Source organism: Cervus canadensis, chromosome 1 (assembly GCF_019320065.1).
Source record: "Cervus canadensis isolate Bull #8, Minnesota chromosome 1, ASM1932006v1, whole genome shotgun sequence".
Lineage (NCBI taxonomy): Eukaryota > Metazoa > Chordata > Mammalia > Artiodactyla > Cervidae > Cervus > Cervus canadensis.
This window is the reverse complement of record NC_057386.1, coordinates 42,039-113,540: the sequence shown is the minus strand read 5'-3', so window position 1 is coordinate 113,540 and position 71,502 is coordinate 42,039. Positions and strand designations below refer to the sequence as shown.

At 46.2% G+C, this 71,502-nt stretch overlaps 1 protein-coding gene across 1 annotated transcript; it reads right to left on the bottom strand.

Annotated features, from left to right (window-relative positions):
• Positions 1-19,027: 19,027 nt before the first annotated feature.
• Positions 19,028-48,615, bottom strand: LOC122447551 (probable histone-lysine N-methyltransferase PRDM7). The gene is made up of 14 exons (XM_043478233.1): positions 48,540-48,615; positions 48,017-48,133; positions 47,603-47,710; positions 42,907-42,956; positions 40,957-41,113; positions 40,023-40,124; positions 39,536-39,807; positions 38,602-38,669; positions 37,356-37,549; positions 34,411-34,553; positions 31,376-31,429; positions 30,517-30,649; positions 28,781-28,881; positions 19,028-19,126 (listed from the first exon to the last, which is right to left on the bottom strand). Exons 1-14 carry the CDS (start codon positions 48,613-48,615, stop codon positions 19,028-19,030), a joined length of 1,674 nt encoding a protein of 557 aa, XP_043334168.1.
• Positions 48,616-71,502: the final 22,887 nt, after the last annotated feature.

Sequence of the window (71,502 nt, the reverse complement as noted above, 5' to 3'; positions counted from 1 at the left end):
TAAAAAAAGGAATAATTCACACATCTGCCAACAAACATGATGCAAAGGTTAGAACCCTCCTACTGTTTCTTCTGTTGAGACTATGACAATGTGTTTCAGCATCATGACTGTAAAATAACCAGTTACATGGTCAGCAGTGTAAAGGGCTTTTGTTTCTGTTCTTTGTGGACTTTGGAATATCACGTGTCTACTCACCAAGCAGGTGGTTCTGTAGCAGCAGCACATATGTGGGTTTCAGGTCTACAGCGGCTGAGTCTCCTCACTGCTGGGGCCACTGCCAACCTGCACCAACCGGAGCTCCACCCGGCGTCTGTAACTTCTGAGCACACCTCTCCCCCGGTTGCAGGTGACGAATTGATGGTGGAGCCAAAGCAAACAGGCTCCAGGGAGTGGGAGGATCCTCAGAGAGGGAGGGCTGGGTCTTCAACAAGGCTGACGGGACAGAGGCAAGCTTGTGTAATGAGTAAACACAATGTGTATCTTTTAATTAAATATTAAACCATAATTGAATGAGTGTAGAAAAGTGTCTAACATGACTTAAACCCCAGATTTCAGATGGGGAAGAGCTGCTGTTTTAATCTGAAGGAGCAGAGCCATGGTTGAGGGGCTAGGGACTGAGGGGTGGGCTGCACTCCCAGCCCCCTTCAATAGGCACCACCAGTTTTATCTATTTTATGAATAAGGATTCTCTTCAAAAAATGATTTAAACAGCTCAATCCAATTTCCCATTTTACCAGTGAAACGTGATGAAGCCCAGAGTGGTTAACTGGTCTGGTCACAGGCATCTGGGCCTCAGTCTCCTTTCATCTACAAATATGGAAGAGCAGGAAAACCTTCTGCAGCGACAGAGTTGGATACAGTAATAACCCTGTCTCCCACCCTCTGTCCAGACATCCCAGTCCTGTGGGGATGGCTGGGAAAGGGCTAGTAACTCAGCGGTAAGCAGTACAAGCCCTGGTGTTGTCGTTTTTGTCATTTGTCGTGTGACAGCCAGCAGCACACCAGGCACCACGTGGCTTTATCTGTCTGGCTTCTTTCACTTCTTTCACTGTTTTCAGAGTTCAGCTGTCTGATAGCATGGATCCATCCTTCATACCTTTTTACAACTGAATGATAGTCCATTATGTATATGGATATATATGTGGATAAAGCATATATTACTTATGCATTCATCAATTGATAGACATTTAGGTTCTTCTTTTGGAACAGTATGACTAATACTGCTATGCACATTTGTGTACAAGATTTTGTGTGCACATGTGTTTTCAGTTTCCTTGGGTATACACATGGAAGTAGAACAGGTGGCTCAAATGTTAATTCTATGTTTGACTACTTGAGAAACTGCCAGACTGTATTCCAAAGAAGCAACACTATTTTAGATTTCATTTATATTTTCCCCCTCCTGTTTCCCTTTTTCTCTCTTTGTGGAATTCTGTTATAAACTGTGAAGATGAATCAGCAAAATAAACACAGCTTCTTCAATAAGTCAACTGTCAAAAAAAAGAGATAGGAGGATAATTGATTAGTTCAGTTCAGTTCAGTCTCTCAGTCGTGTCCGACTCTTTGCGACCCCATGAATCGCAGCACGCCAGGACTCCCTGTCCATCACCAACTCCCAGAGTTTACTCCAACTCATGTCCATCGAGTTGGTGATGCCATCCAGCCATCTCATCCTCTGTCGTCCCCTTCTCCTCCTGCCCCCAATCCCTCCCAGCATCAGGGTCTTTCCAATGAGTCAATTCTTCGCATGAGGTGGCCAAAGTATTGGAGCTTCAGTTTCAGCATCAGTCCTTCCAATGAACACCCAGGACTGATCTCCTTCCTTTAGGATGGACTGGTTGGATCTCCTTGCAGTCCAAGGGACTCTCAAGAGTCTTCTCCAACACCACAGTTTAAAAGCATCAATTTTTCTGCGCTCAGCTTTCTTCACAGTCCAACTCCCACATCCACACATGGCCACTGGAAAAACCATAGCCTTGACTAGACGGACCTTTGTTGGCAAAGTAACGTCTCTGCTTTTTAATATGCTGTCTAGGTTGGTCATAACTTTCCTTCCAGGGAGTAAGCGTCTTTTAATTTCATGGCTGCAATCACCATCTGCAGTGATTTTGGAGCCCCCCAAAATAAAGTCTGACACTGTTTCCACTGTTTCCCCATCTATTTCCCATGAAGAGATGGGACCAGATGCCATGATCTTAGTTTTCTGAATGTTGAGCTTTAAGTCAACTTTTTCACTCTCCTCTTTCACTTTCATCAAGAGGCTTTTAGTTCCTCTTCACTTTCTGCCATAAGGGTGGTGTTATCTGCATATCTGAGGTTATGGATATTTCTCCCAGCAATCTTGATTCCAGCTTGTGCTTCTTCCAGCCCAGCGTTTCTCATGATGTACTCTGCATATGAGTTAAATAAGCAGGGTGACAATATACAGCCTTGACTCAGCCGCAGAGAAGGATGAGGTAATGCCGTCTCCAGTCACAGGAAAGAAAGCAGAGCTGACCGAATGAAGCAAAGTGAGGACGACAGTGAGAGACTAGTGTCACATGATGTCACTTTCAGGTAGAATCTAATAATGGATACAAAATGAACTTCTTTACCCAACAGAGACAGACTCACAGACCTAGGAAAGAACCTTATGATTACCAAAAGAGAAAGGTGAGGGGCCAGAGGAAACAACATGGCTCATATTAACATATGCACCCTGCTATTTATATAATAATCCACAGACAGACTGTATGACACAAGGAAGCTACTCGATCCTCTGTAATAAGCTGTATGGGAAAAGGACCGGTAACGGAACGTATGTCTGTCTTTGTATAACTGAATCAAGTTGCTGTATATAAGAAAGGAAAACAAACAAACACAGCAATGTAATTCACCTACAAACTTCAATTCAAATTATACTTGAAAACAAAAAAAAAAAAAAAGAAAAAAATGCCTACTCCAGTCTTCTTCGGCACTGACGACCTGAGCTGATGTCAGATCTCTGGAGCCCGAGCAGCCTGGGGCCGAGGCTGGGAAGCCCTGTGTCCGAGGGAGCGGAGGAGAGTATCCCGGCCCGCGTGGCCAGCCATCTGCTCAGGGACCGGAGCGCCTGCGACCTCTTCACCGGCCCGCGGCCTCCAGGTCCTGCAGAGGAAGCGAGCCCACTGCGCCCCGGGTACGGAGCAGCCTCTGGGCTGGGAGAGCTCTAGGAGTCCCCGGGGGTCCCACCTCCGCCTCCTTTCGTAGGGCCACACTGCGCAGAGGATGGTTTCAAGAACTGAGATGTGTCCCAGGAATAAACTGTAAGAGGGAAGATGTCATGAGGCACAAACAAGCCTTTGGTGATTCCTCCCCGACTTTCTGCTGCTCCGGTCGCCTGAGTGAACCAGAGCCAGACATGAAGAAATGCTGCCGCCTTGTGGCGGCTTTCAGAACAACAACTTTGAAACCAGAGGTGATGGGCTCTTGGTTGTTCAGTCGCTCAGTCATGTCCGACTCTGTGACCCCATGGACTGAAGCACACCAGGCTTCCTGGTCCTTTATTGTCTCCCAGAGTTTGCTCAAACTCACATCCATCGAGTCGGTGATGCCATGAAGCCATCTTTTCCTCCGTCACCCTCTTCTCCTCCCACCTTCAATCTTTCCCAGCATCAGGGTCTTTTCCAATGAGTCAGTTCTTCACATCAAGTGGCCAAAGTATTGGAGCTTCAGCAACAGTCCTTCCAATGAATATTCAGGACTGATTTCCTTTAGGATGGACTGGTTGGATCTCCTTGCAGTCCAAGGGACTCTTAAGAGTCTTCAACACCACAGTTCAAAAGCATCAGTTCTTCAGCCCTCGGCCTTCTTTATGGTCTAACTCTCATATCCATACATGGCTACTGGAAAAACCATAGCTTTGATTATATGCATCTTTGTCGACAAAGTGATGTCTCTGCTTTTCAACATGTTGTCTAGGTTTGTCACAGCCTTCCTTCCTGGGAGCAAGTGTCTTTTCATTTCATGGCTGCAGTCACCGTGCACCCTCCCCCATTACTATGCCTGGTGTTTGCCTGGTGGGTTAGCCTGGCTACGGTCCATGGGGTCACAAAGAGTTGGACACGACTGAGCAACTAAGCACACAGCACAAGTCAGACGCATGCAACAGAGTTTCCTTTTGACTCTATTGTATGGTTCTGAAAGCACTCTGATAAACCAGAATACAGGTATAGTACTTAAGAGTACAAGAGTACCTGGTATAAAGACTTGGAAAACTAATCTAGTTGGAAAATACTTTGATTTGGCTAAATTCCTGTTGATAGTGGCCAGTTATGTCACAGAAGGTGACACACTGCTCTGGTTTGCCCAAGACTGTCCCAAATATTTGGGAATTTGGCCATCCGGAAGGGCACAGTCATTCTGAGTACAGTGTAATTAGTTGAAATGTCTTTTACGTCTATATAATTAATCAATTTGATTTAGGTCATACCTGAATGGTCTAGTGGTTTTCCCTATTATCTTCAACTTAAGTCTGAATTTTGCAATAAGGAGTTCATGATCTGAGCCACAGTCAGCTCCCGGTCTTGTTTTTGCTGACTGTATAGAGCTTCTCCATCTTTGGCTGTAAAGAATATAATCAATCTGATTTCGGTGTTGACCATCTGGTGATGTCCAAGTGTAGAGTCTTCTCTTGTGTTGTTCGAAGAAGGTGTTTGCTATGACCAGTGCATTCTCTTGACTCTCCCGGAGTTTACTCAGACTCTGTCCATCAAGTCGGTGATGCCATCCAGCCATCTCATCCTCTGTCATCCCCTTCTCCTCCTGTCCCCAATCCCTCCCAGCATCAGGGTCTTTTTCCAATGAGTCAGCTTTTCACATGAGGTGGCCAAAGTACTGGAGTTTCAGCTTCAGCATCAGTCCTTCCAGTGAACACCCAGGACTGGTCTCCTTTAGGATGGACTGGTTGGATCTCCTTGTACACATTAACATCCCAATAAAGAATGAAGGATAATTCCGTTTTCCCTATGCCCTCTGCAGGACGTATTCCTAGTAGATCTTTTTGATGCTGGTCTTCCCAACCAGTTTGAGGTGATTTGTCATTGTAGTTTTGATTTCCATTCATTTAATATTTAGTGAGGTGGAGTATCTGTTCAGGTGCTTTTTTGATCTTATACAGTTTGAGCACAATTTACCAGTTGAAATTGGTTTATTGAAAGTGTGCCCTGTTTTAAATTATTTTCCAGTGATTTACACAGCGACATTACTTGATGGCAGGTGTCATACACAGCCCCACTGACCTCGTGAATTCTGAGCCCGGCGGCCCTGGTTTTGAAGTTGTTGTTATGGGAAATGGCCACAAGGGGGCAGCACTTCTTCATGCCCATCTCTGGTTTCTAGGGCGAGCAGAGCCTTAGGGAAAATCCTGTTCATCCAGGTTTCTTGGGCTCAGGTGAGCCCTGCCCTGGAGCCCTCTTGGTCAATTACCGAGCCGATTGAATCTTTACTCTTTAAAATTAAGCAACTGTCCGGGTGGATGGCATCACCGACTCAATGGACAGGAGTTTGAGTAAGCCCCTGGAGATGGTGAAGGACAGAGAAGCCTGGCGTGCTGCAGTCCATGGGATCGCAAAGAGCCGGACACGCTGAGCGACTGAACAACAACAAACTGTCCAGGTGTGTGAGAAGCTGATCTGTGTATTTGGGCTTCCTTGGTGGCTCAGCTGGTAAAGAAACCGCCTGCAATGTGGAAGACCTGGGTTCAATCCCTGCGTTGGGAAGATCCCCTGGAGAAGGCAATGGCTGTGTATTTAGTTCCTGCTTTTCCAATGTTTAGTGACAGCGTGTCACCTTGGTCACCTCTTTAGAAACCCCATCTCCAAATTCAGCCATATCCTGGTGTCCTGGGGGTTCAGAATGTGAATTTAGGGGGACATGACTGAGCCTGTAATGTCCTGCTTCGGAACGAGCTGACACGTGCCTCAGTGCCTCCTTCCCTCAAGTCCCTTGGGGGTGATGTGATGGCTGAGGGAGGGGCCTCACCTGCCACGCTTGTGTCCCAGTTGGGCAGGCCTTCTCAGCTCTCCTTGACCAGGTGACAGCAGTGCCAGCCCTCCTGAGGAGCGGTTCTGGGGTGTGGTGGCCCTTGTCCTGCTGGGGTGAGTGGTTCGGGGTGCTGTGTTTCTTGTCCTTCTGGGGTGCTCAGTGTCCAGGAAGCCAGGAGCCAGCAGCCTAGTGGGGATGCCGGGAATGCTCAGTGTCCTGGCAAATACCTCTCCCACCAGACACCCCAGCCAAAGGGGGAAGCCTTGGGGGATCACAGTGGGGAGAGAGTCATGATCTCATTTATGCTGCAGGAAGGCAACATGAGTTGGGGTGTGAGAAGCCCCCTGGGGTCAGGGAGCTTGGTTGGGGCCTGTTGGAGGTATTGGGCTTGGGCCAGGGCTGTGGGGGTGAAAGGGAATTAGTATGGGGACTGGCCAGAGGCTCTGCAGGAGGAGCTGACAGTCCCTGGAGCACAAGGAAGTGGGAGCCTGGGAGGGCCTGGGTGGGGCTCAGCAACCGGGGAGGGTGGGACCCCTTTCTGGGGGTGGGAGCAGCAGGATCTCAGCCCTCTGAGGGGCCTGTTAGCCCCCAAGATGAGATGTGGGCGCAGTGGTTGGGCCAGTGCATCTGGCCTGGGAGAGGGGTCCAGGCTGGAAATGTCGCTGGAATCATCACAGGAAGAGGAAAGGCCAGGAGGGGGCAGGGGTTACAGCAGACCATGTGCAATGACTGCAGTCCTATTGGAACCAACTCAGAGCCCAAAGGGGTGGTTGTCAGGAGCTCGACTTCACTTTCTTGTTCCTTTGTAAAACCACTATGTCAGAATTAGGGACACCATCAGGAGACTTCAGGGCTCCGTGGTGCTGTGGCTTCGTCAAAGGGTCCCAGGTGGAAACAGAACCACTGCAGGCCCTGCCTGCATCCCCACTGGGGAGGAGTCCCATCAGGGTACCGGGGCTCACAGACTTCAGAGAGCTCCTGCCCTTAGGACTGGTCTCCTTCTTCCCACCAGCTGCTGGTCCGAGGCCCAGGCACCCCTATCCTGGCTCCAGCCTCCTGGACCTGGCTTCTGGGACAGCTTAGGGATAAGTAAGACCCTCACACTCCTGTACCTGCCAGGGGGTAAGAATGTCTAAAAATCTGCACCATGCAGACCATGGAGGGCTGAGTGTTTCCAGCAGGTATAGGGGAAAGATTGGGCGTGAGGTTCCTACGTGTGCAGGGCCTTCCCAGTGCAGAGATCTGTGCATTTCCCTGGCCAGCCAGCTCCCCGCGTCATCCTCCCAGGAAGCCCAGATCCAGGGTTGCGAGGACAGAGGCCGTCCCCTCTGCTTGTCTGTAACTTCTCACCCCCACGGTGAGGAGCCTGGCTTCCACCATCTGCTGTTTATCTGTGCGTTGCTTCTTTCCAGATGACACATGCAGAAGTTTCAGCTTTCTTAGCTACTGCAGTCTGGAAGGAACCCCATAAAATAAGCCCACTGTTTATGAAAGGTCCATTTTGCCTTTAGTCTACAGATTCTGTTAATTTCCAAAGTTGAGTCAGCACCTTTTGCCCCATCCCTTACACTGAGGCTTCTCTATGTCGTTTCTATTATTCCAAGTCCAAGCTCACTCTGCCAGCTGCACAGTAGGCCAATGAATCTGAGAGATGAGGTGTTGAGGCAAAGAAGAGACTTTAATTGGGGAGTCATCAGACCAAGAAGTTGGCAAGCTAGCACCTCAAAATAACTGCCTTATTGGGGTCTGGATGCCAGGTACTTTTATAGATCAGAGAGAAAGAAACAATGAGGAACTAAAGTAAAAATGCTGAATAGAGAGGGAGAGGCAGTGGGGAAGTAAAGTGAAGGGACCTTCAGTCTTGCAAAGTATCTCCCAGGGAATGTCCAGCCTTGGAAGGGGTGTGGGCAGGGAAAAACTATCCCTCCATGAGCTGAACAAAGGCACTTTAGTTTACAGTCAAGCAGAGGGGTAGGGTCCTCCAGGCAAGCCACTGAGCATGATTATAATGATAAAAACAACAAAAAGCAAGTCACAAGTCACAGAAATAGCTTCCAACATGGAGTCGGAGCTGGCTTTCTCCCTGCAACACTGCTGCAGTTAGACGCAATGTCACAGTGTGTATTCCACTGCTACATCCCAAACAGCTAAATCTGAGTAGATCATGTTTACCGCTTGGGCCATACAAATCTGTAAGCTCAGACAGAAACATAGGGACAGGCTTTCCATCCTGCAGTTGAAGAGGAAAAGTTAAAATTTTACATAACCTCCTGCTCCTTCTGCCTCTGTAACCCAACTTGCTTCTTACAAAGTCTGGATCATGTAGGTCACGTAGTCTCAGAAACTGGGGACCTACAATACTAGGAACCGGAGATTATCTCATTCACCCTTGTCCTGCTCTTTGCAATTGCCTAGCCCCTGCAAACCTGCTTAATCATGCCTGTCCAGGTCAGGCATCCCCCTCCCCATCTTGACTGCTGTTCACACACAGGAGAAACCCCTTAGTTTAAACCAGCCTATTAACAGCTAGTGTTGCCCACTATAGTCTCCAATAAAAACTCTGTAACCCTTTTGTTTGGGGCTCAGAGCTTAAAGTAACTCCTTGGGGCCTGCCGGGGTAATAAACCTGAGTTCTCCAACTCTCTAAGTGTGGTCCTTGGTTTTTTGAGTACTGGTTTCTGCAACAATATGTCAGATAAGATTTATTCTTTTCTTCCCATGGGTTAATGGCTCATTCCTTTCTATTGCTGAGCAGTATTCATTGCATGTGTATGGGAGGAAAAGCAATTTTCCTCTAACCTAGGTGGTTAGTTGAGACTTTCACTGTAAAAAACAAACAAACAAATGACAGATTACCAGGAGAAAAACAGAAGTTTAATATCTTGGATACCTCCTGTATATATGGAAGTTAACAAGAAAACTGAGTCATTAAATGTCTAAAGCCATCACCTCAAATGCCATCTTCAGACACAAACAAAAGACCTGGAGGGGGGTGGGGTGGGCGGGGGGGAGAGGGAAGCCAGTTATGGCAGGCTATCATGCAAAACACAGTAAAGAAGGGTATGGTTGTTTGCAGATTGAAGTCAGGACTTGTCCACTGATAAGAGTTACTTGAGATTTAATCATCTGCCTATTTCTGGTGGGAAAAGGGACAGCCCTTAAATATGGAGATTTCTCTATTGTAAATGTCCTTCACAAAAGGACAGTTACTACTTAGCTTTCCAAGATTCCTTTTTAAAAAAAATATTAGACTGAAATAATCTTTATGGCAGAGAGTCATATTTTGGAGTGGCATATTCTGCTTGCCTTAACATAGATGTACCCCACTTAGCTTGTGTATTCATCTATTGAAGGATATCCTGATTTGTTCAGGTTTTCAGCTATTATGAATACTGCTGCTGTGCGTAATTGTATCCTTGCTTGAATTTGGAAATAGATTTTCAAAGCAGTTGACTAAATAACGAAAGCATGATTGTTGGATCCCATAGTTTAGCTGTAGGAAACTGCCCAGCTGTCTTACAAGGTGGCTGTGCATGCTCACCACCAGCAGTGCGGGGGCTCCTGCCATTCCTCACCCTCCAGCAGTTGGCGCTGTCCCACACCTGGAGGTCTGTAGTCCTAATACGTGTGGTGTGACAGACAGCTCATGCTTTTAATTTGTAATTCCCTAGTAGTGTTGAAGAGGAAAAGTTATAATTTTGCATAACCTCCTTCTCCTTTTGCCTCTGGAACTCAGCTTTCCCCTTGCAAAGTCTAGATCACGTAGGTCATCTAGTCTCAGAAAGTGGGGACTTGCAATACTAGTAACCTTGCGTTCCAGGAAACAAACTCACTCAGAAGGACAATGCAGATAGTGCAGTGCAGTTTATACACCGGCGGGCCCAATACAGAGTCTCTTCTAAGCCAAGGACCCTGAACAGTTTTCGTGAAAACCGTATATACCCTAAGCATATGTGCTCAAACCCACCTCCCCAAGTTCTCTGAAATTAGTCTGGACAAAGGAAAAGAAGGATACAATCAAAGCTAACCTGTGATTTGTATGCCTTAAGCCTAGGTAGTTAACAGTGGACAATTATCAATAGGCCTGTGGTCACACGCTAATAAGCATAATAGAATTTATGATTCTATCCAGTTACACAGATAACTAGGGTATTCTTTTAGGCAATGGAGAGTCTAGGTGTGAGCCCTGGGGCTCTTCCATGGGGAGGGGGGGTGGTTCTGGTTTTCCAGTTGGTATGTCATTTCCATAGATACTGGGCATAGAGCTCAAAGCCCACAGTCCGGCCCAGTGTGCAGTCCTGCTTTCAGGATGAAGCCTGTTCTGTCTGTTTCCTCCTTCATTCCCCTGACTTGATGCTCTTAACTCATAGTATGAGCATCACTCATAGGGATATATTGCACCCTGGCTCTCCAACTGCCAATTTGGGAGAACAACACCAACCTTTGGGTTACAAAATTCATAATACATTGTAAAATGCAGGGTCCACACAGCAGAACTATCAAAGCAACTGTAAAAATGGTAAATACAGTTTTCTGCCAATCACCCTTCACCCAAGATAGGACCAAAGTCCAGAAAGGAATGTTTTCATTTGACATTGCTTTTACCTGGTTTTCATGTCATCTAAAGCAGCTGATACATTGCCAGATAAATCAGGAATATATATACAACATTCAACCTTGATTATAGCACAGGTCTCTCCTTAAGCAGCTGTGAGCATGTCCAAAGGCATTCTATTTTGAATTACCGCTTCTTTTCTCATTTGGATTTGTTCTTCATTTAAGGCTTGGATGGTTTTAGCACTATTTAGGAGGGGCTGTTTTGTGAAATTAATCAAGGCTTCTACTTTAATCATAATATCTGTTGTCCCTATAGAAGGTATGAATAAGGCAGCAATATACTCATACCATTGAAACACAGACCTTGTCCACCTAGCATGTAAATAAGGTAGATTTACCGGGCCTTGTTGTAGGTTAGGCTTTATGCTGCCATGGGCAAAAGTGAATCCCAGTGTGCGTGGCTTACCCAGCCGATTGGTAACCAAGGCCAAAGGTTAGGCCCACAAAGTCACTGGGTTCTGTTGGGCGCCATCCAGTGGATTCCAGGGTTATATTTCCAATCAGAGCCTGGCCAATGGATGGACTGGTTCAGGTGGTATGTGACCTCGAATGTTCGTTTACATTGTTCAGGGGATAGGTACCTCATATATTTTAGTTCTTTTAGGTCTAATGGATAGTCACCAAACCCTACTTTTTGTTCTTTTTGTTCCCAGCATATAGCAGAGTAATTAACTGACCCTTTTCTGGGGTCATCCAGAAATATTCATCCCAGACTTTGTAGAATCGCTCAACATACCTAGAGGCCTGTCCTCCCTTGCTGGTCAGGGAGCCTTTCTCCTTCTTGTTCTTTAAATATGAGGTGTAGGCTTTTGTTACTCCTATGAAACTGGTATTTACATCAAATGTAACCCCATGACCCAAGTCTATTGACTGTAGGTCTGGCTTACACCAAGAGAGCAGGGAGAGATTATGACTGACAAGAGAATGGAAAGTCTGTTTTTGCCATCTCAGAAAAGAGCAGAATGGTTTAAAATCTTGGCGGAGCGGTGACACCCATCAAGGAAGTCCATCCACCACAGACAGAGGCATAGCCCCACATACGCAGCAGCTGGAGGTGTTGTGGAAGTCTGTGTAGGAGTGTGCCCATGAGATGAAAACATTGTCCTGAGTTGAAATGGAAGTTAAATTCAAAATCACATTGATGAGGCCAAGCAGCAGGAGTTGATTATGTGGCTTCACCCTGAAGGGGCTCGTCCAGGATCTTCTTTTCCTTCTTCTTCTTGAGGATGATCTTAGTGTCTCAGGGGTCAGTGGGGTCCCTCTGTGCAGCCCACTCAGCGTCCTCCAGGTCTTCGTGGTATGCTGTCTTCATCCTCATGTGGTGGATCCAGGGAGTGACACCTGCAGCTTTAACTGCAGTAGGGGTGGTTAGAACAACAGTATATGGACCCTTCCAACGTGGGGCCAAGGAGTCGTGTTTCCAGTCCTTGATCCACACCTGATCCCCGGGCACAAATTCGTGAATCTGTTACCCAAGGGGGAACGGCACCCTTTCTTGTACAAACCAAGTTCCCTGATTTGTTACCTGACCCAGCGGTTCCATCTGCTGTGAAATCTCATCCCCTCTGACACCTGTTTTATTAAGGGAGGGCCCTCCCATACACAATTTCCTATGGAGAATAGCCGTGGGACCGTAGGGTCATCCTGAGTCTGAGCAGAGCTGTCAGAAACAAGTCCACCCAGGAGCAGTCAGTCTCTAAGGTCCACTTGGAGAGTCTCTTTAGGTGTCCGGTTGGTCTGTTCCACCATCCCAGAACTCTGGGGCCTATATGCAGTGTGCAGTTTCCATTTGATGTTTAAAGTTCTGCTTACTTGTTGTACTAAATCAGCTATGAAAGCCAGTCCATTGTCTGATCCAATGCTGGTAGGAAATCCAAATCTGGAGACTATCTCCTTAAGCAGGCACCAGGCTACTTCTGATGCTCTTTCAGTCCAGGTAGGAAAAGCTTCTGCCCATTGCAAGAAGTACGTACCATGACCAGCAGATAATACTAGTGTTGGTGAGGTTTCATTTCAGTGAAGTCCACTTCCAGGTGTTCCAAGGGCAGTGTGCCTTTTAGCCAAATCCCCGGGGGTTTCTGTCTGTGCGGAGAGTCAGCACTGACCTGTGAGCAGGCAGTGCAGTTCTGAGATTCTGTCCTGCATAGGGAAGAGAGGTGGGGAACCACGAAATATTTTTGAATTAGCTCTTCCAGCTTATCATGGCCTAGATGGGTTGCTTGGTGTGTTTGGCTTACCAGAGTGGGTGCCAGCTCCTCCAGTACCAATAATTTGCCACTTGGCAATTCCCACCATCCCTTTTCAGTCTTGATGGCCCCTTCTGCTTTGGCTAGTCGGTTTTGGGCTTCAGTGTATTTTGGAGAGTCCAGTGTTAGCTCAGGCAGCTCCGCCAATATGAGAGCTTTAATAGAGGCTTCACTTGTCACCCCCAAGCCCTCGGCTGCTTGTTTAGTGGTCTTATCTGCCAGTCTGTTCCCTAGCCCGGGGGGTATCCTCTTTTTGATGTCCTCAGCAGTGTATGACTGCGATCCTTTCTGGTTCCCAGGCAGCATCTAATAGGGTCTTAATTTCTTCCTTATTTTTAATATCTTTTCCACTAGCTGTCAAAAGGCCTCTCTCCTTATACAGAGCCCCATGTACATGTAGTGTGGCAAAAGCCTACCTGGAGTCTGTGTAAATGTTTGTCTTCTTACCTTTTGACAGCTGGAGGGCCCGGGTTAGAGCATATAGTTCAGCCTGTTGAGCAGACCAGTGTGATGGCAGAGAGCTAGCCCCAACGATGGTTTCTTCCATGACTGCTGCACATCCCGACAGTCGTTGTCCTTGTTTCACCAGGCTGGTGCCATTGGGGTACAGGACCCAATCTGGGTCCGGGATTGGCTGGTCTCTCAAGTCAGGTGTGCTGGCATAAACTTCTTCTAGGGTTTCCTTGCAATCATGTGAGGGCCCACCCTGTCCCACAGGAAGGAGAGTGGCCAGATTCAGGGCCTGACAAGGCTCAATATTAACATGGGGGTTCTCATATAACAGTCCCTGGTACTGAGTAATCCGGGATGTCGACAACCATTTACGGGGGTCCCCTCATAGGAGAGTGTTGACCTCATGTGGGACTTTTACGATCAAATCTTGGCCCAAAGTCAGCTTGGTTGCCTCCCGGTCCAGTAAGGCAACCACAGCAACTGACCGTAAGCATCCCGGCCACCCAGTGGCAACATTGTCCAGCTGTTTCTGGAGAAGCCACGGGTCTGTCCCGCATCCCCATGGTCTGGGACAACACGCCCATAGCCGCCTTGTCCTTTCCAGTCACGTGAAGAGTAAACGGCTTAGCAGGGTCTGGCAGGCCCAAGGCGGGCCTGATGTAATTGTACCAGGTTTGAGTTCTGTAAGCGCTGGGACTTGTTTTGCAAGCCTGGGGGTGTTGTCTTCTGCCCAGACCTCAGGGAATTGTTACGTTAACTCTCTCTCTCTCCACTGTTTAGCCTGTCTGGTTTCCCTTCTGGGAGATCGTGCAACCTCCATTCATCTTGAGGGGTTACCGAGAGGAAGAGTAAATGGGTGGTTGAGCCCACTCTAAGAGTGGGCCTTTTGTGGGGGGGAAAGGTCACTTGTGCCCCCAATTTAGACAGCAAGTCTCTTCCCAACAAAGGTACTGGGTATTCAGAGATGGATAAAAATTCATGAGTCACTTGGTGTCCCCCCATCTGACATTTTTGGGGTAGGCTTGAGACACAAAGGCTGCATTTATCACCATCTGAGACCCAGTAGCCTCTGGATCTATTGGCATATAAAGTCTACAGGCCTCACACAGTCTTTCGTAGAACTCAGAGGGTAATTCGCTTTCCCTTTGAATCACTTCGGAGGGTTTTGCCATACTCATAGGTTTTGGCTTCCCCCCCCCCCCCCCCCCCCCCCCCCAGGCCTCGTAAAATACCCGCCTGATGTCTCTCCAGGCGGCCCCTCCCTTCCTCTGTGTCACAGCCCCAGTTGGGCCTCTCATTGGGGGTGGCTGGTTCTCCCACCGCTGCGGGTTTGAGGACCCTCCCTTCCTCTGTGTCACAGCCCCAGTTGGGCCTCTCACCGGGGGCGGCTGGTTCTCCTACCGCTGCGGGTTTGCAGGACCCTCAGGTGCCATTTCTCTGAACCATTTTCTGGCCTCAGTTAGAATCCTGTGTCTGTCCTCAGGGCTGAGAAGGGAGACTAGGAGTTGGATTATGTCACCCCATATAGGGCGGTGGGTTCGAACAATAGTCTCCGTTGGCCTAACCATGGCTGTGGCTCCCCCGAGTACGGTGGAGCATGTTTCTGCCAGTTTAATACATCCATAGAGGAAAATGGCTGGCAATAATAGGCTGTGGGGGGCTGATGGTAGTGCTCACATGTGTCCTGACCTGGAGGCTGCTGTAGCTCTCTGAGGGGCATCTGTAATGGGGTTCTTTCCCCCTGTTCCTTGGAGGCAAGCAGCCTCTAATTCCTGTGTTTTCTTCCCCCTCCCCATCAGTACTCACCGGGAGAGGTGGATACAATCGAGGAGGTCCAGCTGAGGTGGAATTCTGGAGGCGTTGACCAGAGGTCTCCATCGCTGGGATCGGAGCCTGCCGAGGTGGCAGCTCTACAGCCTCCAGGAGAACTGGCGGAGGAGCAGCGGCTGCTGCAGGAACTTCACCCGGCCCTGGATCGGGCGTTAGGTTGCCTCCAGTCCTGGTGGAACACTGGGCAGCGGGCACGTCATCATCCAGTATGGGGGAGGGGTCAGGCCATCCCCGTCCAAATCGTGTAGAATTTCCTTTTTTATCATCAGTCATTTTTTGTGCCATTAATATTTTTCCTTTTCCCTTATGGATACAGAACCTTGTCCAAGTAGGAGGGTCTTGAGCTAACCCTGCTGCTGCTGCTGCTGCTAAGTAGCTTCAGTCGTGTCCAACTCTGTGCGACTCCACAGATGGCAGCCCACCAGGCTCTGCCATCCCTGGGATTCTCCAGGCAAGAACACTGGAGTGGGTTGCCATTTCCTTCTCCAATTCGTGAAAGTGAAAAGTGAAAGTGAAGTTGCTCAGTGATGTCTAACTCTTAGCGACCCCATGGACTGCAGCCTACCAGACTCCTCCATCCATGGGATTTTCCAGGCAAGAGTACTGGAGTGGGGTGCCATTGCCTTCTTCTGAGCTAACCCTAGCTGTGAGTCAATATATGGATACTTCACCTGGTTCCCCTGTGACTACTGTATAGACTGCTTCCACTATTTTTAAGTTCATGGTGTTCTCTGGTGGCCATCCTACTCCTATAGGGGGCCATTTGACCTCACAGAACATGTGGAGGTGGTTAGGCATCATCTTCACCCCATAGTCTCCTCCAAATCCCTTCTTTAAAATTTTAATCATGCACTCCGATACAGTTGCCTTAGATTCCCTTCCCCCCATCTTACTTACCTTCTCAGATCTTCTTCTACTTTTCCTTTTAGTTCTGTCTATGAAGTTCTCAGTACCCTATGTACTTCTGATATTTCCACTCAATGAAACACTTAAATTACCATTCCACCTCCTTCCTAATTGGGGAGAGAAGAGCCTTACCTGCCAGATCCCAGAGGCAGACGGGGATAGGCATGTCTTCACCTGTCGGTCAGCATGACTGAACCAGAACACCCATGATCCAAGACTGTTTCTCCCTTAACTTTTAAAGTCCGTTCTGCCTTGTTGGGCTTGATCAGGCATGGATGAAGACACAGATGTGTTAAATATCCCACGTCCCAGGCAGTCTCTGGAAAAGCCAATTTGTACTCACTTATGTATCCTCCTCCTTCTAGCCTGACAATCCCGAGGGGGTCAAGCATTTCTCAGCAGACAGGACCCCTCCCGGGGGGAGAGGGGCAGAGTACAAGCGCACAAGGGCCCAGTCTCTCCTAAAACCCCCGGCGATCGCTCGGGAATAATTTTCCCCAAGAGGGCGTGGACACGCCTCCTAATGATCTTCACAGGTTTCCTTCCTAAGCCCTAAAACACTCGTCGACCTGTGTACCAAGCAATCGCTGCCACCTGCCTATTCCAGGCTCCTGTGGGTCCGAGCCCCTTCCAGTCCCTCCCAGGGGGGTGATCAGGCCCCCTCTTCCACCGTGCCGGGGGGGGGGTTCCCCCTCACCCGAGCGCTCAGTTCCCCTGCTGCCGAACACTACCCGCTAACGTGAAAGGTCCAGGCATTGAGAAGCAGAATCCTTCCAGAAGTGCAAGGCGCTTTCTCCCCTCTAGAAGATTCAAGCTGCAAGGACTTGGAGTAGTCCCAAATGGGACTTGTCTCCTCAAAGTGAGTTTGCTGGCCAATGCACCAAATGTTGTAGCCACATGGTCCGGGAAACAAACTCACTCAGAAGGACAATGCAGATAGTGGAGTGCAGTTTATTACACCGGCAGGCCCAAGGCAGAGTCTCCTCTTAGCCAAGGACCCCAAACAGTTTTTTGTGGAAACCTTATATATCCTAAGTGTACGTGGTCAAACCCACCTCCCCAAATTCTCTGAAACTAGTCTGAACAAAGGAAAAGAAAGATACAATCGAAGTTAACCCATGATTCATATGCCTTAAACCTGTGATTCATATGCCTTAAGCCTAGGTAGTTAACAGTGGAAAATTATCAATAGGCCTGTGGTCATACCCCAATAAGCATTATAGAGTTTGTGATTCTATTCGGTTATACAGATAATTAGGGTATTCTTTTAGGCAATGGAGAGTCTAGGTACGAGCCCTGGGGCTCTTCCATGGAGGGGAGGGTGTCTGGTTTTCCAGTTGGTATGTCGTTTCCAGAGATACTGGGCATAGAGCTTAAAGTCCACAGCCCGGCCCAAGATGGAGTCCTGCTTTCAAGATGAAGCCTGTTCTGTCTGTTTCCTCCTTCAATACGAGAGATTCAAACTTGATCTCTGAGTTGGGAAGATGCCCTGGAGAAGGAAATGGCAACCCACTCCAGTATTCTTTCCTGGAAAATTCCATGGACAGCGGAGACTAGCAGGCTATAGTCCATGGGATTGCAAAAAGTCGGACACGACTGAGCGACTGAGCACAGTGATGAGTGAGGGGTGTCCTTCCAGGTGCTGAGTCATGCATAGCTGGACACAGCATGTTCTTATTCAGGCTCTCTTCCCATGTAAGTCATTACGGAGTGTTGAGGAGGGTTCCTTGTGCTATGCAGTGGGTCCCTGTGGATGGTTTTATAAAGAGTAGTGCATGTATGTTAATCTGAACCAGCTCATTTCTCCCTGCCCTCCACTTTTTCTCCTTGGGAACTGTAAGCTTCTTCTCAGGAACCATGTCTGTGAGGTCGTTTCTCCTTGATAAAGAAGTTCATGTGTCTCCATTTTTAGATTCCCCCTAGAAGTGATGCCATATGATTCTTGTGTTGCTCTGTCTCCCCTACTTCACTTAGAATGATCACTTCTACTTTCCTTCCTGTGGCTGGAAATGTTGTTATTTGATCCCTTTAATGGCTGAATAGTACTGTGTTATGTCTGGGTGCCCCACCTTCTTTATCTGTTCATCTGCGTTCTGCTCTCAGATTGCTGCCGTGTCCTGCTCATGGTCCTAGAGCAGCTGTGATCATAGTCTTTTCAAATTTCGGTTTTCTCCGTATCTACACCCAGGTGTGGGATTGCTGGATCCTATGATACTTCTATGTTTAGTTTTTAAAAAGAAACTTCTACTCTTTGCCTGTTGGATGGACCAATTTACATTCCCACCAAGAGTGCAGGGGAGTTCCCTTGTCTCCGCATCCTCTGCAACATGTATTGTTGGAGGTTCTCTGAGACGGCCATTCTGACTGGGGTGAGGTGATAGCTCACTGGACTTTTGATTGGCCTTCCTCTAACCATTAGCGGTGCTGAGCACCTTTTCAAGTGCTTAATGGCCATCTGTATGCCTTCTTCATGAAATGTCCATTGAGATCTTTGGCCCATTTCTTATTGGGTATTTTTGTTTTTTGATATTGAGCCGTTTGAGCTGTCTGTATGTTTTGGAGATGAATTCTTTGTGGGGATCTTTGTTTGAAATATTTTTCCTATTCTGAGTGTTGTCTTTTTCTTTTATTTAGGGTTTCCTTAGCTGTGAAAATTCTGCTAAGGTTAATTACATCCCTTTGGCCTATTTTTATTTATTGTTACTCTTAAGATGTGGATGCCAATAGAACTTGCTGTTGTGATTTACAACAAAGCATTTTCTGCCTGTACTTTCCCCAAGGGTTTAGAGTGTCCTCACATTGAGATCTGTAAACTATTTAGAGTTTATTTGTGTGTATGGTGTTAGGGAGTGAGAAGTGGGCTGTTTCCTGCTGTGTCAGCAAACAAGGATGTCAGAGTCACCAGAAATTGCAGCCCTCCAGTGAGCCAGGGAGCCCTCGGGGCGCTCGGGAAGGAGAGGCATCTCTGCTCTCTAGCAGCCGTCAGACTGCAGATGCTCTAGGGCGAGCCCTGAGGAAAGGAAGCTCAGGACGTGAAAACAGGACGCTGGCCCCAGACAGGTGAGGTGCACCTGAAAGGAGTGATTTCAGGGAGCGCGGACTCCGGCATCTTCCCGCACACAGAAGAGCACTAAATCCCTTCCCTCAGGGTATCTGGCTTTCTTTAGCAATAGTCTTGATGTTCAGACCACCTGCCCTTCGTTACAGAGTTCTGTGTAACCTGGCTCCTCCCTTCACCTCCTGGGAGCAGTTCCCTCAGGGTTACCTGAGATGGTGTCTCCTGGGCTTGAAATTCCAAAAGTTCCCAAGAATAAAACATAACTCAAGTTTTAGGTTGTGAATATTTTTTAAGTTGACAGGAATATTGTAATTTTGTTCCCATTTTCGTTGTTTAAGGAACCTTTACACTGTCTCCATGGGTTTCCCAGGCGGCGCTAGTAGTAAAAAGCCCACCTGCCAACACAGGAAACATAAGAGACATGGGTTCAATCTCTGGTTGGGGAAGATCCCCTGGAGGGGGGTGTGGCAACCCACTCCAGTATTCCTGCCTGGAGAATCCCGTGGACAGAGGAACCTGGCGGGTTACAGTCCACAGGACCGGCAAGAGTCAGACACGACTGAAGTGACTTAGCACGCACGCAGTTTCCACTGGCTGTTCCCAGTTTACATTCCAGCATCGATGGAGGAGGGTTCTCATTTCTCCACGCCCGCTCCAGCCTTGGTTCTTTGAGTGTTTGACAGAGGCCATTCTGACCAGTGTGAGGTGATACCTCATTGTAGTTTTGATTTGGATTTCTCTAATATTTAGCAAGATTGACATCATTTCCTGTGATTTTTTTTAAAGGGTATGAGTGAAACCTCTTGCAGTTGACTCTTGAACGTTTTGATAAACGTTTTGATAAACGCTCCTAGAACATTCCTTGAAGGCTGGTGTTGTTTACTCACAACCCTATGGGCCTTCTGAATATTAAGTGCCCATCAGCACAGCTTTCGACGTTGTCGTTATGGAAAATGGCCACAAGGAGGCAGCATTTTTCATGTCCCCCCTCCCCTTTTTGCTTTCTGTGCAATTTCATTTTGATCTTACATTGGAACAGAGTTGATGTCCAGTGTTGTGTTTGTATAATAAGGTGTACAGGAATTTAATTCAGCCATGCATAAACACATATCTATTCTTTTCCAGGTTTTTCTTCCCATATACAGCAGATCTTAAAAAGTAGTGAGAAGCAAGTCAGAGAAGAGAATTAAAATGCAGCAAGAGGTGGTGGAGGCATTGGAAACAAGTGGAAAACCCAAGAAATGTAATCCTGTAGAAGCAGGGCTCTACAAATTTAAAGCGCGGAAACTGGATTCTGGAATTCTTTACAATGGGCACATTTTTCCTAAGAAACTGCCAGAGAAGCTACCCACCATGCCTATTGGCTTTGATTTTGAAATGGAGAAAAGAATCAAACAGCAAGAAGCAAAGAGGGTATAGCAGGATAAACACTTTAAATTTATGCAAAGCCTTTCCCTTACCATATCTTGTTAGGTGTTGTGGGTGTTCCCGATAAGAAAGAAATTCCATTCACTGTCCCCAGGACTCCTGCCTTTGTTTGGAAGAAAAGAACCCAAACCCACCCAAGAGGATGAGGGTGAAGAGCAGACAGGAGTCATAAGAGCCCAACAATCCCAGTGAGATTTAAAGACGGGTACCTTTGAAGCCCCAAATCCCAGTGAGAACTGTGGAAATGCGCCCTTTCTGTTTTGTTACAAAAAAGTCACTTACAGAAGGAGAAGAAAATAAAACAGCTGCAGAAAGGGGAGGTGCCCAACTTCTAGGCACTTTTGAAGCCCCAAATCCCAGTGAGAACTGTGGAAACGCGCCCTTTCTGTTTTGTTACAAAAAGTCACTTACAGAAGGAGAAGAAAATAAAACAGCTGCAGAAAGGGGAGGTGCCCAACTTCTAGGCACTTCCTTCGCCTCATTTTATCACCATTTACCTGCAGGAGAAGAACATGAAGAACACGGCTCAGGCTGAGTCTTCTGATGGAGCCTGACAGCACAGACTTGGGTTCTCTTCTCACCCCAGTGACAAAGAAGGCGCCTCCCGGTGTGATGGGCAGAGCAGCTCTGGTTCCCGGCTGGCGTCTGCAGCCGAGTTTGGCAGCGGAGTCGACTGGAGAACCCAGGTGGTACCCACCAGTCAAGGGCCGCTCACTCACGGTAGTTTGTGTGGCTTCCATCCTCCTCCGGAGAAGGCAATGGCACCCCACTCCATTACTCTTGCCTGGAAAATCCCATGGAAGGAGGAGCCTGGTGGGCTGCAGTCCATGGGGTTGCTAAGAGTTGGACACGACTGAGCGACTTCACTTTCACTCTTCACTTTCATGCATTGGAGAAGGAAATGGTAACCCACTCCAGTGTTCTTGCCTGGAGAATCCCAGGGATGGGGGAGCCTGGTGGGCTGCCGTCTATGGGGTTGCACAGAGTCGGACACGACTGAAACGACTTGGCAGCAGCAGCAGCAGCACCCTCCTCCTCCTCCTCTGTTTTATGTATAAGTCAGAATACATAGTTGACTTGGTTTGTAATTTATTAACTTGAAGTGTAATTTTTACTGCTTTTATCCTTCAGTTTTTATATTTAAAAATAAAGATACTTGATTTAGTTTATAGTTTATGTCTGATTCTTTCCTCTTCTCCGTGCAAAATGAATTTGGAGTTAAGGAGCCCTTTGTTGTGAGGAGGGAGCCTGATTAACCGCCTGACGAGGCGGAGACTTGACTGATGCGTCGCTCACCAAAGCTGTCTGCGGCTTCAGGCCGGGCTGCTGTTCAGGCACCTTCTGCCCTTGTTGGTGCTGACGATGAGGGAACGCTGAGCAGGACATGTTTTAAGTCCCCCTGTGACCTGGGCTGGAATCAATATGTTTGTCTTACTAAAAATTAACAAAGGCAGTTCCATACTCCTCTCCACAGTGATTCTCAGCAGTTACATCTCATCAGCACCGTGAATGTTCTCTTTCCTCTGTGTCTTCTCCACCGCTTTCCTTTGTAGACTGAGGATGGCCTTTCAAACAGCTGCAGTGTTCCCTCACTGTGGTTTTATTTGCACATCTCTAACAATTTCTGGTGTGCAGCATGTTTTTATGGGCTTTGATTTTAACTAGTGTGTGCGGAATTGACTGGAAAATTTCATCTTCACAGTCTACCCAGTTTTTGTTTTCAGTTAGTTACCCATGAAAACTTACAAAGTGCCAGTATCATTTAGAACCCAGCAGTCCTTGTGAATACGAAGTGTTTTTAAGTGTGGCAGTGAAATAAGAAATAGTTTTTTTCTCTTTTGCCTTTTGAGTCCTTCTCTACTTTAACTGTTCCTGATCTACAGCCAGCAGTGATAATTAAGTCTCCTTCTTCACAGAAGACTAACCTGTTATGTAAACTATATCCTGCATCTCTGTGTGCGTGTGTGTGTTAGTCACTCAGTTGTGTCTGACTCTTTGTGATCCCATGGACTGTAGCTCACCAGCCTCTTCTGTCCATGAAATTCTCCAGGCAAGAATACTGGAATGCGTTTCCATGCCCTTCTCCAGGGATATCCCACACCTATCACCCTCTAACTCTGCATGAGCCATATTTCACATCTATTAACTTTTAATTTTATGCTAGTCTCATCCTGATGCTTAACTTTATGGTACTCTCTCTGCAAACCTCCCCTTATAATTTGTTTTCTCTTTCTGCATTACGGAAAGAAAGCCTCAATGCAATCTGCAAAAGACAATGGCCCCAACTCCTGAGACTGCCTGCTGGACCCAAGTTACTGGGCTCCCTGACACCAGCATATGGATTGTTTTGAAGCAATGCAAAAAGAAAGAATATAGGATCCTTATATGTTTGCTCTCTATTGCCAACCTCTGACTATGAGCCCCAACTGTTTGATCCCCTCGATTGCCTATCAGGGGAGACAGTTCTTGAGGCACAAGTCTATTGTATTCTCTCCTCTTCCAGCTTGGGGATTAAAGCCATCTTTCTATTTCCTCCAAAAAACATTTCCACAAAGGTATAAGGTTCCTATGTTCTTGTTCCTTTTTGCATTGTTTCAAAACAGTTAATAGATTAATCTTCTGAAAAGAAGGAAACAGTTATCAATACAGACTGTAGATCAGGTACAGCTAAAGTAGAGAAGGAATCAGAAGGCCAAAGAGAAAAAACTTTTTTATTATTTCACTGCAGCATAAGCAATAGCTTTCAAGTTTCTGTAGTGGGAGATGGCCACAAGGAGACAGGATTTCTTCATGCCCTATTCCTGTTACTACAGTAACCAGAGCCTTAGGGTGACTCCTAGTCCTTGGTTTCTTCTGGCACATACCGGAAGCCTGTGGCTCATTAATCACTGTTTTTCCTTTTTAAAGTTAGTGTTTACTTTTTTTGGAGGATAGCTGACTTACAGTGTTGTGTTTGTTGGTGGAGAGATTCTTCATCAGTTATCCCCATAAACATTCTGATTCATCTTTGTTTTTTTTCACATACATTATTATAGAGTGTGTAGTACACCACCCTTTCTAAAGTAGGTCCATGCCGACTCTATATTCTATATGTATTTGTGAGGATAAATGAACCCCAACCTCCTAATTGATCACTTCCACACACCACTCTCCTTCTGTAACCATGTTTGTTTCCTGTGTGTGGATTTCACTTTTATAAAATAGTTCATTGGTATCAGTTTCTCCTTCTGAAGTACTTCACTTACTACGATTGTTCTAGTTCTAGATTATCCCTGCAAATGGCATTATTTTTTCATGGCTGAATCATATTCCATTCTATACATATATGATCTCTTTATTCATTCATCTGTCCATGTACATTTTGGTTACTTCCATGTCTCAGCTGTTGTAAATGCTGCTGCAGTGCATGCTTGTGTGCGTTTGGTTGCTACTTCTATCTTGCAAAACCCAGACGGTCCCATGAGACACTCAGTCCCCTTTGCCCTCCCTCAGCCCCTGGCACCCACCATCCTGCTTTCTGTGTCTATGGAGCCGATTGCTCTAGGTGCCTTGTATGAGTGGACTCAAATATCATTTGTTCTTCTGTGTCTGCCTTATGTCACTGAGCATAATGTCTTCAGAGTCCATCCATGCTGTAGCCTGTGTCAGCACTGCCTTCCTTTCAGGCTGGAAACATTCATTGTGTGGATGGACCATGTTCTGCTTGTCCATCCTTCTGTTGAGGGACACACGGAATATCTTCATTCATCTCTCACCTTTTGTAGTATTTGTGGAATAACTTCAGAAAGTCCCATGATCTAAAAGTCACTCACCATTAACTACTTTATAAACTTTTTTATTTTGGAAACCATCAAAGCTCAGAAGAAGGGAAGAATGCATGTGAGCTTCACTTGTGTTTAGGAATGAGCACTTTAGGGTATTCATTTTATTCCCCGTGTGTGTGCTATGCGTGTGTGCGCACCTGCTGGCGGACACGTGCTGTGTGTGTGCACAGTGTAGGTGCACAACGCTTACGTGTGCGGCGTGGGAGCGTGTGTGTGTGTGCACGCGCGCTATGTGTGTGTGTGCATGTGTGCTATGTGTGTGTGTGCGCCTGTTGGCGGACAAGTGCTGTGTGTGTGCACGGTGTAGGTGTACAGCGCTTACGTGTGCGGCGTGGGAGCGTGTGTGTGAGTGTGTGTGTGTGGTAATGGGTCATGGGGAGGTGGGCAGGCGGGCGCAGGTGGGAGCTCCCCGCAGGCGCTCTGCTCAGATGGCGTCTGTGCCCCACCTCTGCCCGAGTTCTCCGCTTGGATGCATCACGGTGCCCTGTGGTCATCAACCCCGGCAGGAAGTTACCTGACTGGGAGCCTAGGAGCTGTCAGGCCCACCCCCCACCCCGAGGGGAAGTAGGACCTGAGCACACTCCATCCCTAACTGACCAGCAGGATGGACGGACCAGCTTTCCCCATGGACCCTGCAGGACTGTCCTGCCTGGGTGACCCCCCCGGGCAGTGCCTCCTGCTGGGAGCCCAGGACGCGGCAGCCGGGCCACTTCCGGTCTGTCCTCACAGGACGCTGGGCTGCGCTCCACCAGGTTCCTGGCTCTCCCCGGGGCCCTGACCACCACGTGGCCGCAGAACCTGCTCACAGTTTTGTTCTGCCCGCTGAAATGTTTAGTGACAAAGATTTTGTCCCATTTCTTGATGTGGGTGAAGTGTGGAGCCAGTGATGATTTCTTCAAGAAAGGTACGTCCCAGTTCTCACAGGCGGGTGAGCCCTTGTCCAACGATGAGAGACCCGGGGGTGTGACCTGTGCCTCCTGGGAGCGCAGCCGTAGGCGACTTTGAACCTGGCCAAGTTCTGTCTACATGGTGGATTCAGACCTCTGCAAGTCCTGTCTACACTGATTGTGTTTAGATGAGACCCTGTTCTTCTACAGTGAGAACATTCACGCCTGGCCGGGTTCTCTTTGCGGCAGGACGCGGAGACCTGCCTAGAGACCTGGCCTGGCCTCTGTCCTGGAAAACTCCGTGCCTGTGTCTGCATGTCAGTGCTCAGAGGTCTGGGGTCTGGAGCTGAGGTGGGTTTCTCTGGGTAACCGTGGGGTTCCATGGCCCTCCCGGCGGTCAGTGCTGAGGCAGGGCTCTCAGTCTTTCCCTCTGACACGTTCACCTCCCCAGGACTCATCTAGACACAGATAGGCTACCTGGTTGTTGTCGTTCAGTCTCTAAGTCGTGTCCAACTGTTGTGACCACATGGACTGCAGCACGCCAAGCTTCCCTGTCCTCCACTATCTCCTGGTGTTTGCTCGAACTCACGGCCATTGAGTTGGCGATGCCATCCAACCATCTCATCCTCTGTCATCCCCTTCTCCTCCTGCCTTCAACCTTTCCCAGCATCAGGGTCTTTTCCAATGAGTCAGCTTTTCCCATCAGGTGGTCAAAGTATTGGAGCTTCAGCTTCAGCGTCAGTTCATCCAATGAATATTCAGAGTTGATTTCCTTTCAGATTGATTGGTTTGATCTCCTTGCAGTCCAAGGGGCTCTCAAGAGTCTTTGCCAACACCACAGTTCAAAAACATCAGTTCTTCAGTGCTCAGCCTTCTTTATGGTCCAGCTCTCACATCCATACACGCTTACAGGACAAACCACAGCTTTGACAATATGGACCTGGCTTGTTTACACATTAGCGGCCTACCGACCACAGCCATGGTGCCCTGATCAAGGGAATGTGTGACCCCCAAGTAGGGGGGTCTGGGAACTGAGTCTCACCCCATCTGCGTGGGCCAGAATCATGTGCAGAGGGAGACCAGCTAAGAAAAAGAGGGAGACCAGCTAAGGAAAAGGGAAGAACACATGTGAGCTTCACTTGACTTGTGTTTAGGAATCAATGCTTTACAGTCTCATTTTATACAAGCCTGTGCCTATTTCCTCTTTACCCCTGAGTGGTTCCCCATCCCTGGGGCTCCTGGAGACTCCTCAGGTGACTACTTGGTAAATTGTTCCAATTCACCAGCATTAGCATGGGGAGAAGGGAGCAGGTTTATCTGGGCAATTGATTGCAGGGCACATGGACCAGCAAAAAGTTAATGAGCAGCAGGTGAGGTTGCAACTGTGATCTCCTTTCAGTAGACGTCCATACTCAGTAGAGACCAGACCTGCCCCTCCTCTTCTAGCCCAGCATCTGGTGTGTTTTCATGGAATCTCAGTGGGACAACAAAAGACCGAGACTACCCGCACGAAGGCAGTGTGTTCAACATTATTATGACATCTGTAAAAACAGTTAATATCACACAGAACCAAAGGGAATGTGGGAGAGCAGGAGGGGGAACCTGGGTCCCCAGTGAGACCCTCTCAGCAAAGCTGGGCCTGGGTCAGGCTTGGAGGGTGTGACCGAGAGTTTGCTGGACAGGACGCCACATTTAGAGGGCCTCCTGCAGTGTAGGTTTCAGGGCTACATAGCAACTAAGTGCAGAGCATGGTGGCTGAGCTGATGGCTGTGGATCCTGCAGGCTGAATGCTGAACCCTGAACCCTGAACACTGGAAGATTGTCTGGAGCCACAGGACGTGCTTGCTGTCTCTGCTGAGATGATCACAGTGGGGACCCAGGTTCCCCCTCCTACTCTCTAGCAGCCATCGGACTGCAGTCACTCCCCACAGGGAGCCCTGAGGAAACTCGGGAAGGAAAAGACAGGATACTGGCCGCAGATGATGAGCTATGTATCAAAAGGAATAATTTCAATGAGATGACTCTTGCATCTTCCCATACATAAAAAGTACTAAATTCCTTACCTTTAGATGCTGCCTGCATTTTTGAAATCCTAAAAGATTCTTGGCGAAAAAACTTAACTCTCAACACCTAGATTATAAATATTTTTATGTCTACACATATGAAGTAGACACTTTCCAAAGAGCAACAAAAGAAGACAAATCTCAACATTTAGAACACTGGCCCCAATGGTGGACACTCCCCAAAAGATGCAACTGATGGAGCAATTGGAACAATCACCACCCCCTTTCCCATAAGATTGTGGAATGAACACTGAGAGTGGGGAATTGTTACAGGGAAGAACAAAATCTGACTCCATGTTCAAAAAAATTTTTTTTCAAATTAAATCTTCTATTTTAACCTTTGCTTCCTGTTGGTTTGTTTGCTACAGGGATACTGTCCATACATAATGGCCTGACCCAGGAAACCCCACTCCTCTGCCTTTGTCCAGGACCTGTCCACCTGTGGATGGCTACAGGAAGGGAGAAAGTAACACATCTTCTCCCGAGACTGGCCATTCCAGGAGATATTTGCCAGATTAATGGCCTTTCCACTTTATTTCCTCACCTCCCAGCTCTGTGTTCTATAAAAGACACTGGCATCCAGATCCTGACAAGATGGTTTCTTTGAGATATTAGTCTGCTATCTTCTCAGTCTGCCAGCTTTCCAAGTAAAGTCATATTCCTTGCCTTAGCACCTCGCCTCTGATTTATTGGCCTGTTGTGAGGCATGCAGAGCGAGCTTGGACTTGGTAACAATCCCACATGCCTTGCAGTCAAAAAATCAAAACATAAAATGGAAGCAATATTGTAATAAATTCAACAAAGACTCTGAAAATGGACCATATAAAAAGATCTGAAACCAAAAACCAAAAGGAATTCAGTGGTTGTCTGAAATATTTAAAAAGGAGTTAGTGCCCCTCTTGCCCGTACCCCCTGAAGCCACACTGGACAGTTAGGCCCTGTCCATTCAGGACACCCTCTCCAGACCCCAGGTGGAGGTGCTCTGCCCCCAGTGCCCACCTGGGTCTCAGGAGTAGAAGAGACACAGCCTAGGGGGTCTCTTCTCTGGTCCAGGGGAGCGTCACACCATAATATGTCTCGCTGCTCATAATAAATGAGGAGGGTTGTCGGCACCTGGGTGAGTGATGTTGTGGGCACCTGGACTGCCTCGTCCTTGTGATTTGATGTGAAGACAACACAGAAGGAGAACCAGCCAAGAGGGATCCAGGCAGCAGTAAACCCCTCTTCACAGGGACCCTGTGAGACCCAAGACTCACTCTGCCCACCCTGCTCCGACTTTTGGGAACTGGCCTTTGTCATTCTCTGGGCAGGAGGTGGGAAGGACAACCTGGTCTCTCTTCCACCTCCTGAGACCCAGGTGGGCACTGGGGGCAGCAGCACCTCCACCTGGGGTCCAGAGAGGGTGTCCTGAATGCACAGGGCCTAACCATTCAGTGAGGCCGGCCCTTGTCCACAGTGCACTGACCTGCTGCAGGGTCTCGGGTTCCCTGGCATCCAGCTCGCCCTTCGCCAACCCCAGTTGGTGCCTTGGAAACCCCTCACTGGCAGGCACCCAGGAGGTGAAAGCTGCATGCCCAGAGAGAAGGAGGAGAAGCCGGTGGGGCAGGGGTCCAGCATGAAGTGTCCAAGGCCCCTCTGCTCCCCCAGGAACAACCAGCCCCTACCTGCCATGGCCTTTCTCCTCTTTAGTACGTGTCTTTGTGGCTGATGTTGCCAAACACCTTCCTCTGGAAGAGAAGGCTCCATGACCATGGAAGGGGTGGAGGTTAGGAGGTGCTGTAGCCCTAAACCCAGGGAGCTTGAGGAGTAACTTCCCTGAGCCCTGAACATACTGCCTGTTCAATCTGTACCAACAGAGGCTGAGATCCAGAGAGATCCTCTGTGGAAACACTTTTCACGTCCAACAAGAGGACCAACTGAGACCAAGATCTGGGTAGATTCTCTGTGGAAACACTTTTCCGACCAAGAAGAGAGGATTTGTTAGCCCACAGCCGAACCCCGAGACGTGGGACGTGCTATAACTGTGGAGACTGCAGGAAAGGCATTTGAGAGGCTTCTTCCCGGGAGGCTCCCCTGAGGCCCCTGGAGTTACTGGACCCAGAGGCGGAGCACTCGCGCTTCTCTCCTCACTGCAGGCCAGACGGTGCCCCCAACCACACAGCCCTGCTCCTCCGCCTCCCTGAGTTCAACAGAAACCCCCGAGTCATGAGGCCAAAGCATAGTCTTCTTGGTGAGCAGAGCAGAGGCCGGTGGGAAGGGGGGTGGAGCCTGAAAGCTTTTGTAGAAGAAAAAGATGCACGTGTGTTCCCGTGTGTGGTGGCCAGATGCTGCAATAATTGCTGTTCCCTACACATTTATGGGTGGGTTTTAGTTTCTGTATTTTCTAAATTTCTTTTTTTTTTTTTTTAAACAGCTGCATATTATGAGAAAGTTTTTGCAATCAACCACGAGAACTTGCAACATAAGATCTTTTTTTTTTTCTTTTGCTAAAATGTTACAGTTTTCTCTTGGTGACAGACTAACCTCCTACTTTTAAATGTTCATTTAATCGGCTGCACTGGGTCTTAGTTTTGGCATGCAGGGTCTTCAGTTGTGGCATGTGGGATCTAGTGCCCTGACCAGGGATTGAGCATGGCCCCCTGTGTTGGGAGCTCAGAGTCTTAGCCTCTGGACCAGCAGGGAATGCTGCAACCTCCTACTTAAAAAAAGATTATTTATTTACTTTTGGCTGTGTTGGGTCTTCGCTGCTGTGCGGGCTTTTCTCTGGCTGTCGGGCGTGGGGGCTGCTCTCTCGTTTCTGTGCTGAACTTCTCCCTGTGGTGGCTGCTCTGGTTGGGAAGCACGGGCTCTAGGCTCTTGGGCTGCAGTAGTTGTGCATGGACTAAGTTGCTCCACGGCATGTGGGGTCTTCCCAGATCAGGGATTGAACCCGTGTCTCCTGCATTGGCAGGTGGATTCTTAACCACTGCACTACCAAGGAAGTCATTCCCCTCCCCTCTTCCTGCCAACATCCCCCTTTAAAAAAAGACTAAAAATAATCTGTTTAGTAAATTTTCAGAAGTCTGAGCTCTGAGGTCAGTGCCTGTGGTGTCATTCTCCCGAAGGCTTCAGACACCAGTTGGGCTCATGAGTCTGGCAACCAGGGCGGGTCTGACGGCTAAAGACAGGCTTGGCCTCTGGAGCTCTGCCTCACCAACTCACCCAGGGTCCCCAAGTCCTGGCAGCCAAGCAGAGCTGCGCGCAGGCGGGGCTGGTACAGCCGTGGGGCCGCCATGGTCAGGGTGGAGTGTGCAGCGGAGGCAGCTAGCTGTCTGTCCCCATGACTGCTGGTGTCCTGTGTGCCCGTGCAGGGCAGTCATGCTGTCAGGTGGGGCCTGGCCGCTGTCCTGGGGACAGGATGGGACCTCAGAGAGCTTGCATCCCCACTCCCCATCCCCCAGCTCCGCTTCAGGTTGTGGCTTGTGGCTGCTGGCAGCTTCCTGGGCTGGGAGGCTGTGTAAAGCACCAGCCCCCTTGCTCAAGGTCAGCTGAGACCCCCAGCTCTGGGGTCACACACCATCTGTGCCATCATCCAGGTCATCCCACTTCTGTGAGGGAGGGCCTGTGTGGGGCTGTGGGTGATGGGGGATTTGGGGGTGTTGTGGGCTGGCCCAGGAGCCAGCTTTTTGAGGGAAGGGGAGGGGAGGGAGAAGCTTTGACCTGCTCAGCCTTCCAGGGGATTCCAGGCCCAGCTCTGGTGGGAGGTGCAGGTGAGAAGCCCCTGCAGGTTTCTGGGTCCCCACCGTTTTTCAGTTGAAGCCCCTCTGCCTGCACCACCCCTAACTCTCCCTTCCGTGGCCCCATCCACAAGCCACAGAAGATGGGGAGTTTACGTGGCTTCCCTTCCTGTAGGGAAACATGTTCTTGAAGAAAGCATGACAGAAACGAGAAAATAATAGTGCGTGGTTATCACTGACACGGTTCATGTAGAGACACTTCACAAGCCTGGCAGACGGAGGGAACTGAGAGCCATTTCCCTGAGTCCTGGAGTCCGCACCCTCCCCACCGCCCCATGGCTCACTCTCCGCTTGGTGTCTTCTGGTGACCGGGTGGACTTCAGCCTCCTGAAACCATCCTGGAAGGATCAGGCCAGGGCAGAGGTCATTCACAGAGGGGAGGGTGTAGTCGACTCTTAAGAACGCCACTGCCCCCACTCTGTGTCAGAGCTCAGTTCTGGGTCTAAGCAAGCGTGGCTTCCTGGGGCGGTCACCCCCCTCACTCACCCAGGGTGGGGGGGCTTTGTGTCCACCTTATCCCCTCATGCAGCCTGGTCACCCCGGGACCCAAGGTGTGTGCATCTGCTCTGCTCACAGCTCACCCTGTGGTCCATCAGACTTCACTCATGAAGGGGAAGTGTAAGGATGAACTATTCCATGGTTAAGAATTTCAAGGTTGTGACAGCATTGACCACAGCACACGGGCACAGGTACGAGGCCCATGCATAGAGAAGCCGCGGTGTGGGCTTCGAGGACCCTCCGTGTGGGGGTGGGATGGGGGCCAGACAGGGATTTCCTGCACAGGCTGCTCCAGGCTCTGTTCTCAGCAGGGTGGACGACTGTCGGCACTGCCTGTCTGTGGATGGGCTCTGGGGCTGCCCAACTCAGCAGAAATGGCAGTGGTAGGAAGGGAGGTCACCCTCCGTTAGCACCCCTGACCTCACACCCCCTCATCAGGGCAGCCGAGTGCCTAAATGGCCCCTTCCTCGTCTAGCTCTGAAGACCTGGAAGGTGTGGGGGCTGAAGGGCAGGCAGAAAAAATTCTGTAAAGCAATTATATTTCTATTAAAAAATAATAAGAGATTAAAGAAAAAACCCCCACAAAAACAGCAAAGGCAGGGTTTTCATTCTCAGCCAGGCTCTGCCAGATTCTGCCTGTGCTTATGAAAAGACCAAAATGCTGGTGCTCCCACCCCATATCACAGATGAGAATAGAGACACAGAGAGGTTGAGCATCTTGCCCCAGGTCACACAGCTGATGAGGGCAGAGCTGAGAACTGGACCTCTGAGGTCGAATCTGGAGTCCAGATGCTGTGATGACCCTGAGGGAGCGGCAGAGATCAGATGGCCCATGCTGAGCCAGGCACACACATGCACACACACACACACGTGCACTTGGCCTTCACCTTTGAGGCTACAGAAGTCAGAGGAAACCAGAGGGCCACCAGGCGAGGCCAAAGGAGAGCCAAGGTCTGTAAGGAGGAGAAGCCACACTTCCCAGGAGGCTGGGGAATTCCCTTCCCTGGTGAGTCTGTCTCAAACCCTAGATTCCTCTCCCTGGACCCAGGAACTGACTGTCCAGTGACCTAACTGAGTTGGCTCCAGAATTATGCCTCCCCAGGGGTTCAGCTACCACTGGGCCCCACTGCTGTCAGTGATAATGGAGGAATGAGTACATAGTCTGGCTTCAGATTTGTTTGGAGACAAAATTTATTAGAAGAGGAGTACAAAAAACCATGAAGGCAACTGGCATGAACATCTCCAGATCACTTAAGAAACCCTCTGCTGTTTATCTACCTTCTCTCCTGTCATGAAAGTCTATTTAATCAAGTAATTCTGTGCTTATCACACTCTTTCTTTAAAATATTTGTTATATATTTATTTATTCAGCTGCGCTGTGTCTTAGTTGCAGCATGTGGGAGCTAGTTCCCCAATCAGGTATTGAACGTGGGTCTCTGCATTGGAGTCTTGGCCACTGGACCACCTGGGAAGTCTCTTCTTATACGCTTGGGGACAGTAATGGGTCATAGACCTCCTCTGAGGCCCTCTTAGAGCTGGGGCATGGGGTGGCTGCAGTAATCCTCCTGTGGCTAAGATGTGGTTTGTTGGTCATGACTCACTCACACTCCCTGCAAACATAAGGCTACTCCCCTGTGTGTGTCCTCTGGTGTGTGGTGAGGAGGGACTTCTGACTGAAGCTTTGCCCTCACTCCCCACAAACATAGGGCTTCTCCCCTGTGTGTGTCCTCTGGTGGGTGATGAGATGGGACTTCCGATTGAAGCTTCGCCCACACTCCCCACAAACATAGGGCTTCTCCCCTGTGTGTGTCCTCTGGTGTATGATGAGGTGGGACTTCCGATTGAAGCTTTGCCCACACTCCCTGCAAACATAGGGCTTCTCCCCTGTGTGTGTCCTCTTGTGTGAGATGAGATTTGACTTATCACTGAAGCTTCGCCCACACTCCCCACAAACATAGGGCTTCTCCCCTGTGTGTGTCCTCTTGTGTGAGGTGAGATTTGTTTTCTGACTGAAGCTTTGCCCACACTCCCCACAAACATATGGCTTCTCCCCTGTGTGTGTCCTCTGGTGTCTGATGAGGACTGACTTCTGAATAAAGCTTTGCCCACACTCCCTGCAAACATAGGGCTTCTCCCCTGTGTGTGTCCTCTTGTGTGAGGTGAGATTTGACTTATCACTGAAGCTTCGCCCACACTCCCCACAAACATAGGGCTTCTCCCCTGTGTGTGTCCTCTTGTGTGAGGTGAGATTTGACTTATCACTGAAGCTTCGCCCACACTCCCTGCAAACATAGGGCTTCTCCCCTGTGTGTGTCCTCTGGTGTCTGATGAAATTTGACTTGTGATTGAAGCTTTGCCCACACTCCCCACAAACATAGGGCTTCTCCCCTGTGTGTGTCCTTTGGTGCATGATGAGATGGGACTTCCAACTGAAGCTTTGCCCACACTCCTCGCAAACATAGGGCTTCTCCCCTGTGTGTGTCCTCTCATGTGTGGTGAGACTTGGCCTGTCCTTGGAGCCTTGCTCACACTCTCCATACTTGACTTTTATAATCCCTGAGACCCCTGCCCCCATGAGTAATTTGCCTGTGTCCTCTGGATTCAGTTTCTGGCTTGTGCTGGGCTCTTCTGTCATTAGCTCTTGCACCCCAGGACCCCGCATTTGTCCTCTGGGTGAGTAGGAAGAGGCCCTTGAAATCCTCTTCAGCCTTATGCTTTTCAGCAAAGGTTGGGGCCTGTCCTTGGCCTCGTGACCCTCAGGTTTGTCGCTCGGGCTGTGTGGATCTGAATATCGCTGATTTTGATTGCCTGGGCAGGCAACCTCTGGTTGGAGGTGGTCTCTTTCAGATGGTCTCAGGAGGGTCTGAGAGGGGTGACTGCATTGGACGTGTTGGCTGAGGAATTTCTGACTGGAGAAGGCCAGAGAGCAGGAGGCACATGGGTGGATCTTGGGCTTCGGTTCTGCTGAAAGAGGAAACTTTTGGTCAGGTAGCTGGTTTGCCGTAGTAAAGCCTGCCCCACTAATCATCTAAGTGTTGACAGTGCACAATTTGTCTCCCATCGAGTGTGTCTTTACAGTCCACTTTTCCATTCTATTCTTATTCTCTACGTCTACAGAAATCCAGGAAGCTTGTGTCAAGGGCCTTTTCTACATATCACCCAGATAGGGACCTTCCAGGAGCATCAGAGGCAGCATCTCTCCTGATAGAGGTGGATCTGCAGGGACCTTTCCTTGCGTGTAAGAGCCAGACATCCTGGAATGTGAAGTCAAGTGGGCCTTAGAAAGCATCACTACAAACAAAGCTAGTGGATGTGATGGAATTCCAGTTGAGCTATTTCAAATCCTGAAAGATGATGCTGTGAAAGTGCTGCACTCAATATGCCAGCCAATATGGAAAACTCAGCAGTGGCCACAGGACTGGAAAAGGTCAGTTTTCATTCCAATCCCTAAGAAAGGCAATCCCAAAGAATGCTCAAACTACTGCACAACTGCACTCATCTCACACGCTAGTAAAGTAATGCTCAAAATTCTCCAAGCCAGGCTTCAGCAATACGTGAACCGAGAACTTCCAGATGTTCAAGCTGGTTTTAGAAAAGGCAGAGGAACCAGAGATCAAATTGCCAACATCCTATGGATCATAGAAAAAGCAAGAGAGTTCCAGAGAAACATCTATTTCTGCTTTCTTGACTACGCGAAAGCCTTCGACTGTGTGGATCACAATAAACTGTGGAAAATTCTGAAAGAGATGGGAACACCAGACCACCTGACCTGCCTCTGGAGAAACCTGTATGCAGGTCAGGAAGCAACAGTTAGAACTGGACATGGAACAACAGCCTGGTTCCAAATAGGAAACGGAGTACGTCAAGGCTGTATATTGTCACCCTGCTTATTTAACTCATATGCGGAGTACATCATGAGAAACGCTGGGCTGGATGAAGCACAAGCTGGAATCAAGATTGCCGGGAGAAATATCAATAACCTCAGATACGCAGATGACACCACCCTTATGGCAGAGAATGAAAAGGAACTAAAAAGCCTCTTGATGAAAGTGAAAGAGGAAAGTGAAAAAGTTGGCTTAAAGCTTAACATTCAGAAAACTAAGATCATGGCATCTGGTCCCATCACCTCATGGGAAATAGATGGGGAGACAGTGGAAACAGTATCAGACTTTATTTTTTTGGGCTCCAAAATCATTGCAGATGGTAACTGCAGCCATGAAATTAAAAGACACTTACTCCTTGGAAGGAAAGTTATGACCAACCTAGATGGCATATTAAAAAACAGAGACATTACTTTGCCAACAAAGGTCCGTCTAGTCAAGGCTACGGTTTTTCCAGTGGTCATGTATGGATGTGAGAGTTGGACTGTGAAGAAAGCTGAGCACTGAAAAATTGATGCTTTTGAACTGTGGTGTTGGAGAAGACTCTTGAGAGTCCCTTGGACTGCAAGGAGATCCAACCAGTCCATCGTAGAGGAGATCAGTCCTGGGTGTTCATTGGAAGGACTGATGCTGAAGCTGAAACTCCAATACTTTGGCCACCTCATGCGAAGAATTGACTCATTGGAAAAGACCCTGATGCTGGGAAAGATTGAAGGCAGGAGGAGAAGGGGACAACAGAGGGTGAGATGGCTGGATGGCATCACTGACTTGATGGGCATGAATTTGAGTAAACTGCGGGAGTTGGTGATGGACAGGGAGGCCTGGCGTGCTGTGATTCATGGGGTCACAAAGAGTTGGACATGACTGAGCGACTGAACTGAACTGAATTGAACTGAAGTGTCTGAAAAGTCATGTCACAGTGGCCACAGGTGTTTTACTCCACTGAGAGATAAGAGTTGATGACTTAGTGGAATCTCCTGAGCGGCTCCCTGTGAGGGGAAAGGGTCTGTTAAGTTAGGGGTGCCTGGCCTGGAGCTCTCTGCATATGGGAGGCAGCACAGGGGGTGGGTAGAGCACGTGTGAGTAAAGCTGAATTTGAGGCTCCTTGTTCAAAGAGCAGCCTTTGTGCTGATCTCTGCAGGAAGTGGGTTTCAGACTGGGCAAGACCGAGCGGCCCAGGTCCCACTGACTACAGGTCTCTGGCTCCTGCTGCCCCAGTTGGTTCAAAAATTGCTCCTCTCTCAGTTTTCCATAAATCATAAAATAAAGCCATGTCCTTTCTCAAGCCTCACCAGTATTCATACCTCATTTATTTCATTCAGTCTTAATCCATTTAACATGCACTAGGAAGCCCTGTTTAAAAATACATCTCCAGCCAGACTCTTCACACCCTCACTCCCAAGCATCTTCAGCCAGCCCACTCTCCCCTCATGTCTGGCAATGAACTGACCTCTGAGGGGACTCCCTGCTGCTGTCTCTTCCCCAAAAATGAACCAAAGCATCGTCTTAGCACAGAGAACATGCTGCTTGCAGCTGAAAGCTGCACGGTTGTTCTGTGTCACCCAGGAAGACCCCTGGGGCCTGCATGTGGACACAGGCCCTGAGGCTTCCGTGTCCCATCCAGCCTCCTTCCTCTCCCTCTGTGCTTCCTCCCGTGACCCCTGGCACAGCCTCTCTTCCCGGCCCTGGGGCTGCGGCACTGTCTGCTCCCCTGCCTGGAATCCTTTCCCACGGATGTTATCTCTGCAGAGACCCTGCCCCAGCATCCTCCGCCACACCCCACCCTCTGCTCAACTGACTTTAGACTGGATTGTACTCTGCTTGGAATCGGCCCAGGGAGGCTCCCCAGGATGGGGTGGGGCATTGGAAGAGGGGTGGCACTCACCTCTCCCAGCCGCGAGCTCGCTCTTCCCCCTGCTGTCCCGCTTGATGCCGAGGTCCTGGCCATACTCATCCCCGTACCAGACCAGCAGCTCACAGCCCGGCCTGACCACCTGGCAGGTTCGGTAGAAGATCTGCCCATGATACTGGATGGCCACCAGGTTCTGCTCCTTGTCATCCCGGGCACAATTCACATACCTGGGGTGGAGGCCGGGAAAGGGAAAGAAACCTCAGGTGATGAGTGCCCTCCACACTCAGACCATGCCCAGCTCATTTCCTTCAGTTTCTGAGGCCACCGTGGCTCCCACCATGGCTGGAATGCTTTTCTCCCCTTACCTAACTGGCCATTTTCCAGAGCCCAGTTCCAGACTCGTCTTCACTTGGACTGTCCATGAGGCTGGTGACCTCCAGCTCCTCTAAACTCTGAATTAAGTTCTCTTTCATCCACAGGACTTGGTGCTCCTTGGCTACCATGCAGCCCTCAGCACTCACCCCAGCCTGCCTTCTCTCCTGGAGCTTTCCTCCAATCTCCCCACATGTATCCAGGGTCATATTCACTTGCCTACCCCCTCGCACGGAAACTTGGAGAGTGCTCTGACATAGCTTGAGACACAGAACAGTAATAGTTTAGTCACTGTCTGCCTGCCCTGATGAAAGAGGAATGGCCGTGCTCAGGGCCATCCTGCCCGCCCCCCGCCCCCCCCCCCCCCGCCCCGGTTCCTTCCAAGGCTCAGGGCTCACTTCTCACTGGAACCAAGCCTGAGGAGGTTGTTGCACACATAGAGTCAAGGTCTCCTGCGTTAGGTTATCCTGGCACTGTGCAGTTACTCAAAGATAGAAGAATTAAGGTTACTGTTCCTAAAATCAGTTGGCTAATGTCTGTCTGCAGTATGTTCTCCAAAAGGATATGGGTTGTGTGATCTGTTTCAGTAACAAAGTTCACTGTCTAAACTGAAACATAAAGTGTTTGGTAAGTGTCAATTAAATGAGTTAAAGTGTCCTTGGTGAATTTAGACTGCTCAAGTTGTTTTCAAGTTCCCCAGTTTTGTTCAGCATGTAGATGTATTTTGATGGCACATGCTATATTTTTATTTCCTTCTTTCTAATGTCTTTTGAAATGAAAGAGCATGATATGGAGGGAAAAGAGGAAAGAAGATGTGAAAGCTGTTGAGGCAGCCGGGTTGAGAAGGAAAAGGGTGTGGGATTGAGGGAGTATTGACATCTACACACTGCAGACTCACTGCACTCACCTCATCCAGTTGGCCCAAGACGTGTCCTTTCCATCCACATACTCGTAGCAGTTTCTCCCTTTGGTGATCTGAGTGTCAGAAAAAGAGTTACAAGCTTTCCTCTCTATTTTTTTTTTTTTTTTTTTTGGTAGGAAGCAATAGAAGAGCTATTTCCCTCTGCAGTCATTGGTGCTCTTCAGCCTTCATGGATTCAACTGCCTGTTGGACCACTCGGTAAGCTCCTTACTAATCATTCCAAGTCTGAGTCTCTTGGTTCATTGAAGGCAAGGGCTCCACAAGGGAGGAGTCACTTCTGTGTGCCTGGACCACTGTGTTCCCATGTCTGCTCTGACCTTTAGATATAGGTCCTGTGTGCCTGGACACTGTGCTCCCACCTCTCCTCTGATCTTTAGAGAGAAGTCCTGTGTGTCTGTACACTGTCTCCCACCTCTCCTCTGACCTTTAGATAGAGGTCCTGTGTGCCTGTACCACAGTGTTCCCACCTCTCCTCTGACCTTTGGATAGAAGTCCTGTGTGTCTGTACACTGTCTCCCACCTCTCCTCTGACCTTTAGATAGAGGTCCTGTGTGTCTGTACACTGTGGTCCCACCTCTCCTCTGACCTTTGGATAGAAGTCCTGTGTGTCTGTACACTGTGTTGGCACCTCTCCTCTGACCTTTAGATGGAAGTCCTGTGTGTCTGTAGACTGTGTTCCCACCTCTTCTCTGATCCTTAGATAGAGGTCCTGAGTGTCTGTACACTGTGGTCCCACCTCTCCTCTGACCTTTAGATGGAAGTCCTGTGTTCACACCCAGTGCACACAGTACACAGGGCTGACTGTGTCATTGCCGACTGTGTTATCACCATCTGCGTCCTCGCATGTAGACATGAAGTACCCCCCACCACACACTAGCGATTAGAGGCCAGAGGACAGGGAAACAGGGGTGTTTCTCACCAGCCAGGAGTACCCACTGTTGGCGGCCTCCTCATCGTCTGTGATCTGGCCCTCGTAGGGGCCAAAGTACAGGCCCCTCGGCAGATCGGATGCCTCGTTCCACACTCCAAGCCCAGCCTCCGGGATGCCCGACAGTCTGATGCTTAACCCAGGGGGTAGAGTGAGGGCTGAGCGGTTGGCATGCCCCTTTTCCACTGCAGAGTCCTTTACAAAGGTTGGGGGCCCGTGGGCAGCACAGCTGTCGATGAAGAAGTTCTGACATTCCTCACAATCTGGAGGTGAGAGCAACAGGGATGAGGGGAGGTATAGTGACGTTGTTGGTTGTAAAACCTTCAGAAAGAACTGGGGCACTCATGGCATGTGGCCTCGATCCTGCACCGCAAGTCATAGAGGAAGGGGATGACTGGGAGACCAAATGGTGAGGTGAGGTTACTGGACCAAGGCCTCGCAGCCCCTTCTCCGGGAGTGGGCCAGAGGGGTCACTCACAGAGGTAGTCATCATCCTGCGGCTCACTGACATCTTGGTACACGTGGCCCTTTCTTTCTCGTAGACTGTATCTCCTCACTCCAGTCTCCTTTCTTCTGAGTTCTAAGATGGAGAACAGAAGCTAAGCAAGGCTGGTGGGGTCTGGGGAGTTAGTCCCTGTTTTATCGGAAAGTGCGAAATCTCCTACCTGCCCATCTATACACTTTGTTAAAACTTTCTTACATGTATTTTTCAAACTTTTACTTTTGTAATTTTATGTTTTAATGTTACATTATTTATTTCTTAGCCATGCTGCATGGCTTGTGGGATCTTAGTTTCCTGACTAGGGATGGAACCCACAGCTCCTGCAGTGGCAGCATGGAGTCTTAACCACTTAACCACCAGGAAGTCCCTTCTCTATACTTTGTTTCTTCTCCCTTTAACTACAGGTTCAGGAGACTGAGGCTCCTCACTGACCACAGATGCCCAGTTCAGTGTTAGCTTCCTGCACTTCCTGTTAGTAGGTTTAACTTCCCAAACTTCTTACTTAGGAAATAGCTCACTGACACATCTACTCAGAAAATATATGTTAAGGGCACATGACACATAAGGCATTGAGCAGAGGTCTGGGCATAAACACTAATAAAGCATGGTTCCTATTATCACAGCTGGATTTATTGAACTACTTGTAGGTGTCAGACTTTTGCATTTAATGTAAGGCTTTCAAGCACTATATGAGTTATGTATCCTTATCTTCACTTTACAGATAGCAATCAGGACCTCAGAAAATGTATAAGATTTTCCCAAGGCCCCAGTGCTAACTTCATGTCTCAGATCAGTCCAGCTTAAACCCACGCCTACCCAAAGTCCATGCCACACACCTAGGCCATACTTATTTGTTTTTCTACAGGGATTAAAGGAACTAATTAGAGGAACTCCCCAAATTTTCTCTTACCAACTTTTTGTCTGGGGTGCTGTCCAGGGGTCCTTGCTTTTCTGGGAGGGGTGACCGGTTTCTGAGCCTGCTTGGAGCCACTTGTCTTCAGCAATTTTGCTGCTCCTGGCAATTCCTTCAAACTAGATTCCTTACTTAATGATGCCCTGGACATTCCCTTTCAAGTGAGTAAAAGACAACATGCATCTTTTTAGTTCTTTGGGACTTAATGAAGTATTTTCACATGCATGACTTCAGTTAATACTTTGACAATTCTTGGAATACGTGGTAGAGGGTGGGTCTGAACACTAGAGTGAAAAAAAGGATCTAAGTGGGTAGTGAATCAAAACTAGAATTCTTATCTTAAGGTTCTTTCCCTTCAACTTTCTGCATAAAAGTGAGAACAAGGCAGAGAGAATAGCTTGAGGTCAGGGAAAGAAGAGGGTAAGGGCTCATAGAGAAATCTGGGGGGTTTTCTATTAATTAGTGGAGCTTTGATGGACTAGGAAGTATGGAAAATTACAGAGGGGACAAAACACATCTGGAAAATAAAGTGACAAAGCAGTGAGATTGAGAAGAGAAAAGATGATCAGCAGAAACACATTTAGACAATAAAGAAAATGAGCTGAAAGTTGCAGGTTACCATGTCCTAGAGACAATGTTTGGAATTAAAGTAGCTGGTCTCATCAATTCTGCTTGAACAAGGCTGTACGGCTAGCTGATTCTCCTCAGTTTCCTGATGCATAAATTGGTATACATTCTAATTCTTAATGTTACAGTGGACATGAAATTTAATGCCATTTCAAGAAATCATTGTGTGAGCTACTTAATACAGTATTAATGTGCGTGTACATCCCTGCCATCAATTTATCCCTTCAACTGCCTCTGTATTTGAGGTCTAGCTCACAGATACTATCTTCAGCATTCTTTGACCTTCCTACTCCTAGATGAATGTTTAAATGTGGAGTCATTCATTCTTAAAACATTCAGGGGGCCCTCAGGGGCTTTGAGCTGGGCCTGGACTTCTGAGAGTTAATGGGTATGGGCTAGGCTCTCAAAGCTCACAACAGAGGGGTAGGCTAAACAAATGATTCCAAACAGGAGAGTTGCCTAATCAGAGCTCAGAGGAAGGACCTGTTTCTTCCTCCTGCAAGAATGAGCATTTGAAATGATGCCCAGATGATGAGTTTCTACTCAAAAGCGGGTAATCTATGTGAAGTCCTTCAGTTATTTTCTTATTTGTTGCTTCTCAGTCATAAACCTGAGGTTTGTCAGGGCTGCAAGTTGCTTCCTCTTATTGGTGTGGGAGGTTCTGAGGTAGGGATCCTGTCATCTTCTTTATCTTGGACTGTCCACTCTACAAACTTCCCAAAATGTCCTTAAGCGTCTTCATCTTGGACCGTCCACTCTACAGACTGCCCAACATATCCTTAAGCTTCCCTTAGTCAGATGTCTTAGCATATCCCTCCCTAGCACAGCACAAAAGAACTGAAGTTGAAAACATCTCTCAGATGAATGCTATAAAGATATATGAATAAACTTCATAGAACTATGGAAGTTTTAATCAGTTTGTAAGGGGTTTAGAGAACATACTTTGGATTAGATTGCACTACCAGTGATACTGTGAGCTCAGGCATATAATCAAATGTTTTTTACCTCATTTTTTCAATCTATAATGGTGATAGCTATATACCTACTTATAGATACTGTAGGATTGTTTTAAGGTTTAAGTAAGTTTATTCACATAAAATGCTTAAAGTCTGAAATATTGTGAAAATAATGTAACAATAGAACAGCCTACTATTGTTGTTGTTCTTACTAACTGTAAAGATGGTGATGATATAGACAGTGTGCTAAAGATTCAGGACAGGAAGGCAGCCGTCTCCAGGATCTCTGTGTTTCCTCCTATTTTTACCTCTGACTGGATCCATGAGGAGGATATTTTGGCAACAGGATTTGGGAAATACTCACCTTCTTGTGTTTACTGTGCTCTACTCTGAAGGCCATCGCAGAAAGTTTACCTAAATAATGATGAGAATCAGTGTTTTGGTTGGTAAATGTTTCCAAACTCTGGGCATTCTAATTAAGGACACATAATTCTGAGGCAGAGAGTGACAAGGACAAGGATTACCAAAGGAGAAATGAAAAATGATTTCTGTGTCACCAACTTCTACACTTCCACTGGGAGCATTACATAATTTTCTTAAAATTAAAAAAAAAATATGAAACTTCATCTGTGCCTCTTTTGATGTCCATAAAGTATCTAATGAATTTACTAGCCTTTCATGACAAAAATACTCAACAAAGTAGAAATAGAAGGAGGTGGCTGCAATATAATAAAGGTCATATATGAAAAGTCTACCTCTAACATGATAGTCATCAGTGAAAACCTGAAAACTTCTAAGATCCAGAAAACAGGGGGCGGTCCTAAGATGGTGGAGGAAGAGGATGAGGAGACCACTTTCTCCCCCACAAATTCATTGTAAGATCCAGAAAACAAGGCAAGGATGCCCATTCTCAACATTTCTATTAACCATAATATTAGAAGTCCTAGCCAGGGCTTTAGGGTAGGAATGGAAACAAAAGGCTTTCATTTGGAAAGAAAGAAGAAAAATTACGTCTGTTCACAGAGGACATGATTTTATGTACAGAAAAATTTATAAAATTCCACACACAAAAAAACCCTGCACAGAAAGTTGCACGGTACAAAATCAACATTCAAATACCTTTCCCTGCATGAACAATGACCATCCCAAAAAGGAAAATAAGAAAACAATCTTATTTACTTTTTATTTTTTTAAAGCTGTAGTCAAGAGCTAAATTTAAATTTTAAAAATATATTTGTTTTTATTTATTTATTTGTGCCAGGTCTTTGTTGGGGCATGTGGGATCTAGTTCCCTGACCAAGGACTGAACCCAAGTTCTCTGCATTGGGAGTGTGGAGTCTTAGCCACTGGACCCCCAGAGAAGTCCCAATAATCTTATTTATAATAGCATCAAAAAGAATGAAATAATTGGGAGTAAACTTAAGGAGATGAAAGACTTATACATTGAAAACTACAACGTATTGCTGAAAGGAATCTGACATAAGTAAATAGAAAGGCAGCTCATGTTTGTGGATTTGGAGACTGAATATTATTAGGCTGTTCACACTACCCAAAACAATTTAAAGATTCAATGCAATTCCTATCAAAATCCCAATGGAATTTTTTTCTGGTATAGAAAATCCATCCTACAGTTAATCTGGAATCTCAGAGGACCCCAAATAGGCAAAACAATCTTAGAAAGAACAGCAAAGCTGGAGGCCTCTGATTTCAGAACATATTTCAAAGGTACAGTGACCAAAAGAGTGTAGTTTTGGTATAAAGTGTGTGCTTAGTCACTCAGTGGTGTTGACTCTTTGTGACCTTTTGGTCACACAAAATAAGAAGTCCCGGTAGACTGTAGCCCACCAAGCTCATCTATCCAGGGGATTTCTCAGGCAAGAATACTGGAGGGGGTTGCCATTTCCTTCTCCAGGGGATCTTCTTAACCCAAGGATTGAACCAGTATCTCCTGCAATGAAGGCAAATTCTTCACCTGCTGAGCCTCTGAGGTAGCCCACTGGCATAAAGACAGACATGTCAATCAATGGAACAGAATAGACAGCCAGAAATAAACAGAAATACACTCTTGGAAACATGGTTTAATGATCTTCATCAAAGGTGTCAGGACAACAGGGAAAGTTTAATCCCTATAACGAATGGTGCTGGGGAAACAAAATATCCATATGCAAAATAATGAAGATCTTACATCATGAAGAAAAATCAACTCAGAATGGATTAAAGACCTAAATGCAAGACTTGATAAGGCTCTTAGAGGAAAACAAGGATGAAGCTTCACGACACTGAATCAGCAATGATTTCTTAGATATGGTACCAAGTGCACAAGTATTAGTAATAAAGTAAAAATAGACAAATGAGACTACATTAATCTTAAAACCTCTGTGCAGCAAAGGACACAGTGAACAGAGTGAAAAGGCCACCTACAGGATGGTAGAAAATGTTTGTAAAATATGCATCTGATAAGGGGTTAATAAGCATACACCAATATGAAGCCTACCTATAAGCCAGGAAGAGAACCTGATTGACCACAATGGCACCCTGATATCAAACTTCCATGCTCCAGAATTGTAAGAAAACAAATTTCTGTGGTTTAAGGCAAGCAGTCTGTTTTGTTATGGCAGCCTGAGCTGACTAACACAGTGGGAGAAGGAATTGAATAGACATTTCTCCAAAGAAGATACACAAATGGCCAACAAACATATGAAAAGATGCTCAATATTACTAATCAATAGAGAAATACAAATTAAAAGCACAATGGAAATTATTTCATACCTTCTGTGGTGGGCAATATGAATAAGAAGACAATAGCAAGTTTGTTAAGGATATGGAGAAATTGGAACCCTTATACACTATTGTTGGAAATGTAAAATGTTGCAACCTTCATAGAAAACAGTATGGAGTTTCCTCAGAAAATTAAAACTGCTGTATGATATAGCAATCCAACTCAAGAGTATATTTCCATAAAAAATTGAAAGCAAGATCTTGAATAGATAGTGTGCACATCTATGGTCATTGCAGCATTATTCCCAGTTGGTGAGATGTGGAAGCAATCTAAATGTTCACTGGTGGATAAACAGATAAAGATTATATATAAGATATATCTTATATCTGTTATATACACATGCACACAATGGAATGTTTTTAAGCCTTAAAAAAGAATTCTGTCATATGCTACATCATGGATGGGCCTTGATGATATTATGCCAAGTGAAATGAACCAATCAAAAAAGACAAATATTGCCTGATTCCACTTCTATGAGGTATATAAATTAATCAAATCCATGGAAACAGAAAATATAATCGTGGTTGCCAAGGTTTATGAAGACGAAGGATTGGAGAATTGTTGCTCAGTGGGTTAGGGCTTCAGTCATGCAAGATGGAACATTTCTACAGATCTGTTGTACAGCAGTGTGTATATATATATCCCCAGTGGCTCAGCGGTAAAAATCCGCCTGCAATGCAGGAGATGCAACAGACGCAGTTTCGATCCCTGGGTTGGGAAGATCACCTGGAGCAGGAAATAGCAACCCACTCCAGGATTCTTGCCTGGAGAATCCCATGGACAGAGGAGCCTGGCAGGCTACAGTCCGTGGGTACACAGAGTCAGACATGACTGAGCGATTAACACTATGGCCACTAACACTAATGTGTACATAGCAGCAGTGTACCATACACTCAGAAATTGTTAAGAAGGTAAATTAAGATGTGCGGAGGTATGGTGAACTGTGGCCTATGTTTTCCCTATAAAGAATCTCTCTTCATGTCAAAACCTTTGCAGGCAACCAAATGTTTGGTTTTCATGTCCCTTTCACTAGTTTTAATAACATAAGGGAACAGAGGGACTTCCCTGGTGGCACAGTGGATGAAAATCTGCCTGCCAATGCAGAGGACACAGGTTCGATGGCTGGTCCAGGAAGATTCCACTTTCTGCGGGGCAACTAAGCCTGTGTGTCACAAGCTACTAAGCCTGCATGTGCTCTGCAACAAGAAGCCACTCACCACAACCAGAGAAAGCCCGTGCACAGCCACAAAGACCCAGTGCAGCCAAAACTAAATAAATAATTTTAAAAAATCTGGGCGAACAGAAATTCATGGAGAATTGTAGAACTATCTAAGTTGTTTTCTCCAGTCTAGGAAGATTAACTCTTCTAAACTGAGCAGCAGAAGAGGAAGTGAGCTGCTCACTTCTATTTTATAATGAGTGTACTTCATTTTATTTACCTGATGCTGTCTCTGGTCAGTGAAATATGGGGAAGATTAGGGAGAATAAATAGTTCTTTCAAACCCTTTCCCAGAATCAAAACAAAGAATTAGTTTAACCTTAGGAAAGCCTGGCGATTCATGGGGTTGCAAAGAGTTGGACACGACTGAGTGACTGAACTGAACTGAACTGAACTGAGGGTAAGAAGATCATGTGGTGTTGTTTTATGCTGCTGCTAAGTCACGTCAGTCGCGTCCGACTCTGTGCGACCCCATAGATGGCAGCCCACCAGGCTCCTGTCCCTGGGATTCTCCAGGCAAGAACACTGGAGTGGGTTGCCATTTCCTTCTCCAGTGCATGAAAATGAAAAGTGAAGGTGAAGTTGCTCAGTTGTGTCCCACTCTTCGCGACCCCATGGACTGTAGCCTACCACGCTTCTCTGTCCATGGGATTTCCCAGGCAAGAGTACTGCAGTGGGTTGTTGTTTTATATACATACATAAATAATGTATCTTGACATAATACATTAATCATTTCCTCTTCTAAGAGATTTAATCCAATAACTGAATTATTATATTAGTATTAAATCTCTTTGGTGAATTTATAGTCTAAGGTTTCCTTACTTGCCTTTCATTAAGAATGTTTAGCAAAAATAATTCTTTTTAAAAAGAATGATAAATTTTAACCGTAAAACTTTTGAGAAACCTATACATTCATCTTCATTCAGGCTTATGTCAATATTCAGCCACAACCACTTCAGAATGCTGAAAATTATGTTTTCTTTGCTAATGGCTGAGATGTAGTTGAGACCTAAGCCCAGGCTGGTTTCAGCAAGACACCTCCAAATCCTCCTGGCCCCTCACCTTGCTGCCTTGGTGTCCATTCTTCATCAGAATCCTCAATGTCATCTACCTGGGGTTTGATGACCTGCCTGTGGTGATGCATGAAAGCTGGTCGAGTGGCTCTGAAACCTGGAAAGAAGCAAAATATTTGTTCTAAGGAGGAGGAACAAAACACAGAAGCAATGGAAAGTGTCACAAAGTCAGGGAATCAGTAGGATGGGCTGGGAGAATCTAGAACAAGGCAAGAGGTGAGCTCTGCACTGCAGGGTCAACCTCCCTTTGGTACAAAACTGTAAACATTTCCTCCAGGTTAGTCTCCACACAAAAGGGAACTGTGAGCAGATGAAGCCACCTAAGAGCGGGCCAAGTGAACACTGAGGGTGAAGACCTGTTTCATGTTTCCCAGGCTCACAGGCACGCAGCACTTCCTGTTACCTATAGCAATTAGCGCTTCGTAGTTCCTTTTCACATTCCTATATCGGATTTTTTCCCATTCTCCCATCTCTTCCCATTCTTCCTTGGAGAAATATACGGAGATGTCTTTGAAAGCATCTTTGGCCTAAGGAAAATAACAGATTTCATCAGTGATTTACTAGTCTAAGTCAAACCTTAGAGCTGGGCCTTCTCCTCCACCTTTCGTGCAGGGAGTAGCCTGAAGCTACTGGATGGTCTCTGTGAGACAGAGATGAAGACTTTCCTTCCCGACTGTGTCCTGCTTAACTGAACAAATACTGAGCATTTTCCTAACTCTCCCTGGACACAGAGCAGTTGACGAATCTAGTGTCCTGTTTTGTCCCACTCCTCCCCACCATCTCAGACAGGACCAGGCATTCCCATCCTGTGTACGGTCACAGAGAAGTTCACTCAGCTGCCTGGGCAAGCAGTCTGTGGTGCTTCAGGGACCAGCGCCGTGTCCTTCCTATAGAGCTGGCTTAGAGCCCAGCTTTGCCGCCTCCACCTCTCACCGTGGGCTTCCGATCTGTTCTCCCGGCATCTCCCTCAGTGCTTTCCTCTGGAGACCTATTCGGCCTCATGGCCATTGGAGTGCTCAAGACCAAGGTGCCTGTGGAAGAAGAAGGTGCTGAGACAGCCCAGACCACTGTCCAGAGCTTGGTCTGTCTTCCTTGGGTGGAGTGTCCAGGGCAGGAAGGTGAGGGGAAAGTTGGGGTGAGGGTATTGGTGGGGTGGAGGAATCCTGACTAGCTATGACAGACCAGGCTAATGTGAACTAGATTTGGTTTCTTTGGATCCCCTACAATTCAGCCCCTCCGAGGAAAGACACTGGGAGGGACGTGTCTGTGAGTGACAGAGGGATTCCTGAGGAGACCTGGAAACCCCTAACTGCTGGACTGGCATCAGGCTAAAATCATGACTCTGTTCCAGTGCAGGAGAGGGACTATTTCTCCAAGAAGGGTTTTGAGGATCTCCGCCTGGGGACTCAGAAAAATTTGGGCATAAGGTGGGTTCTATATCTAAGGGTCAGGTCACTCGGCTTGAGGAGATCTGGGTCCCACGGGCTGAAGGAACTGGGGTCCTCATACGGAGGGGACTGGGGATTTTTTGGCTGATGTAGAATGCGCAGGGTGAGAGAACTTGGGATCTTTGAGGCTGAGGAAATCAGGGGTTTCTTATTAAGGTGCTTTAGGTCTCCGACAGGCAGGACAGTTGGTGTCTTGAGGACAAAGAGCTTTAAGAGCTCCCAGGCTGAGGTATTCGGGGTCTCCGAGGTTAAGGAAATTTGGTCTGTCTGTGGGTGCTATTTTTAGGGTGCCTCAAGCTGAGGGGAACTGGGGTTTCTCTAAGTATTTGAGGGTCGCAGCACTAGGGGATTCGGTGTTTCTGTGGGTGAAGGGACTTGTAGTCCCTGAAGCTGACGAGACGCAAGCTTCCTTCAGATTAGGACTCAGGTTCCTCAAAGCTGACGGGATTTGGGGCCTCCCACCCTGGAATTTGAAGCCGTCAGGCTAAGGGTTTATGAGGGTTGTGCAGGGTGCGTTCCCGTCAGTCTCCCTGCTGTCCTGTGGCGCTGCCCAACCTGTCCTGGGGCTCGCTAGTAGCTCGGCGACGTCCAGTCCTCCCGCGCTGAGGCGAGTAGTCAAGGGCGAGCGGCTGACGTCTACCCTGTCAGGCACGAGCTACCAATCGGCGTTGCGATCTGGCCAATAGGCCCCGGGAATGTGCGAAGGGCGATGGAGGCCCCGCCCCACCGCTCAGGGATTGGCTGCTCTGGCGTGTCTGTCAAGAAGCCTCCAGCGCGCAGGCGCATCTTGGCAGTTTTCTTTGCTTGTTTTCAGGCATGGGCTGTTAGGCCTGGATCCTCACGTGAGCGGATTGTCCTCAGGCAGGATGTTTCCTTCCACTGCCCTCAACTAGAATCTCGGCTCCACCAGACTATAGTCATGCTCCCGGACTTTCTCCTAGGCCCACCTGTGCCCTACCTTGTCAAATCCAGCTTTGGCAAGAACTCTATGTGATGAGTACTGTATTATTCAGGGGAAAATGGTGTAATTAACTAAATTCTGATGAAGTGAAGTGAAGTGAAGTTGCTCAGTCGTGTCCGACTCTTTGCGACCCCGTGGACTGTAGCCTAATCAGGCTCCTCCGTCCGTGGGATTCTCCAGGCAAGAATACTGGAGTGGGTTACCATTTCCTTCTCCAGGGGATCCTCCCGACCCAGGGATTGAACCCGGGTCTCCCGCATTGGAGGCAGACACTTTAACCTCTGAGCCACCAGGGAAGAATCAAATTCTGATGAGACACAGGATAAACAGCATATGGTCAAAGATTTAAATGTAAGGCATGGAATAAGTATGTTAGAAAAAACTCGGAGGATTTTAAATCTCAAAGTAGAAGTGGCACTGATGAGTCATCTGTATATTTAATGTAGGTATTAAAAGCCTTCAAAAATGAGGTATAAATAAAACCTCAAAACCTTGTAAGTGTTTTCTGTAAAATGAGGCATCGAACTGGAGGACAAAGGATCAACAGAGCTGAATTTGCTTGACACCTACTGGCTTCACAAGGTAAAATAGGGACACTGTTTCTGGCCCTTAACTAAATTTGCTCACAGAAAAATAATGTGATTTCCATGTATTGGAAGCAAGACAACTGACTGTAGAATTAGTATCAAGCAGTGGTTGGGAGTCTGGATGGAGAAATGTTACCAGGAAAGTGAGTTTACCTCTTGGGGGGTGTTGAGCCAGAAGATACAACCCAGCCAAAGCTCATGTGAAGGAAAAGTGTATTACTTGCAGAACCATGAAGAACACCATGGAGCTTTCCAGAGCAGTATCTCTCTAAACTGCAAAGTTGGGGAAGCTTTAATCTATGGGTACAGGCATGTTCAGGATTTCATGGTGGCTCAGACGGTAAACAATCTGCCCATAGCAGAAGAACCGGGTTCAATCCCTAAGTGGGGAAGATACCCAGAGGAGGGCATGGCAGTCCACTCCAGTATTCTTGCCTGGAGAATCCCATGGACAGAGGAGCCTGGTGGTCCATGGGGTTGCAAAGAGTCAGACACGAGTAAGTGACTAACGCGTTAACTTTACAGGCATGTTCATTAAGGGTCTTGGGCTGTGGGAGACTCCAAGCTTCAGTTGATTAAAGTCTTGAGAGTTAGAACTAGTCACCATCAGCATCCCTTACATTCCAGCTGGTCTGGTATAGATATCTATTCTTGATATAGATATAGATATCTATTCTTCTTCATATTCTTTCCCCGTATCAGTTCAGTTCAGTCACTCAGTCGTGTCTGACTCTTTGTGATCCCATGGCCTGCAATACACCAGGCTTTTCTGTCCATCACTAACTCCCAGAGCTTGCTCAACTCATGTCCATTGAATTGGTGATGCCATCCAACCATCTCATCCTCTGTCATCCCCTTCTCCTCCCACCTTCAATCTTTCTCAGCATCAGGGTCTTTTCAAATGAGTCAGTTCTTCACATCAGGTGGCCAAAGTATTGGAGCTTCAGCTTCAGCATCAGTTCTTCCAATGAATATTCAGGACTGAATTCCTCTATGATTGACTGGTTGGATCTCTTTGCAGTCCAAGGGACTCACAAGAGTCTTCTCCAACACCACAATTCAAAAGCATCAATTCTTTGGCACTCAGCTTTCTTCATGGCCCAACTGACAACCATACACGACTACTGGAAAAACCATAGCTTTGACTAGATGGACCTTTGTTGGCAAAGTAATGTCTCTGCTTTTTAATATACTGTCTAGGTTGGTCATAGCTTTTCTTTAAAGGAGCAAGCATCTTTGAATTTCATGGCTGCAGTCACCATGTGCAGTGATTTTGGAGCCACCAAAAATAAAGTTTGCCACTGTTTCCCCATCTATTTCCCATGAAGTGATGGAACTGAATGTCATGATCTTCATTTTCTGAATGTTGAGCTTTAAGTCAGCTTTTTAACTCTCCTCTTTCACTTTCATCAAGAGGCTCTTAGTTCTGCTTCACTTTCTGCCATAAGGGGGGTGTCATCTGCATATCTGAGGTTATTGATATTTCTCCCGGCAATCTTGATTCCAGTTTGTGTTTCTTTCATACCAGCATTTCGCATGATGTACTCTGCACATAAATTAAGTAAACAGTGACAATATACAGCCTTGATGTACTCGTTCCCCAATTTAGAACCAGTCCGTTGTTCCATGTCTGGTTATAACCATTGCTTCTTGACCTTCATACAGATTTCTCAGGAGGCAGGTAAAGTGGTCTGGTATTCCCATCTTTTGGGACTTTTCCAACAGTTTGTTGTGATCCACACAGTCAAAGGCTTTGTCATGGTCAATAAAGCAGAAGTAGATGTTTTTCTGGACTCTCTTGCTTTTTCAATGATCCAGTGGATGTTGGCAATTTGATCTCTGGTTCCTCTGGCTTTTCTAAATCCAGCTTGAACATCTGGAAGTTCTTGGTTCACGTATGTTGAAACCTCACTTGGAGAATTTTGAGCATTACTTTGCTAGCATGTGAGATGAGCGCAATTGTGCAATAGTTTGAACATTCTTTGGCATTGCCCTTCTTTGGGATTGGAATGAAAACTGACCTTTTCCAGTCCTGTGGCTACTGCTGAGTTTTTCCAAATTTGCTAACATATTCAGTGCAGCATTTTAAGAGCATCATCTTTTAGGACTTGAAATAGCTCAGTTGGAATTCCATCACTTCCACTTGCTTTGTTCATAGTGATGCTTTCTAAGGCCCATTTGACATCACATTCCAGGATGTCTGGCTCTAGGTGAGTGATAACACCATTGTGGTTATCTGGGTCATTAAGATCTCTTTTGTATAGTTCTGTGTATTCTTGCCACCTCTTCTTAATATCTATTGCTTCAGAAATGGTCCATACCTTTTCTCTCCTTTACTGTGCCCATCTTTGCATGAAATGTTCCCTTGGTATCTCTAATTTTCTTAAAGAGATCTCTATTCTTTCCCATTATATTGTTTCCCTCTATTTTTTTTTTTTTTTGCATTGTTCACTTAAGAGGTTTTTCTTATCTCCTTGCTATTTTTTGGAACCTTGCATTCAGATGGGTAGATCTTTTTCCTTTTCTCCTTTGCCTTTAGCTTCTCTTCTTGTCTCAGCTATTTGTAAGTCCTCCTCAGACAACTCTTTTTGCCTTTCTGCATTTCATTTTGGTGGGTGGTTTTGATCATCGCCTCCTGGACAATGTTAGGAACCTCTGTCCATAGTTCTTCAGGCACTGTTTATCAGATCCAGTCCCTTGAATCTATTTGTGACTTCTACTGTATAATCATAAGGGATTTGATTTAGGTCATACCTGAATGGCCTAGGGGTTTTCCCTACTTTCTTCAATTAAAGTCTTAATTTTGAAATAAGGACGTCATGATATGAGCCACAGTCAGCTCCTGGTCTTGTTTCTGCTGACTGTGCAGAGCTTCTCCATCTTTGGCTACAAAGAACATAATCAATCTGATTTTGGTAGTAACCATCTTGTGATGTCCGTGTGTAGAGTCTTCTCTTGGGTTGTTGGAACATAGTGTTTGCTATGACCAGTGCATTTTCTTTGCAAAACTCCATTAACCTTTGCCCTGCTTCATTTTGTACTCCAAGGCCAAACTTGCCTGTTACTCCAGGTATCTCTTGACATCCTACTTAAAAAAAAATTAATTAATTTTAACTGGAGGCAGATTACTTTACAATATTGTGGTGGTTTTTTGCCATACATTGACATCAGTCAGCCACAGGTGTACATGTGTCCCCCTGTCCCAAACCCCCCTCCCACTTCCCTCCCCATCCCATCCCTCTGGGTTGTCCCAGTACACCAGCTTTGAGTGCCCTGTTTCATGCACTGAACTTGGACTGGTCATGTATTTCACATATGGTAATATACATGTTTCAATGCTATTCTGTCATATCATCCCACCCTCGTCTTCTCCCACAGAGTCCAAAAGTCTGTTCTTTACATCTGTGTCTCTTTTGCTCTTGTGTATAGGGTCATCATTACCATGTTTCTAAATTCCATATATATGCATTAATATACTGTACTGGTGTATTTCTTTCTAACTTACTTCACTCTGAATGACAGGCTCCAGTTTCATCCACCTCATTGGAACTGACTCAAATGTGTTCTTTTTCATAGCTGAGTAATAGTCCATTGTGTATATGTACTACAACTTTCTTATCCATTCATCTGCTTATGGACATTTAGATTGCTTCCATGTCCTAGCTATTGTAAACATTATGAACATTGGGGTACAGGTGTCTCTTTCAATTCTGGTTTCCTTGGTGTGTATGCCCAGCAGTGGGATTGCTGGGTCATATGGCAGTTCTATTTCCAGTTTTTTAAGGAATCTCCACACTGTTCTCCATAGTGGCTGTACTAGTTTGCATTCCCACCAACAGTGTAAGAGGGTTCCCTTTACTCCACACCATCTACAGCAATTATTGTTTGTAGACTTTTAGATGGCAGCCATTCTGACTGGGCATGAGATGGTATCTCATTGTGGTTTTGATTTGCATTTTTCTGATAATGAGTGATGTTGAGCATCTTTTCATGTGTTTTTTAGCCATCTGTATGTCTTCTTTGGAGAAATGTCTGTTTAGTTATTTTGCCCATTTTTTGATTGGGTCATTTATTTTTCTGGTATTGAGCTGCATGAGCTGCCTGTATATTTTGGAGATTGATTCTTTGTCAGTTGTTTCATTTGCTATTATTTTCTTCCACTCTGTCTTTTCACCTTGCTTATAGTTTCCTTCGTTGTGAAAAAGCTTTTAAGTTTAATTAGGTCCTGTGTGTTTATTTTTGCTTTCATTTCCATTACTCTGGGAGGTGGGTCATAGAGGATCTTTCTGTGATTTATGTCAGAGAGTTTTCTGCCTATGTTTTCCTCTAGGAGTTTTATAATTTCTGGTCTTAAATTTAGATCTTTAATTTATTTTGAGTTTATTTTTGTGTATGGTCTTAGAAAGTGTTCTAGTTTCATTTTTTTATAGGTAGTTGACCAGTTTTCCCAGCACCACTTGTGAAAGAGATTGTCTTTTTGCCATTGTATATTTTTGCCTCCTTTGTCAAAGATAAGGTGTCCATTGGTGCGTGGATTCATCTCTGGGCTTTCTGTTTTGTTCTGTTGATCTATATTTCTGTCTTTGGGCCAGTACCATACTGTCCCGTGACTCTAGTTTAGTCTGATTGATGTCCTGCTTTTGCATTCCAGTCCCCTATGGTGAAAAGCACATCTTTTTTTGGTATTAGTTCTAGAAGGTCTTATAGGTACTCATAGAACCATTCAACTTCAGCATCTTTGGGATTAGTGGTTGGGGCATAGACTTGGATTACTGTGATATTGAATGGTTTGCCTTGGAGATGAAGAGAGATCATTCTATCATTTTTGAGATTGCACCCAAATACTGCATTTTGGACTCTTGTTGACTGTGAGGGCTACTCCATTTCTTCTAAGGGATTCTTGCCCATAGCAGTAGATGTAATGATCATCTGAATTAAGGTCCCTCACTCCAGTCCATTTTAGTTCACTGATTCCTAAAATGTCAGTGTTCACTCTTGCCATCTCCTATTTGACCACATCCAATATCCTGTGATCATGGACCTAACATTCCAGGTTCCTATGCAATATTGTTCTTTATGGCATCAGACATTACTTCCATCACCAGTCACATCCACAACTGGGCACTATTTTCACTTTTGCTCCATCTCTTCATTCTTTCTGGAGTTATTTCTCCGCTCTTCTCCAGTAGCATATTGGGCACTGACCGACCTGGGGAGTTCATCTCTCAGTGTCATATCTTTTTGCCTTTTCATACTGTTCATGGGATTCTCAAAGCAAGAATACTGAAGAGGTTTGCCAATACTGAAGTGGTCCCTTCTCCAGTGGACCATGTTTTGTCAGAACTCTCCACCATGATCTGTTCGTCTTGGGAGGCCCTACACAGCATGACTCATTGTTTCATTGAATTAGACAAGGCTGTAGTTCATGTGATCAGTTTGGTTAGTTTCCTGTGATTGTGGTTTTCATTCTGTCTGCCCTCTTATGAATAAGCATAAGAGAGTTATGGAAGCTTCCTGATGGGAGACAATGACTGTGGAGGAAACTGGGTCTTGTTCTGATGGGCAGGGCCATGCTCAGCAGCCTTTAATCCAAATTTCTGTTGATGGGGGAGGCTGTGTTCCCTCCCTGTTGTTCGGCCTGAGGCCACAGTGTTGACCCACGCTTCCACCAGAGACTCTGGACTCTCACAGGGAATTCTGACTCAGTCACTTGTGGGGGCACTGCTCCTTTCTCCTGGCTCCTGGTGCACACAAGGTTTTGTTTGTGCCCTCCAAGAGCCTGTTTCCCCAGTCCTGTGGAAGTTTTGTAATCAAATCCCACTGGCCTCCAACGTCTAATTCCCTGGAGATTCTCAGACCCTTTGCCAGATCCCCAGGTTGGGAAATCTGTTGGGGTCCTAGAATTTTCTTAACAGTGTGAGAATTTCTTTGGTATAATTGTTCTGCAGTTTGTGGGTTGTCTTCTCAGTGTCTCTGTGATGGGTCTAATGGCAACTTCCTCCAAGAGGGCTTATGCCACACGCTGCATGACCCAGGTCTGCTGCAGCCAGAGCCTCTGTCCATGCGGCAGACCACTGCTGACCCGTGTCTCAGCAGGAGACACTCAGACACTCAAAAGGCAGGTCTGGTCAGTCTCTGTGGGGTCTCTGGGTCCTGGTGCACACAAGGTTTTGTTTGAGCCCTCCAAGTGTCTCTGGTGGGTATGGGGTTTGATTCTAAATGCGATTTTGCCCCTCCTACCATCTTACTGGGGTGTCTCCTTTGCCCTTGGACATGGGGTATCTATTTTTGGTGGGATCCAACATTCTCCTGTCAATGGTTGTTTCACAGTGAGTTGCAATTTTGGAGTTCTCGCAGGAGAAGATGACCACATGCCCACCATCTTTTCCCTTATAAGTTATTACAAAATGTTGAGTTTAGTTGCCTGTGCTATACAGTAGGTCCTGGTTGATTATCTATTTTACCCTAATTTTTTAAACTGTTGATTTTAGTTATTTAATTAATTTTTGGCTGCACTGTCTTTGTTGCTGTGCATGGGTTTTCTCTAGTTTCAGTGAGTGGGGGCTACTCTTCCTTGTGGTGTGAGGGCTTCTCATTGCAGTGTCTTCTCTTGTTGTGGAGTACAGGCTCCAAGGTGTGTGGGCTTCTGTAGTTGCAGCACATGGCTCTCAAGCACAGGCTCAATAGTTGAATGAGAAGCCTTCACACTACAACAAGGCGAACACACTCTCTTCAAATAGAGGAAAGTCCACGCAGCAGCAAAGACCCAGTGCAGCCAAAAATAGACAATAAATAAATAAATAAAATTAGAAAATAACAACCTCTATAAAACCCCACAAAATTCAGATCTGGTATCAGGTAGCCCGGTAATTAGGTCTGTCTGTCTCTGGTTCTGAAATGCAAAAAGAAGGAAAACTACAAGGGGTGGTCTGTGATAAAGGCAAGCACCAGGGTGTAAGTAGCATGGGGTTAAAGGAGAACAGGTGCAGGATGTAGCTCAAGCAGAGTTAGGGAGCAGAAAAGCAGACTTAGTTACAGAGTACAGATTAGGAGCAGTAAAGGAAAATCTAGGAGGGATCTGGCCTGCTTGTTGTTCTCTTTATCTTCTTTGTTCTCAGGAAAGAAAAGAAAATCATGTCTATCTTTTCCTTTTCACTGCAACACTGATAGAAGCAACTTAGATGAGAAGGAGTGGCCTTCAGGAGCCCAGCCTCGTTCTTCAGTTCATGTATAAAAGCAGTGAGTTTGAGACATCACCAGGAGAAAAGCAGACATTTAATAACTTGTATACCTCCTGTACATAGAGGAACTGTCCAGGAAACCTGAGTCATTCCCTGAAATGCCCAAAGCCATCACCTCAAGCACGATCTTTAGAGAAAAATAAAAGAAAGACTTTGGGGAAAGGGGGAAGCCTGTTATAACAGATTATCATGCAAACATAGTAAAAAATGTAAGATTGTTGCAGATTTAAGTCAAGACCTGTCCACTGATAAGAATTACTTGAGAGTTACTTATCATCTACTTCTGGTGCAAAGATGGATAGCCCTTAAATATGTAGAGTTCTCTGTTGTAAATGTCCTTCACAAAAGGGCAATTGTTACTAAGTTTTCTGAGATTTCTGTTTTTTTCTTTTTTAAAGTTAGACTGAAATAATCCTTATGCCAGAGAGGCATACTTTGGAGTGGCATATTCTACTCATCTTATCATGGATGTACCCCACTTTGCTTATGCTTTCATCTATTGAAGGATATCCTGATTTTTTTTTCAATTTTTAAGCTATTATGAATAGTGATGCTGTGCATAATTGCATCCTTGTTTGAATTTGGGGTAAATTCTCAAAGCAGTTGGCAATACTGAGCACATGATTGCTGGACCCGGTGTTTTGGCTTTGGAAACACTGCCCAGCTGTGTTATAGAGTGGCTGTTCATACATCCCACCAGCAGTGAGGGAGACTTCTTGCTCTTCCTCCTCCAGCAGTGACCCTAACACTGAGCACATGATTGCTGGATCCGGTGTTTTGGCTTTGAAAACACTGCCCGGCTGTGTTATAGAGTGGCTGTTCATATATCCCACCAGCAGTGAGGGAGACTTCTTGCTCCTCCTCCACCAGCAGTAACCCTAACACTGAGCACATGATTGCTGGACCCACTGTTTTGGCTTTGGAAAGCACTGCCCAGCTGTGTTATAGAGTGGCCATTCAGACATCCCACCAGCAGTGAGGGAGACTCCTTGTTCGTCCTCCTCCAGCAGTGGATATTGTCATGTATGTGGAGTTTAGTGGTCCTAATAAGTGTGGTGTGATATCTCATGATTTTAACTCAATGTTCTCTAGTTCAGTTCAGTTGCTCAGTCATGTCCAACTCTGCAACCCCATGAACGGCAGCAGGCCAGGCTTCCCTGTCCATCAGCAACTCCCAGAGCTTGCTCAACTCATGTCTATCAAGTCAGTGATATCATCCAACCACCTCAGCCTCTGTCATCCCCTTCTCCTCCCACCTTCAATCTTTCCCAGCATCAGGGTCTTCTCAGAGGAGTCAGTTCTTCGCATCAGGATGCCAAAGATTTGGAGCTGCAGCTTCAGCATCAACCATTCCAATGAATATTCAGGACTGATTTCCTTTAGGAATAACTGGTTTGATCCAAGGGACTCTTGAGAGTCTTCTCCAATACCACAATTCAAAAGCATCAATTCTTTGGCAGTCAGCTTTCTTTATGGCCCAACTCTCACATCCATACATGACCACTGGAAAAACCATAGCTTTGACTAGATGGACCTTGGTCAGCAAAGTAATGTCTCTGCTTTTTAATATGTTGTCTAGGTTGGTCATAGCTTTTCTCCCAAGGAGCAAGCATCTTTTAATTTCATGGCTGCAGTCACCATGTGCAGTGATTTTGGAGCCCAAGAAAATAAAGTCTCTCATTGTTTCCATTGTTTCCCCATCTATTTGCCATGAAGTGATGGGACTGGATGCCATGATCTTAGTTTTTTGAATGTTAACTTTTAAAACTACTTTTTCACTCTCCTCTTTCACTTTCATCAAGAGGCTCTTTAGTTCCTCTTCACTTTCTGCCGTAAAGGTGGTGTCATTTGCATCTCTGAGTTTATTGATATTTCTCCTGGCAATCTTGATTCCAGCTTGTGCTTCATCCAGCTTGGCATTTCTCGTGATGTACTCTGCATGTAAGCTAAATAAGCAGGGTGGCAATATACAGTCTTGACATACTTCTTTCCAAATTTGGAATCAGTCCAATGATCCATGTCCAGTTCTAACTGTTGCTTCTTGACCAGGATAAAGTTTTGTAGGAGGCAGATAAGGTGGTCTTGTATCCCATCTGCTTAAGAATTTTCCACAGTTTGTTGTGATTCACACAGTTAAAGGCTTTAGCATAGTCAATGAAGCAGAAGTAGATGTTTTTCTGGAATTCTCTTGCTTTTTTATGATCCAGTGGATGTTGGCAATTTGATCTCTGGTACCTCTGCCTTTTCTAAATCCAGCTTGAACATCTGGGAGTTCTTGGTTCATGGACTGTTGAAGACTCGCTTGGAGAATTTTGAGCATTACTTTGCTAGCATGTGAAATCAGTGCAGCTGTGTGGTAGTTTGAAGGGCATTGCCCTTCTTTGGGATTGCAATGAAAACTGACTTTTCCAGTCCTGTGGCCACTGCTGAGTTTTCCAAATTTACTGGCATATTGAGTGCAGCACTTTCACAGCATCATCTTTCAGGATTTCAAATAGCTCAGCTGGAATTCCATCACCTTCACTAGCTCTGTTCATAGAGACGCTTCCTAAGACCCAGTTGACTTCACACTCTAGGATATCTGGCTCTAGGTGAGTGATCAAATCATCATGGTTATCTGGGCCATTAAGATCTTTTTTGTATAGTTCTGTGTATTCTTGCCGCGTCTTCTTAATATCTTCTGCTTCCATTAGGTCCATACCATTTCTGTCCTTTATTGAGCCCATCTTTGCATGAAATGTTCTCTTGGTATCTCTAATTTTTTTTGCACATATTCGAGTATTTTAACTGCAATGGGTGGAGAATGTTCAGGAGCAGCTAGCCTAGGGATCAGGCAGCATTTACTTCAAGATGCTTCTGCGTGGGCCCCCAGCTCCCCACTGAGGAGCCTCCTTGTGGGAGTGGGGGTGGGGGATTGGGAGGGTAGAGGAGGGGGTCAGGAGTGTGGAGGAGGGGGTCGGGAGTGTGGAGGAGGGGTGGGTGAGTGGAAGGGCTGCTATCTGCATGTAAGTCCCCACCCCAGACCATCTTCAGAATGGCTCATTGGTGTAGCAAGCATCCTAATTGGGTTTTCACCTGTATAACTGGTGGGTTCTTAAAGAACAATGTGAACAGTGACATTAAATGTCCTCAGTCAGGACTAGATACTTACTACACCACATACAGGTGTAAGAACCTGGGGAGGCATGTGCAGCCAGTACCCCTAGGGACAGGGTTCAGACTTGACCCCTCAACATTTTGGGGTCCAGCCACTGCTTTAGCATTTCTGAGGGCCCAGTGCTGACTCCAAGGGTTCTGTAATCCAGCCTCCATCTTTGTTTAGTGAGACCCACACTTTTAGGATCCTACAGAGCAGAGCCTGTGTGAATTCTCTGTGGCTTCTCTAACAGATGACCACATGTTGGGTGATTTAAAACAACAGTTTATCCTCCCCCAGTCCTGGAGACCAGACACCTGAGATCAAGGTGGCGCAGGGCTGAGGTCCCTCCAGAGGCTCCAGGATAGGGTGCTTCCTGCCTTTTCAAGCTTTGGGGCTCCAGGGGTCCTGGGGCTTGTGGCCCCCTCTCTCCCATCTCTGCCTCCATCTTCACGAGGCTTCTCATCTGCATCCTCTTTCGTCTCTTGTAAGGACTCTGTCAGTTGGATTGAAGGTCACCCTAACCCTAGACCTTACCTTGAGATCCTTAACTACATCTACAAAGACCCTTTGCCCAGATATGGCCCTGTTCCCGTGTTCTGGGGGGACACATCTTTTGGGGCCACCATTCACCCCATTATCTGTATATAAAACAACACTTATTTTAGGAGATCACCACAGACTCATATAGATGGGCACAGACAGTGGCCACACAGGTGGGGTCTGGAGAGAATGAGGATCCTGGAGTCACCTGGAATGGATCAAGGCCTGGCTTCATCAGGTGAGGGGAATCACAGGGAGGAGCGGGGCGTGGTCTTGTTCAGGCATCAAAAAGGCCATGTCGGGTGGAATGTGAGATGCATCATGAGGGCAGGGAGCTTTGTAGGGCCTGATGGAGGGATTAGGCTTGAGACAGGGCCGTGGGTATAGAGGGGAATTAGTGTGGGGGTTGGCCATATGCCCTGGAGAAGGAGCTGACAGTCCCTGGGGCACAAGGAACTGGGAACCTGGGAGGCCTCCATGTTACTGAGCCGAACTAGAGTCCACACACCTGAGTGCAGTAAAGCCAGTCACCTGACACCAGTTGCAGTAAAGGAAAGTGCAACGTTAATTGTAAAGGCACCAATACGTGGAGACAGGTAACTCGTGCTCTAAATCCCGAAATCCCTGAAGGGTTTCAGGAAAGCAATTTTACAGGCCACATGAGGGAGGGGGTCACAGAGTATGTTATTCGCTGATGTACGGTTCTCTGGTTGGTGAGGTAACAGGCGGCTAACCTCACAAATCCTCAGGCACTGGACACTCGGGGTGACGTGTTCATGCTCATCAAGTAGTTAACTTCTTCCACTCAGTGGGGCTTTTAGCAGCTGTAAAACAACTCCCTGAGTGTGCCTGAGATACTATTATCTCCATACTTCAGAGAGGAGCTACAGCAGAGGATACAGGATGGGGTCTGTCCTGGGAGGGCCCCATAGGCTCCTGCTCGGTTACACCAGGTGTCTGGGTTCAGCAGCTGGAGAAGCTGGGGCTGCCTCCGGGGCATGGGGAGCAGCAGGATCACAGTGCTCAAGGGGCCTGTTAGACCCCAGGATGAGATGGGGAGGCCGTGGGTGGATAGATGCACCTGGCCTGGGAGAGGGGTGCAGGCTGGAAATGTCACTGGAATCATCACAGGGAGGAAGGGGAAAGGGCAGGAGGGGGCAGGTGGGTTATAGCACCTATGTGCAGGTGATGATGGTCCTGTTGGACACAACTCAGAGCCGTAAGGAGTGGTGGTCAGGGGCCCAGCTTCATCCTCTTGTTCTTTGCTTATCTGTAACTTCCCACTCCTGCAGCGAGGAGCCTGGCCCCCACCATTTGCATTTGTCAGCTCTTTTCTCCTCTTCAGATTACATGTACAGTGGTCTCAGAATTGCTAGCTACTGCACTCTGGAAAGATCTCTATAAAATGAAGCCGAGTGTTTATGTGCAGGCCATTTTGCCTTTTGTGTATAGATTTCATTCATTTCCAAAGTCAACACATTTTGTCCCATCTCCTACAGTGAGGTATATTTTTCGTGCATTTCTAATGTGGTTAGGTTTTGTCGCATTGGATATTCTGTCCTGCGACTCTCCTACACTCTAAATAACTGTACTTGAATAGATTGTTTGATCCCTTGGGCTATACAAATCGATGAGTGTAGATAAATGCATAGTGACAGGTGTCCATCGTAAAGCATCACAGGGAATACCTCAGTCCCCTTCAGCAGATGACCTGCTTATGATCTATGTAGCTTTGCTTTTCATAGAATGTCATAAATGAGGTCATACTGTGTGCTGTCTCTCCAGACTGTATTCTTTCACTGAGTGATATGCACATGAGATTTAACCATGCTTTTCAAGGTTTGGTGGTTCATTCCTTACTACTGATGAGTAATACTCCATTGTATGTGTATGGAAGGAAAAACAATTTTCACTCTGCCCTTCCATAATAAAAGACAAATTACCAGGAGGAAAAACAGAAGCATACCTCCTCTATGCTTCCCTGGTGGCTTTGTGATAAAGAATCTGCCTGTAATACAGGAGATTTGGGTTTGACCCCCGGGTTGGGAAGATCCCCTGGAGAAGGAAATGGCAACCCACTCCAGTATTCTTGCCTGGAGAATCCCACGGACAGAGGATCCTGGTGGGCTACAGTCCGTGGGGTTGCAAAGAGGTGAACACTACTTAGTGACTAAAACAACAAATAGCTTCTGTATACAGGGTAGCTGCCAAAGAAACCTGAGTCAGTCCCTGAAATGTCCAAAGTCATCACCTTAAATACTGTCTTCAGCTAAACACAGAAGACCCCAAAGAATGGGAAAAGCCCGTATGGAAGGTAATTACACAAGACACAGTAAGGAAGGGTATGATCGTTTATAGATTTAAGTCAGGACCTCTGCATTGATGTTACTTGAGTTTTAATTATCCTGTATTTCTGGTGCAAACAGGGACAACCCTCAAATGCAGCGATTTCTCTGTTATAAATGTCAATCACAAAATGGCAGTTTCTGCATAGTTTCTGGAGAGCCCTCTGTTTTTTTTTTTTTTTTCCCATGGGAATAGGCTTAAGCAATCCTCACAGCAGAGAGGCATATTTTGGGGTGGTATGTTCTACTTGCTTTGAGATGGATATACCCCAATTTGATTATTCATTCATCTATTGAAAGATACCCTGATTACTTCACGCTTTTAACTATTATGGATAGTGCTGCTGTGCCTAAGTTCATCTTTGTTTGCATTTGGGCATGGAGTTTTCAAAGAAGTTTCCTAAATACTGGAAGTATGATTGTTGGATCCCAAGGTGAGGTTTGTTTAGCTTTGGAGAAAACTGCCCAACTGTGTTACAAGGTGGCTGTGCGTGCATCCCACCAGCAGTGAGGGAGCGTTCCTGCTGTTCCTCAGCCTCCAGCAATTTGTATTGTCATATATTTAGAGTTTAGCATTCCTAATATGTATAGTGTGATAGCTCGTGACTTTAATTTGTAATTCCCTAATGGTGTATGCTGTTGGGCGTGTTTCTGTTTTGTACTATCTGTATAACTTTTTTTTGGCTGGGTGTCTGTTCAGATCTTTACTTATTGTTTATAGGGTTGTTCAAGAGGTCTTTGTCTATTTTGTGTCCAAATCTTGTATCAGATATGAATTCTGCAAATATTTTTCTTCCAGTTTGTGGCTTGTATTTTGATTTTCTGAATGAGGTCTTTCAGAATAGACATCTTTATTTCTATAAAGTCCACAATGTTTTTCTTTTGTGGACTGACAGCTTGTGTGTTAAAACTCAGAGCTCATGATATACAGGCCAAACCCAGGGGCATGTAGATTTTCTATGTTTATGTCCACAATTTTGATAGTTTCAAAATTTGAATATCTGTTAATAAATTGGAGTGAATTTGGTGACTACATTTCATTCTATACAGTTTCGAGTTAATTATTCCTTAATTATTTTGGAGAAGTTTTGGATATTGGCAATATTTCAGTTTGAATTTCCGTAGTTTAATAGACCTAGCAGAACTGCCCTGAGGGGTGGAGTCTCCACTTGGCTGTGCCTGCGCGAGTGAGGGAGGCTTGACCTGCAGTTCTCATTGGCTGGCAGGGAGCGAGGAGCCCGCCTCCCTGACCCACCCCCACCCCAAGCGGAAATCCCGCTCTGACTGAGCACCTGCGTGTGGCTGCTGACAGGAGTCTGGTCTCCTCAGGGCCCACTGGGGTTTCAGCTTTGGGACGTTGTGGGATTCAGTTCAGGAAGACAGGGAGTCTGGTCTCCTCAGGACCTGCTCAGGTTTTGGCTTTGGGACATTATGGGGTTCACTTCAGGCTGACAGGAGATGGGTCTCCTCAGGACCCATTGGTGTTTAGGCTTTGGGACATTGTGGGGTTAGTTCAGGCTGAATGGGTATCTGGTCTCCTCAGGACCTGCTGGTGCTTCAGCTTTGGGACTTTTTGGAGTTCAGTTGAGGGATATGGGAATCTGGCCATTGAGGACCCACTGGGGCTTCGGCTTTGGGACATTGTGGTGTTCAGTTCAAGCTGATGGGAGTCTGGTCTCCTCAGGACCCAGTCGGGTTTTAGCTTTGATACATTTTGGGGTTCAATCCAGGGTGATGGGAGTCTGGCCCCTCAGGACCCATTATGACTTTGGCTTTGGGACATTGTGGGGTTAGTTCAGGCTGATGGGAGTCCGGTCTCCTCAGGACCTGCTGGTGCTTCAGCTCTGGGACTTTGTGGGGTTCAGTTAAGGCTGACAGGAGTCTGGTATTTTCAGGACTCACTGGGATTTCAGCTTTGGGACATTGTGGGGTTCAATTCAGGAAGATGGGAGTCTGGCCACTGAGGACCCACTGGGGCTTTGGTTTTGGTACGTTGTGGGGTTCAGATTAAGCTGACAGGAATCTGGTCTTCTTGGGACCCACTGGGTTTTCAGCTTTGATACATTTTGGGGTTCAATCCAGGGTGATGGGAGTCTGGCCCCTTAGGACCCATTAAGGCTTTGGGACATTGTGGGGTTCAGTTCAGGTTGACACAAGCCTCGTTTCCTCAGGACCTGCTGGGGCTTCGTCTTTGGTACATTGTGGGGTTCAGTCAAGTCTGACAGGAGTCTGGTTTCCTCCGGACCTGCAGGGAGGTGGTGCCGCTGAAGGAAAAGGTGAGGAAAATTGGGAAGAAACTTTCTGTGTGTGGCTATTGCTCAGTGTCTGTATTCAGAGGACCCAGGACAGTTAGGGCTTGATGTGGAAAGTTGTGGGTTTTTAGTCAGTTTTTGTCTGTGGTATAGAATGGTGTCCATTGTTGTTCCTTGGTGTGTGGTGTCCATTTTTCCCAGCATGGTTTATTGAGGGGACTGTCCTTTCCTGGGTGTATGTTCTTAGCTCCTTTCTTGTAAATTGATTACCAGAACCTGTAGATTTATTTCTGGGCTCTCTGGTATCTGTGCCTGTTTCTGATACAGTTCCACATGTCTTGTGGTGCCTTTAGGTGTGTAATGCAGATTGAAGTCAGGGATGGAGGTGCTGCCAGCCTGGTCTCCTTTCTTAGGGTCACTTTGGCTCTTCTGGGTCCTTTGTGGTTCCTCACAGATGTTAACATTGTTTTTGTTTCTGTGAAATATGTCAATGAGATGTTGGTAGTGATTGCATGAATGTGTACGTTACTTTGGTTAGAATGGAGATTTTAACGGTATTGTCCCCCGTGAGCATGGGATGTCTTTTCATATCTGTTCAGTTTAAGTGAGCAGTGTGTCTTGCAGTTTTTAGCTTGCAGCTCTTTCAAGTCCTTGGTTAAATTTCTAGTTTTTGGGGGATGCAATTGGACAGGGGATTATTTTCTTAATTTCTCATTCTGATAGTTCTTTATTAGTGTAGAGAATCACACATGATCTTGCAGTTCTACTGATTTATTTTTTTGGCCATAGGATCACTTCAACTTGCATCAGCTTCCCAAACTTTGTGCAAATGTCTTTCTCCATTCTAATGCAGTTTTCTTTTTCTGGGACCACCACTGGGGCTTTCCTTCATGTCAAAAACTTTCGTGGATTTAAAGTGACAAGATGACTATCATCTGCATGGCTTTTTCTGTGTGGCTTCTTTCACTGAGGATGTTTTCAGTGCTTTTCCATGTTGTAACCTGTATCATTTTTTAATTGTGATTGCAAACATATAGTATTTATCATTTGAGTCATTTTAAGTATGCACTTCTATAGCATTAACTGCACACAGGTTGTAAAAATATCCTCACCATTTATCTCCAGAATCTTTTCCTTTTCCCGAAGTGACACTGTAACCATTAAACACTCACCACCCTCAATCCCTGGCTACCTTATTCTACTTGTAATTTGTCTTGTTTGGATATCTTGTACTGGTGGAATCATAGAACACTTTTCCTTTTGTGTCAGCCTTGTTTCACTTCACATAATGACTTGAAGATTCATTCACATTAGAGCATGTGTGAGAGTTATCTTGTTTTTGAAGGTTGAATCATATTCCATTGTGTTTATACTACACTGTGCTTATCCATTTATCTGTTGAATGCTTGTGTTGCTTCCATCTTTCGGCTACTGTGAATAATGCTTCTATGAATATGGGATACGAATATCTGTTACAGTTCTTGGTTTTAAATATTTTGGGTGTATTCCCTGGACTGAAATTGATGGGTTCTGTTAACTCTGTGTTTGTTTTTGAGGAGCCCCCTACTGTTTTCTGCAGCTGTGGCTGTATTTTACTATATGGCATATATTATTGTATGCCTTTATATGGCAGAGTAATTCATCTTATGGATTGATCTACCTTATTTTGCTTATTCATTCACCTGTTGGTGTACATTTTCATTGTTTTTACCTTGGGCTGTTGAGAACAGTGCTGCTATGAATATTGGTGTACAACTTAATATTTGAACATCTGTTTTAAATTCTTTGTATGTATGTCTAGGAGTGGAGCTTCCAAAACGTATGATAATTACATTTCTATATTTTTGAGAAAATGCTGAAGTTTTACACACATTTATTGCACCATTTTACATCTCCACAAGTAAAGTTGGAGTTCCAATTTCTGTACATTTTTGCCAACATTTGTTATTTGTCTTTATTATTGATTTTTCCCCATGTCCATCCTGTGTGCCTTATTAAGGAGAAAGTCATAATTTTGGACCCACACTTGAGAGGGAAGTTAGCTTCACATACTTGATGGACAGCTGAGTGTCTGTATCAATGTTTAGAATCTTTCTGCATAGAGATTTTTATTCAACACTACTCATAAAATTATGTAACTTTTTAAAAAAACCAGTTTGGACATATGAAAATTATTTTAAACTTTTGGTTATAATCCAGCACTATGTTATTAGCCTGCTTAGTTTATTCTTGCTTTGGCTATTGAGAGCTTTTTCTATGCTCTCTTGTTTTTATTTTACATAATTCAGCTTTCATGGGGTTTTTTGGTACTTCTTTCTCACATTTTAAGATTGTCTTGCTTTACATATTTACTGTCTCAGTCCTAGTATCAGCCACATATTTAAAGAACCCTTATTCCTTTTTATTAGAGAATGGTAGTAAAAACTTGCATGTGGGAACTTACTATTCTTAGTAGACAATGCATGAAAATACATATGCATGTATCTCAGACTATGCATATACACAGTTATGAAGATTTTCACAGAGAGCTATGTGTTTCTGTATTAGGCTAGTTTATAATGATGTCTCCAACCTGATCTGTTATGACACAGGGATTGTAACCATCTCTCTTTGTCTGCCTGTAACTTCCCACTCCAGTGGTAAGAAATCTGGCTTCCACTACTTTTCATTTATCAAATTAAGTGCTTGTTCCATTCGATGACTGATACGGTAGTTTCAGTCCTGTTAGCTACAACCTCCCATAGGAAAGAACTTACAGTGTCCATTGTTTATGCATGGTACATTTTGCCTTTGGCCTGCAGATTCCATTCATTTCCACAGTGATCTTCAGTCAGCTCATTCTGTCCTACCACTAAGAGTGGGTTTTTTTCTTTTTCTTCTTTAAAAAAAAAATCTCTTGGCTATGTTATATGGCATGTGGGACTTTAGGTCCCTGACCAGGAATTGAACCCACCTTTCCTGCATTGGCAACGTGGAGTCTTAACCACTGGACCACCAGGGAAGTCCTGAAGTTTTTCATACATTTCTCAGTCAGTTAGATTCTTTGTTAAATTCCTCATTCCAGTCTTTGAATGGAATAAATAAATGAATGTGAATAGGTAATAATTTTCTTGTTGGGTTCTAAAAACAAAAATCCATGTGCTCAGACAAATTCACAGTGGCAGGTATTCATCACTGCAATACCATGTGAAATATTTCAGCCACATATCCATAAACTGTTTATTATGTCTGTTTTGCCTTTTCTAGAATGTCTTATAAGTTTGTACAGTGTGTAGCACTTGAGGCCAGATTCCTTCACTTAGTAATGTAAGTGTTAGATTCATGCTTTTTCTATAAATGGGTTGGTGGTTCATTCCTTTGTATCTCTGAATACTATTGTGTTGCATTATATGAGAGTAAAGATAATTTTCTCTCTATCCTTTGATGTTCTTTATGAGATCCTCATAACGAAAGGGAGATGAATTGGAGAAAAAAAATCAGAGGTTTAATATATGCTGTGCATTCGTGTATACTTGAAAGATAGCAGGGAACACTGAGTCACTTCCTAAAATGGTGCAAGTTCAGTTCAGTTCAATCACTCAGTCGAGACCAGCTGTTTACAACCCCATGGGCTGCAGCACACCAGGCTTCCCTGTCCATCACCAACTCCCAGAGCTGGCTCAAACTAATGTCCATGAGTCAGTGATGCCATCCAACCATCTCATCCTCTCTCGTCCCCTTCTCCTGCTGTCAATCTTTCCCAGCATCAGGGTTTTTTTTCAAATGAGTCAGTTCTTCCCATCATGTGGCCAGTGTGTTGGAGTTTCAGCTTTAGCATCTGTCCTTCCAATGAATACTCAGGACTGATTTCCTTTAGGATGGACTGGTTGGATCTCCTTGCAGTCCAAGGGACTCTCAAGAGTCTTCTCCAACACCACAGTTTAAAAGAATCAATTCTTCAGTGCTCAGCTTTCTTTATAGTCCAACTCTCACATCCATACATGACTACTAGAAAAACCATAGCTTTGACTAGATGGACCTTTGTTGGCAAAGTAATGTCTCTGCTTTTTAATATGCTGTCTAGTTTGGTCATAGCTTTTCTTCCAAGGAGCAAGAGTCTTTGAATTTCATGGCTGCAGTCACCATCTGCAGTGATTTTGGAGCCTAAGAAAATAAAGTCTCTCACTGTTTCCATTGTTTCCCCATCTATTTGCCATGAAGTGATGGGACCAGATGACATGATCTTAGTTTTTTGAATGTTGAGTTTTAACCCTTTTTCACTCTCCTCTTTCAGTTTTATCAAGAGGCTCTTCAGTTCCTCTTCACTTTCTGCCATAAGGGTTGTGTCATCTGTGTATCTGAGGTTATTGATATTTCTCTAAGTAATCTTGATTTCAGCTTGTCTTTCATCCAGCCCAGTATTTCACATGATGTACTCTGCATATAAGTTAAATAAACAGGGTAGCAATATACAGTCTTGATGTACTGCTTTCCCAATTTGGAACCAGTCCCTTGTTCCTTGTCTGATTCTAACTGTTGCTTCTTGACCTCCATACAGATTTCTCAGGAGGCAGGTCAGGTGGTCTGGTATTCCAATCTCTTTAAGAATTTTCCACAGTTTGTTGTGATCTACACAGTCAAAGGCTTTGGAATAATCAATAAAGCAGAAGTAGATGTTTTTCTGGAATTCTGTTATTTTTTTCTATGATCCAGCAGATATTGGCAATTAGATCTCTGGTTCCTCTGCGTTTTCTAAATCCAGCTTGATCATCTGTACATTCATGGTTCACGTACTGTTTAAGCCTGGCTTAGAGAATTTTGAGCATTACTTTGCTAGTGTGTGAGATGAGTGCAATTGTGTGGTAGTTTGAGCATTCTTTGGCATTGCCCTTCTTTGGGATTGGAATGAAAACTGATGTTTTTTAGTCCCGTGGCCACTGCTGAGTTTTCCAAATTTGCTGGCACATAGAGCGCAGCACTTTCACAGCATCATCTTCTAGGATTTGAAAAAGCTCAATTGGAATTGCATCACCTCCCACAAGTTTGTTTGTAGTTATGCTTCCTAAGGCCCCTTGAATTTGCATTCCAGGATGTCTGGCTCTAGGTGAGTGGTCACACCATCGTGGTTATCTGGGTCATGAAGATCTTTTTTTTGTACAGTTCTTCTATGTATTCTTGCCACCTCTTCTTAATATCTTCTGCTTCTGCTAGGTCCATACCATTTCTGTCCTTTGTTGTGCCCATTTTTTGCACAAAATGTTCCCTTGCTATCTCTGATTTTCTTGAAGAGATCTCTAGTCTTTCCCATTCTGTTGTTTTCCTCTATTTCTTTGCATTGATCACTGAGGAAGGCTTTCTTATCTTTCCTTGCTATTCTTTGGAACTCTGCATTCAAAT

Coding starts and splice junctions, on each gene's coding strand:
- LOC122447551 (XM_043478233.1), bottom strand. CDS start 48,615: ATGAGGCCGAATAGGTCTCCAGAGGAAAGCACTGAGGGAGATGCCGGG. Junction 39,808..40,022: donor GCAGGATGATGACTACCTCT/GTGAGTGACCCC, acceptor TCTCACCTCCAG/ATTGTGAGGAATGTCAGAAC. Junction 31,430..34,410: donor GAGACCACCTCCAACCAGAG/GTTGCCTGCCCA, acceptor TGATCCTTCCAG/GATGGTTTCAGGAGGCTGAA.